This window comes from Oncorhynchus tshawytscha, linkage group LG19 (genome assembly GCF_018296145.1).
Source record: "Oncorhynchus tshawytscha isolate Ot180627B linkage group LG19, Otsh_v2.0, whole genome shotgun sequence".
Taxonomy (NCBI): Eukaryota; Metazoa; Chordata; class Actinopteri; order Salmoniformes; family Salmonidae; genus Oncorhynchus; species Oncorhynchus tshawytscha.
The window spans coordinates 44,071,342-44,143,168 of record NC_056447.1 but is presented as its reverse complement, the minus strand read 5'-3'; the positions used below and the strand labels follow the sequence as shown (position 1 = coordinate 44,143,168).

Here is a 71,827-nt window from a genome sequence, read left to right as displayed (position 1 = left end):
TCAAACTGTTGAACAGCCATCGCCACCTCTCTTGTAGTAAGAGACAATGGTAGACTCACTAACAGAACACACACGCACACACACACACACACACCTCATACACATGCAGACTATTTTACTCAAGAGTTGGGGAGTAATCAGTTACATGTAATCTGATGACAAAAAAACAGTAGGTGTAATCAACTATATTACCAGCAAAAATATTGTCATCAGATAAGACACTGTTGAAAAACTAGATTACTTCTTGGATTACTTTTAAATTCAGAAATATTCAGGACATTTGCATAAAAATAAATTATGACACCTTTCTGTTTTCTCAATGACATTCAATTCAGCATTGAAAACAGTTGCAAGTTTAAGTTTGTTCCACCTAAGCAAGTCTGACCTCTGGTCAGAGACCACTATGACACACTAAAAGCGTTTGATGGATCCTTTTTGGTTGCCTACTGAGGGGAAAGGAATCCAAAAGTAACTGAGAGTAATCATTACGTTATTGAGTTTGGATAAGGTAACTAGTAACTAATTACATTTACAAGTAACCTAGCCAACCCTGTCTGTACTCAGATACACTCCCACACAAGCATTTGCCCATACTCACAAACACACACACAGGAAAAGCTGCTGTCGCATGAACATAGGGACATCAAACACAGGACCGTTTATTTTTTACTGTTTTTCACACTATGTATTCATGTACTGTATTCTTCTCATAACTCATTTTAATATATTTACAACTGTACATTGCATTTTGTTACTGTTTATATACTGGATTCTTGAAAGCTCACTGTAAGATCTGTACATTTCATTCATAGTATTTCTTTTGATTGTACATACCATTGGAGGATGGTGGGAGGAGCTATAGGAAGATGGGCTCATTGTAATGTCTGGAATGGAATAAATAGAAAGTATCAAACAGATGAAACATTTGGAAACCCCACGTTTGACTCCGTTCCATTGACCCCTCTATAACATCTGCTATGTCTGCAACTGTGTATGCAACCAATAAACTTTGATTTGACTGTTCCCAAGCCACCGTACAATGTTTACATACAGAAGCACTGAGACAGCACTTGTGAAGGTGGTAAATGACATTTTAATGGCATCGGACCGAGGCTCTGCATCTGTCCTCGTGCTCCTAGACCTTAGTGCTGCTTTTGATACCATCGATCACCACATTCTTTTGGAGAGATTGGAAACCCAAATTGGTCTACACGGACAAGTTCTGGCCTGGTTTAGATCTTATCTGTCGGAAAGATATCAGTTTGTCTCTGTGAATGGTTTGTCCTCTGACAAATCAACTGTAAATTTCGGTGTTCCTCAAGGTTCCGTTTTGGGACCACTATTGTTTTCACTATATATTTTACCTCTTGGGGATGTTATTCAAAAACATAATGTTAACTTTCACTGCTATGCGGATGACACACAGCTGTACATTTCAATGAAACATGGTGAAGCCCCAAAATTGCCCTTGCTAGAAGCATGTGTTTCAGACATAAGGAAGTGGATGGCTGCAAACTTTCTACTTTTAAACTCGGACAAAACAGAGATGCTTGTTCTAGGTCCCAAGAAACAAAGAGATCTTCTGTTGAATCTGACAATTAATCTTAATGGTTGTACAGTCGTCTCAAATAAAACTGTGAAGGACCTCGGCGTTACTCTGGACCCTGATCTCTCTTTTGAAGAACATATCAAGACCATTTCAAGGACAGCTTTTTTCCATCTACGTAACATTGCAAAAATCAGAAACTTTCTGTCCAAAAATGATGCAGAAAAATTAATCCATGCTTTTGTCACTTCTAGGTTAGACTACTGCAATGCTCTACTTTCCGGCTACCCGGATAAAGCACTAAATAAACTTCAGTTAGTACTAAATACGGCTGCTCGAATTCTGACTAGAACCAAAAAATTTGATCATATTACTCCAGTGCTAGCCTCTCTACACTGGCTTCCTGTCAAAGCAAGGGCTGATTTCAAGGTTTTACTGCTAACCTACAAAGCATTACATGGGCTTGCTCCTACCTATCTCTCTGATTTGGTCCTGCCGTACATACCTACACGTACGCTACGGTCACAAGACGCAGGCCTCCTAATTGTCCCTAGAATTTCTAAGCAAACAGCTGGAGGCAGGGCTTTCTCCTATAGAGCTCCATTTTTATGGAACAGTCTGCCTACCCATGTCAGAGACACAAACTCGGTCTCAACCTTTAAGTCCTTACTGAAGACTTATCTCTTCAGTGGGTCATATGATTGAGTGTAGTCTGGCCCAGGAGTGGGAAGGTGAACGGAAAGGCTCTGGAGCAACGAACCGCCCTTGCTGTCTCTGCCTGGCCGGTTCCCCTCTTCCCACTGGGATTCTCTGCCTCTAACCCTATTACAGGGGCTGAGTCACTGGCTTACTGGGGCTCTCTCTTGCCGTCCCTGGAAGGGGTGCGTCACCTGAGTGGGTTGATTCACTGATGTGGTCATCCTGTCTGGGATGGCGCCCCCCTTGGGTTGTGCCATGGCGGAGTTCTTTGTGGGCTATACTCAGCCTTGTCTCAGGATGGTAAGTTGGTGGTTGAAGATATCCCTCTAGTGGTGTGGGGGCTGTGCTTTGGCAAAGTGGGTGGGGTTATATCCTTCCTGTTTGGCCCTGTCCGGGGTGTCCTCGGATGGGGCCACAGTGTCTCCTGACCCCTCCTGTCTCAGCCTCCAGTATTTATGCTGCAGTAGTTAATGTGTCGGGGGCTAGGGTCAGTTTGTTATATCTGGAGTACCTCTCCTGTCCTATTCGGTGTCCTGTGTGAATCTAAGTGTGCGTTCTCTAATTCTCTCTTTCTCTCTCTCTCTCTCGGAGGACCTGAGCCCTAGGACCATGCCCCAGGACTACCTGACATGATGACTCCTTGCTGTCCCCAGTCCACCTGGCCATGCTGCTGCTCCAGTTTCAACTGTTCTGCCTTATTATTATACGACCATGCTGGTCATTTATGAACATTTGAACATCTTGGCCATGTTCTGTTATAATCTCCACCCGGCACAGCCAGAAGAGGACTGGCCACCCCACATAGCCTGGTTCCTCTCTAGGTTTCTTCCTAGGTTTTGGCCTTTCTAGGGAGTTTTTCCTAGCCACCGTGCTTCTACACCTGCATTGCTTGCTGTTTGGGGTTTTAGGCTGGGTTTCTGTACAGCACTTTGAGATATCAGCTGATGTACGAAGGGCTATATAAATAAATTTGATTTGAAGGCATGTTTAGACAATGCTTTGTGAATGCAAAGCTTACACACACCACAGAAGCCATTCACTTCATCAGTAAATATTCCCATCATTCTGGTGATGGGACTCTAATTTGACCGTCTTCCTAAGTCTGTGTGGGCTACCTTTCTCACATTGTGGGTCGTATAGCCTATTCACAATGGGAGAAGTAAATGCATGACAGCAAAATAATACGCCCAAGAAACAACATTGGAATGTACAGTGCTGTGTAGCACTTTTCCCTACTAAAGTGAAAGCTCAAGGGAGGAATGAACTTTATTGCGAATGTATGGGGCCCAAGAGATACTTGTTTGGGGATTTACTCTAGGCTTAGCTTCGACTTGCATCATGAAACCAATTCAAACAGTAACTCAAATACCAGGTGAAAAACAATAGCTAGTATTGAATATACAGTAAGCTAACCAACATACTGTAGCTGCACATTGCCTGAATGAACATCAGTCATTTAGTATAATCTATAACTTAGACAGAGTTGGCAATAAGTTAATGGACAGAAAACTCGACACTGTAATGACAGAGAGATATGAACCAAGTATTTAAACCATCCTTTCTTGGCATCAAGTTATCACTAATTGCATTAAAGCAGAAGATGACCTCTGTACTTTAGACGGGAGAAACACCAGCAACGATCTTCTCCTTGCTGTTGGCGCATCTTCCAACAAATGTGCTGCAGAATCAATTGAAGAAGAATTGAAGACCAAAAAAAGCGAACATGTTCCATTCAAAGCTGTTTACAGACCATATCACAAGATCAGAGCAGCAACACTTTCTCATAACACAAAAGTAGCACAGTACAAACAGTCTTCCCTGTATGCTTCCAGAATCAGTGCCTACCTGCTCCGGAGCCCAAATGTGATTAGAGCGGTAATGACACTGAGTCTCAGCCTGTAAGTGCACAGTGCACTGAGCACCACACAGAGAGAGCAGGCCAAAACGCAGACCCAGAGCATGTAAGTGAAGGAGGATTAGATTTCATTCAAAGCGGACACATTCCCGTCTCCCTCTGATTGATACCCGAAGTACAGTACAGTAAAAGGGAGGAATTTACCTGGACATAGACATGGAACACAGACTAGTTACTGAGGTATGCTCACCTTGCCTGGATGTACAGTAGTACAGTACAAGACAGGGGTTTACCTTAGAAACATTGAATACACTGAGGTTCTCTCCGTTATGTTAGCCATGTCCTGTGTGAAGTGGATATGATTCAGCAATAACATAATTAGAACATACCTTGTCTTGATAAAATTCACCCAAACATAGAAATGTAACTCATAGTGTGGCCTCTACTAGTGCATCGTCTCTAAATACTAATACAGTTGCAGCAAAGAAAAATAACACAGAGCAGTAATTTTTTTTGGAATACATGTATTCAAATGGTAAAAATAAACAGTAAAAATGGCTAGTTTAAGCCATGCTACAGAGGGATGTTCGAGATTATACAAGGCATATTCAGGATTATGTTGTTCTTATTTTACAAAGCAATATACATGAAGAGGCCAGTATATTAGGTACGCCAACCCGTTCACGAAAATGGTTTGCTCCTACAGACAGTGAGTCAAGTGGCCTGCTATATAAAGCTGGCAGACAGGCATCGAGGCATTCAGTTACTGTTCAATTGAACGTTATAATGGGCGAAACGAGTGACCTAAGCAGCTTTGAGCGTGGTATGATTGTCGGTGCCAGGCGTGCCGGTTCCAGTATCTCAGAAACACGTGCTTCTCACGCACGACAGTGTCTAGGGTTTACCGAGAATGGTGCAACAAACAAACAAAAATCCAGTCAGCGCCAGTTCTGTGGACGAAAACAGTTAATTGATAAGAGGTCGAAGGAGAATGGCAAGAATCATGTAAGCTAACAGGTGGGTCACAAACAGGCAAATAACAACGCAGTACAACAGTGGTGTGCAGAATGGCATCTTGTGAACACACAACTCTTTGGTCCTTGTCACGGATGGGCTATTATAGCAGGCGACCACACCGGGTTCCACTCCTATCAGCTAAAAACAAGAAGAAGTGGCTCCAGTGGGCACGCCATCACCAACACTGGACAATTGAGGAGTGGACAAACATCGCCTGGTCCGACAAATCCTGGTTCCTTTTGCGTCATGCTGATGGCAGAGTCAGAATTTGGCATAAGCAACATGAGTCCATGGCCCCATCCTGCCTGGTGTCAATGGTACAGGCTGGTGGCGGTGGTGTAATGGTGTGGGGAATGTTTTCTGGCACACGTTAGGTCCCTTGATACCAATTGAGCAACATTTCATGCCTGAAGAATTCTATTCTGGAGGCAAAGGGGGGTCTGACGCGATACTAGATGGGTGTTCCTAATAAGCTGGCCACTGAGTGTATATACAGTATAGCATATGGACCGAAATAACGTAGCTGTATATTCTTTCTAAGTAGATTTTGAGAATGTACATATCAAGGCATTGAATGAAGCTGGAGGTTTCTCTGCTAGAGTGATATGATAATATCCAGATCCTTGGGTTAGTTCTACCCTCTAGGGTTCATTTTGGACACCACATCTTTACATTCAAATCAATCATTCTTCACTGAAAGTTCGTCATACAGTCCAAGTATCCCCATCACACAATATGGCTCAGCCAAAGTAGGCTACATAGAGCATGTCATCTACTTTGTTGCCACAACAACATACAGATTATAAATGGATAAAGCAAATGTAATGCAAATTCAATGCAAAATAAGTCACCACCTTTATTTAATGTATTATTAGACTAGTTTGGCATAGAGCACATTGTATCATAGGCAGAATATTACAAAAAATAAGCCCCACAATAACATGCTGTGGAAAGTTCAGTTTGTGGTGAAATGAATCACTGACATATTTTCTTGTGTTGCTTTAAATTCCAAGCACGATTGAAACTCTTCCCACAATTAGAGCAGAGGTAAGGTTTCTCTCCAGTGTGTAGTCGGATGTGTGCTCTTAAATGTCCTGGCAGAAAGAAACTCTTGTCACAGTAAGTACATGTGTGCCGTCGTTCCCCCTTGTGAAATAGCAGGTGCATTCTGAGTCCTTGAGCGTGATGGTATCCCTTCCCACAATCAGGGCATTTATGTGGTTTCTCTCCTGTGTGAATGCGCATATGAAGCCGTAATGTCTTTGCGATGTTGAATGTCTTGCCACACTCCTTACAAGAGAATGACCTCTCTCCTGTGTGGGTTAACATATGAACCTTCAAGGAGCTGGCCTGCGTAAATGTTTTACTGCACTCTTTGCAAGAGAACGGTGTCTCCCCTGTGTGAGTGCGGCGGTGTATTCTCAAACCTCCGATCTGTTTGAATTTTTTACCACACTCCTCACAAGTGTGGGACTTAACATTGGAATGAACTTGTTTATGTCTGGCCAGTTGGGTGAGGTTAAGAAAGCTTTTTCCACACTCCTCACAGAGGCAGGATTTTTCTGGTTTGGGCCTGTGTGTGTACTGGTGCCTCTGAAGACCATCCAGAAGGCCAAAGCTCTTCCCACACTCCTCACAAGAATGCGGTTTGATACCAGTATGGTTTGACTGATGCTCTTGCAATATGGACAGTGTGGAGAAGCTTCGCCCACATTCAGGGCAGGGGAAGGCTGTTCTGTGTACTTGCTTCTGATGCTTTCGCAGACGGTACTCTGAAACAAAACTTTTCCCACATTCAGAGCAAGGCAATGCTTTTTCCTCTCCATGCGCTGCTGACATATGCATTTTCAAGTTGTAGAGGAGTGTGTAGCTCTTCCCACACTGAGAGCAGATGTGGGGACCCTCATGGACTTTCATATGTTCTTTAAGGAACTTCAGCACACTGTAGCTCTTTCCACAGTCGTGGCAGGTGTGCAGCTTCTCCCCTTGGTGATTTAGCTGATGATTCTTTAAGCTCTCTGGTCGGGTAAAATTCTTCCCACAGGCGGTGCAAACATGTGGTCTTTCCCCGCTATGTGTTGTCATGTGCCTTTTTAAGCGAGATGCTGAACAGAATTTCCTATCGCACTCGGTGCAACCGTGATTCTTCTCACCGTGCGTTGTCAGGTGCTTCCTTAGGCACGGTGCAGATCGGAAGCTCTTTTCGCATTTCGTGCAACAGTATGTTCTGTCAGCATCATGCATTGTTAGGTGCTGCTTTAAGAGCGATGCATAAGGGAAGCTCTTCTCACAAGTTATGCAATAGTGTAGGGTTTTATCAGTGTGCCTAATCTGGTGTTTTTTCAAATGTAAGGCGGTACGGAAGCTCTTGTCACACTGTGTACAAGAGAAAGACTCTGAATCAGACTCAGAATCCTCCTGTGATAAATCAGAACTGTCTGCTTGGTTTGCTGGCTGATCACTTAGATTCTCTTCTTCCACTGTGTTCATCTGTTGAGTGTACTCAATGCGCACCTCATCTATTTCAATCTTTATTTCAGGTGAATCAGTGTTATTTGCCTTGTTCTCTGGATCATTGCGGCTTTGGTGTTCATTAATCAAGTTCTCCATCTTGATAGACGGAGGAAGGGGTGCAGTCTAATTTTCTGTCTGGGGAAAGTGACAGAACATAATGTGTGAAGAGAATATCATATAAAAAGGCATGGCTAATGCAAACAAGACCTCACTTGACACAGACGTTCAATGTTTCATGGTGTTGTGGATGTGGGCGACCACAGATTTCAAAGCAAAAAGTGTACGAACTAAACCAAACGTGAACGTTTGCTGACTAGCTAGCCAGCCAGCTAATTGGCTAGTTTGATTGCCTGCAGTGCTCATACCGAATGGAAAGACAAGATTGTTGGTTTAGCTATATGACTCAACCAGAATGCACAACACCAAAACACACAAAACTGCTGCTAACACCTAGACAAGTCAAAATACCTTTCGCTATGTTCGTTTTTGGACAAAAACAACGGCGCAAAAATCAGCGTCTCGTCAGCAACACTAAAAAAGTACTTCCTGGTCACGACATTTCGTAAATTTTCAAAATAAAAGTCCCCCACATAATAGTAGAAAAGTGTCATCAACATGTCTTTAATTATGATGTCTAAAAAAATAATTGTCTAAACATGAACAAATAAGTACTTCCGGGTCACGGCTTTGTGGAATCTTTCAGAATAAGACTTTGTACATTAATAATTAGGGCAAAAATGATGGAAAATGTGCACAATTATTAATATATTGTATAATAGTTATCATACAAAGAATTTTTGAAAGATTTTCTAAAATATATTACATGATTAAAAAATATATTTGGTGAGCAATGTTTCTTTGTCTATGTTCTCTATAATTTATTGGACTGTACACACACACACACACACACACACACACACACACACACACACACACACACACACACACACACACACACACACACAACATATATATATATATATATATATATATATATATATATATATATATATATATATATATATATATAAAGCATATATATACTAAAGCTCCTTAGCTGAATGGACCCCCCTTTTACTGCGAAATAAAGGTTACATTTAAATATATATATGCATATAAAGGGGGGTCCATTCAGCTAAGGAGCAGTTTTAGTTTCCAAATTCACAGATATTACACCCCAGCATTGTCGCTGCTCATTTTGAGGCCCTTAAAAAGTAGCCAACCAGCTGAAATCCAATCCGTATTCCATATTGGACACAGGGCCAGTTTGTATTGCATGGCCTGGTGCCCCGGGTGGGTGGAGATTTCACTTAAGGGCCAATGGAATGGTCTAAAATGTGCAAACTCTGGCCATTCGGTGCAAGCAAAACATACATATTGGACCGTACACAATTTACTGTACACTGTGTCACAGTAAAAGAGTTGTCCATTCAACTCATGAGCACCTCTAGTTTCCAAATCTAGTTTCCAAATGAGCACCTCTAGTTTCTACCTCTAGTTTCCAAGTTTACAGGTGCTCCTAAGTAGAATGGACCCCCCTTTTACTGTGATATAATATACAGAAAATTGTTTACGGTGTAATATCTACGTACAACATGAAAAAAACGATTGGATTTCAGCTGATTGCCAAAATTAAGGGCCACAAAATTAGCAGTGACGATGATTGGGGTGTAATTCTGTGTATTTGGAAACTAGAGGTGCTCCTGAGTAGAATGGACTCCCATTAACTGCGACGCAATGTACAGGAAATTGTATACAGTGTAATATGAATTATATAACACTATGTACAGTACAATATGAATGACAGAACATTGTGTACAGTGCAATATGAATGACAGAACATTGTGTACAGTGCAAAATGAATGACAGAATATTGTGTAGTGTAGTATGAATGGGCTAAATAACAACAGGATTTAAATATGTGTTCTAAAGTTGATTATTATATTTATAATATTAGTGGTAGTAGTAGTGCTATTACTATTATTAATAATACTAGCATTATAAATAATGTTTAGTTATTTTTATTGCTGTTGTTATCATCATAACCATTCATCTCAATGCTGTTAACAATATTGCCAATGCTATAATATTATTTGTGCTATTAAGGCTATTAACTATTTAGATTTTTTGAAATTGTTAAACAAAATGTAAGTCTGCTAACATTTCCATTTAAAATGTTACGAGTTTCGACCATTTGTATAATTTTTTACGACCATTGCGACATTTTTATTTTGGAAATCGCCTTGGTCACGGCCTTATTTCTCGCTAGGTCTTGCTTATTCTTGCTGGCGTCTCAAACGTTCACTTACGTGGAGCAAAACACAGCATGCTTCATAAAGTCGGCTTCCTTTTCCGACGAAAAGAAACAGTGGACACTTTGGCGCCATCTGATGTGCAGGAGGCGCAAGCAGGAGTTATCAACCTGGGCCCGGTTTCCCAAAAGCATTTGACTAAATTAATCTTCAGAACCTTCGTAGGAGCATCCATCGTTAAATCTCCGATCGTTTTCTCCCAAAACACTTGAAAACGCTCGTAATCTAACTCCTGCCTCAGACCACACATAGAACAGCTAAATGCGTCGTTGGATGCTGTTTTATCCTCCCGCCTCACTTTATACACTGGAGATATCCTCTAAGAATAAAATTACATGGTTTATCTGCCTCTCCGAGACCACCAATAACTACAGAACAAAGTTGACTACAAATAAAAGTTGCCAATGTCTTTGCACTTGATACAAACAATGCTTCAAATTAAAACCCGAGATGACTGCATTGAAATGTAAATTGCCTACATTATGCTATAGGCCTATTTCATTCAAATTGAAATACATTTCATGTTCACTCAATTGAGTTCTATTTTGCAACTTGTATATTCTACTGTCTCTAATTAAGAGATAATGTCCAGGAAGCCGATGTTTAGAGTGTCAGGCCCAAGATCATTACTAATAGAAAGGCAATCCAAATTATGATGTAGCTAGTTTTGACAGTGCAGCTACAGTTTGACTGACATTGTGAAATCTCCAATTAGAATAAAGTGTTGTTGTTTTCCTCCCACGCACTACATGCAGTTGAGAGGTCTATAGTTGGCTGAGAATAAACATTCACCAAAACGACTGCTCATAGCGCATATTTTCAAGCAACAAACATTGAAAATACAAGACAGTGCTCTATTTTTCCCCTTGCCTTTCCGTACCTGAGATAACAGTCCACAATTCACTATCAGCTCTGACACCCAGGATCACCCTCCTGCTCAGGTTAGACATTCTCTGTCCGATGATGGCTTGCAGACCTTCTGACCTTCTGGTACCTATCACAACTATCAGCCCAGTGTCTGACCTTCTGGTACCTAGCCCAACTGTCAGCCCAGTGTCTGACCTTCTGGTACCTACCCCAACTGTCAGCCCAGTGTCTGACCTTCTGGTACCTACCCCAACTATCAGCCCAGTGTCTGACCTTCTGGTACCTACCCCAACTGTCAGCCCAGTGTCTGACCTTCTGGTACCTATCCCAAATATCAGCCCAGTGTCTGACCTTCTGGTACCTATCCCAAATATCAGCCCAGTGTCTGACCTTCTGGTACCTACCCCAACTGTCAGCCCAGTGTCTGACCTTCTGGTACCTATCCCAAATATCAGCCCAGTGTCTGACCTTAGCTTCTCTGAGGGTCTTCTCTCCCTGAAGATGGTCCGCTTTAACCCTTGAGGGAGAACGCCACCCTGGAATATCCAGAGTATCCATTAATCCATTTGATATTCTAGTTAGGCCAATGTTAACTTCCACTCTGCCTGTGCCAATGAATGCTTTTCTAATAAAGCTTTCTTACAGTTAAACATGTGGTGTCAGTTTGTGTTAGAATAGAACAATATAGAACCCATTTAACAATAATAGAACACATTTGTCTTCATTGGATTTGTTGAATCAAATGTTTTTGTATGTGACAGGTTGATGCTGAATATATTACAACAGAAAGTAACATTTAAATCCCACTCAGAAGCTCCTCTACTTTGTTTATGACTGGACTATGAGGTACAGTTAGTAGCATGTGCCAGATCTTTGTACTGACCAAGGAGAGATATTGAGAAGGAGTGAGTGCTGACTGGACTAAGAAAAGTTCCAATTCAAATTCTTATTAACCCAGAGGAGGCACATCTGACACACCATTGTCTCACATTTCCCCACAACAATTTGTACTACAGTATTTGAAATGGGTTCCGTCAGGACCTATCCCTGCTGTAACAACACATTATATCCCACAGGGGGCACTAAAGGTATGGACAGGATGTTGAGGTTGGAAAGCAGAGAGGAGCAGAGTGCAGTACACACATACTATCAGAACACTTTGTACCTTGAACACCATCTGAACTTCCTCACATCCTCAATTATTTAAATTGAAGAAAATCTAAGACCCGCTCTGACATGGTCATCTTCAGGCTGATATGGTTTCAAATGACAATTACAGTAAAGGTAGCAGGAGGAAATGATGCTCTTATTAATGAAGGACTTCAATTGGTCGTAAGGACAGTACGTTAATAGATGATGATCCCTTGGGTTTTCACAGTCCATCATGATAAATACTTTTTTTGGCAACTTTCGTATTGTTGTCTGAGGTCCAATATGAAACATATTTGCTCCACCAAAGCTCTGAGGTTATGAGCATTATCGAGGCAGCGCTCAAGTTTACAACCTCTCCCTCAACGTGAGTAAGACGAAGGAGCTGATTGTTGACTACAGGAAAGGGAGGGCCGAACAGGTCCCCATTAACATCGATGGGTCTGTAGTGGAGCGGGTCGTGAGTTTCAAGTTCCTTGGTGTCCACATCACCAAAAAACCTTCTGACCTTCTGGTACCTACCACAACTATCAGCCCAGTGTCTGACCTTCTGGTACCTACCCCAACTGTCAGCCCAGTGTCTGACCTTCTGGTACCTACCCCAACTGTCAGCCCAGTGTCTGACAGCGCTCAAGTTTACAACCGTGAGTTGTCTATCACGGTCCAAAAACACCAATGCAGTCGTGGAGAGGCACAACAACACCTTTTCTCCCTCAGGAGACTGAAAAGATTTGGCATGGGTCCCCAGATCCTCAAAAAGTTCTATAGCTGGACCATCGAGAGCATCCTGACTGGTTGCATCACCGCCTGGTATGGCAACTACTCTGCATCTCACCGTAAGGCACTACAAAGGGTAGTGCATACGGCCATGTACATCACTGGGGCCAAGCTTCCTGCCATCCAGGACCTATATACCAGGCGGTGTCAGAGGAAGGCCCAAAAACTTGTCAAAGACTCCAGTCACCCAAGTCATAGACTGTTCTCTCTGCTACCGCACGGCAAGAAATACCGGAGCACCAAGTCTAGGACCAAAAGGCTCCTTAACAGCTTCTACCCCCAAGCCATAAGACTGCTGAACAATTAATCAAATAGCCATCTGGACTATTTACTTTGACCCCCCCCCCTTTTGTTTTTATACTGCTGCTACTCGCTGTTTATTATCTATGCATAGTCACTTTGCACGTACCTACATCTACAAATTACCTCGACTAACCTGTACCTCTATATAGCCTCATTTCTGTTATTTTATTGTGTTACTTTTTATAAAACATTTACTTTAGTTTATTCTGTAAATATTTTCTTAATTCCATTTCTTGAACTGCATTGTCGGTTAAGAGCTAGTAAGTTAGCATTTCACAGTAAGGTTGTATTCGGCCCATGTGACAAATAGAATTTGATTCGACTGGATACCAAATTTCTGTAGACATGTATATGGGGCAGTGCAAAAACTCACAGAGATCAACATTAACATTGCACTATAAGTTCAGTCATGCATTGCACCCAGTTTCTCTCTAAAGATGTGCATGAGGAAGTTATGACCAATCAATTTGCGGTGTATAAATAGCTTCAGAACTGGTTCAAGAAAGACAAAAAAAAGAGAGAGAAAAAAAGCATATAAGGAAGTTGGCTTACGGACATTTAAACACTTTCCATCATACTCTCAGGAAAGTTAGGTTAAGTTGGGCTACATGTAGTTAAAAGTGTATCACTCTTATTGAAACATAACTTTTGTTATTTTACAGTTTCACTTCATGGTGCAATTATTTGCATAAACTTGTGATTTTCGTTTCCCAGCCGGCAGTGAAGGCATTAACTAGCTGTGTGCCTGCTCATTTCACTAGCACGCACACATCCATCTAAAGCAGCCGAAAGAGAGGTGTTCTCCACTGCTGAATAACACAGACCAGGTAAGAGCAGCTTCAAACCTAACACACACGCATATGAATGCATACACCTTTGTTTATGTAGTGTGCACACCTACTGTAACTACAGTATATTCAGAAAGTATTCATACCCCTTGACTTTGTGTGGTGTTACAGCCAGAATTTAAAATGGATTAAGTACAATTATAATAACAGAAGGTGAGACCCAGATGCAGATGGTTTGAGCTCTGATATTTATTATAGTCCAAGGGGTAGGCAAAAGGCAGGTCGGGGACAGGCAAGAGTTCATAACCAGGTCAGAGTCCAAAACAGTACAGGGCGGTAGGCAGGCTCTGGGTCAGTGGCAGGCAGAATGGTCAGGCAGCCAGGCACAGAGTCAGGATGGGCAAGGGTCAGAACCAGAAGGACGAGAAAAACAGAGACTGGGAAAAACAGGAGCTTGAAGCGGGCTGTCCATGCTCGGGCAACCATCAAACCTAACTGAACTGGAGATGTTTTGTAAGGAGGAATTGTCCAAAATACCTTCATCCAGAATCCAGACACTCATTAGAGGCTATGGGAAGTGTCTAAAGGGTGTTATTTTAGCAAAAGGAGGCTCTACTAAATATTGATGTGATTTTTCTATTGGGGTGCCCAAATTTATGCACCTGTCTAATTTTGTTTTGATGCATATTGCACATTTTCTGTTAATCCAATAAACCTCATTTCACTACTGAAATATTACTGTGTCCATCAGTTATTTGATAGATCAAAATGACATTTCTGTGGATCTGTTGGGGTGGTATGTGATTTGGAGTGGGTCCAGGGTGTCTTGAATGATGGTGTTGATGTGAGCCATGACCAGCCTTTCAACGCATTTCATGGCTACAGACGTGATTGTAATTTAGAGTTAGAGTTATTGAAGTGATTATGCATTGATAATAACAGAGGTTAGCAGCGGCGTAAAAGAGGGGTTGGGGGGGCTATGCAAATAGTCTGGGTAGCCATTTGAATAGATGTTCAGGAGTCTTAGGGCTTGGGGGTAGGAGCTGTTTAGAAGCCTTTTGGACCTAGACTTGGTGCACCGGTACCGCTTGCTGTGCAGTAGCAGAGAGAACAGTCTATGACTAGGGTGGCTGGAGTCTTTGACAATTTTTAGGGCCTTCCTCTGACACCGCCTGGTATAGAGGTCCTGGATGGCAGGAAGCTTGGCCCCAGTGATGTACTGGGCCATACGCACTACCCTCTGTAGTGCCTTGCGGTTGGAGGCCGAGCAGTTGCCATATCAGGCAGTGATGCAAACTGTAGAAGCTTTTGAGGATCTAAGGACTCATGCCAAATCTTTTCAGTCTCCTGAGAGGGAATAGGTTTTGTTGTGCCCTCTTTACGACTGTCTTGATGTGCTTGGACCATGTTAGTTTGTTGGTTATGTGGACATCAAGGAACTTGAAGCTCTCAACCTGCTCCACTACAGACCCGTCAATGAGAATGGGGGCGTGCTCGGTCCTCCTTTTCCTGTAGTCCACAATCATCTCCATTGTCTTGATCATGTTGAGGGAGAGGTTATTGTCCTAGCACCACACGGCCAGGTCTTTGACCTCCTCCCTATAGGCTGTCTCGTCGTTGTTGGTGACCAGGCCTACCACTGTTGTGTCATCGGCCAACTTATTAATGGTGTTGTAGTTGTGCCTGGCCATGCAGTCATGAGTGAACATGGAGTACAGGAGGGGACTGAGCACGTACCCCTGAGGGGCCCCCGTGTTGAGGATCAGCATGGCGGATGTGTTGTTATCGGCCTTACCACCAGGGTACGGCCTGTCAGGAAGTCCAGGATCCAGTTGCAGAGGGAGGTGTTTAGTCCCAGGGTCCTTAGCTTAGTGATGAGCTTTGAGGGCACTATGGTGTTGAACACTAAGCTGAAGTCAATTAATAATATTCTCACATCGATGTTCCTTTTGTCCGGCTGAGAAAGGGAAGTCTGGAGTGCAATAGAGATTGCATCATCTGTGGATCTGTTAGGTTGGTATGCAAATTGGAGTGGGTCAAGTGTTTCTGTGATAATGGTGTTGATGTGAGCCATGAACAGCATTTCAAAGCACTTCATGGCTACAGTGCTACGGGTCGGTAGTCATTTAGACAGGTTATCTTAGATTTCTTATAGGTTTGAGTTTTTGCTCAAGAGGATAGAGTTATGGTCAGATTTGCCAAATAGAGGGTGACAGAGAGCTTTGTATGCATCTCTGTGTGTGGAGTAAAAGTGATCTAGAGTTTTTTTCACCAATAGAGGCACAGGTGACATGCTGGTAGAAATTAGGTAAAACGGATTTCAGTTTTCCTACATTAAAGTCACCTGTCACTAGAAGCGCCGCCTCTGGCCAAGAATGTTCTTGTTTGCTTATGGCCCTAGAAAGCTTGTGAGTGTGGTCTTAGGTTAATAGACATCTATGAAAAATATAGATGAAAACTATCTTCAAATCAAATCAAATTTTATTTGTCACATACACATGGTTAGCAGATGTTAATGCGAGTGTAGCGAAATGCTTGTGCTTCTAGTTCCGACAATGCAGTAATAACCAACAAGTAATCTAACTAACAATTCCAAAACTACTGTCTTATACACAGTGTAAGGGGATAAGAATATGTACATAAGGATATATGAATGAGTGATGGTACAGAGCAGCATAGGCAAGATACAGTAGCTGATATCGAGTACAGTATATACATATGAGATGAGTATGTAAACAAAGTGGCATAGTTAAAGTGGCTAGTGATACATGTATTACATAAGGATGCAGTCGATGATATAGAGTACAGTATATACGTATGCATATGAGATGAATAATGTAGGGTAAGTAACATTATATAAGGTAGCATTGTTTATATATTTACATCATTTCCCATCAATTCCCATTATTAAAGTGGCTGGAGTTGAGTCAGTGTCATTGTCAGTGTGTTGGCAGCAGCCACTCAATGTTAGTGGTGGCTGTTTAACAGTCTGATGGCCTTGAGATAGAAGCTGTTTTTCAGTCTCTCGGTCCCAGCTTTGATGCACCTGTACTGACCTCGCCTTCTGGATGATCAAATCAAATCAAATCAAATGTATTTATATAGCCCTTCGTACATCAGCTGATATCTCAAAGTGCTGTACAGAAACCCAGCCTAAAACCCCAAACAGCAAGCAATGCAGGTGTAGAAGCATGGTGGCTAGGAAAAACTCCCTAGAAAGGCCAAAACCTAGGAAGAAACCTAGAGAGGAACCAGGCTATGTGGGGTGGCCAGTCCTCTTCTGGCTGTGCCGGGTGGAGATTATAACAGAACGTGGCCAAGATGTTCAAATGTTCATAAATGACCAGCATGGTCGAATAATAATAAGGCAGAACAGTTGAAACTGGAGCAGCAGCACAGTCAGGTGGAATTTGAAACTGGAGCAGCAGCATGGCCAGGTGGACTGGGGACAGCAAGGAGTCATCATGTCAGGTAGTCCTGGGGCATGGTCCTAGGGCTCAGGTCAGTTGAAACTGGAACAGCAGCATGGCCAGGTGGACTGGGGACAGCAAGGAGTCATCATGTCAGGTAGTCCTGGGGCATGGTCCTAGGGCTCAGGTCCTCCGAGAGAGAGAAAGAAAGAGAGAAGGAGAGAATTAGAGAACGCACACTTAGATTCACACAGGACACCGAATAGGACAGGAGAAGTACTCCAGATATAACAAACTGACCCCAGCTCCCCGACACATAAACTACTGCAGCATAAATACTGGAGGCTGAGACAGGAGGGGTCAGGAGACACTGTGGCCCCATCCGAGGACACCCCCGGACAGGGCCAAACAGGAAGGATATAACCCCACCCACTTTGCCAAAGCACAGCCCCCACACCACTAGAGGGATATCTTCAACCACCAACTTACCATCCTGAGACAAGGCTGAGTATAGCCCACAAAGATCTCCGCCACGGCACAACCCAAGGGGGGCGCCAACCCAGACAGGATGACCACAACAGTGAATCAACCCACTCAGGTGACGCACCCCCTCCAGGGACGGCATACAGTGACTCAGCCCCTGTAATAGGGTTAGAGGCAGAGAATCCCAGTGGAAAGAGGGGAACCGGCCAGGCAGAGACAGCAAGGGCGGTTCGTTGCTCCAGAGCCTTTCCGTTCACCTTCCCACTCCTGGGCCAGACTACACTCAATCATATGACCCACTGAAGAGATGAGTCTTCAGTAAAGACTTAAAGGTTGAGACCGAGTTTGCGTCTCTGACATGGGTAGGCAGACCGTTCCATAAAAATGGAGCTCTATAGGAGAAAGCCCTGCCTCCAGCTGTTTGCTTAGAAATTCTAGGGACAATTAGGAGGCCTGCGTCTTGTGACCGTAGCGTACGTGTAGGTATGTACGGCAGGACCAAATCAGAGAGATAGGTAGGAGCAAGCCCATGTAATGCTTTGTAGGTTAGCAGTAAAACCTTGAAATCAGCCCTTGCTTTGACAGGAAGCCAGTGTAGTGAGGCTAGCACTGGAGTAATATGATCAAATTTTTTGGTTCTAGTCAGGATTCTAGCAGCCGTATTTAGCACTAACTGAAGTTTATTTAGTGCTTTATCTGGGTAGCCGGAAAATAGAGCATTGCAGTAGTCTAACCTAGAAGTGACAAAAGCATGGATTAATTTTTCTGCATCATTTTTGGACAGAAAGTTTCTGATTTTTGCAATGTTACGTAGATGGAAAAAAGCTGTCCTCGAAATGGTCTTGATATGTTCTTCAAAAGAGAGATCAGGGTCCAGAGTAACGCCGAGGTCCTTCACAGTTTTATTTGAGACGACTGTACAACCATTAAGATTAATTGTCAGATTCAACAGAAGATCTCTTTGTTTCTTGGGACCTAGAACAAGCATCTCTGTTTTGTCCGAGTTTAATAGTAGAAAGTTTGCAGCCATCCACTTCCTTATGTCTGAAACACATGCTTCTAGCGAGGGCAATTTTGGGGCTTCACCATGTATCAAAAAGGAATTTCGGATTGTTCTTATTTTCCTCAATTAAGTTAGAAAAATAGGATGATCGAGCAGCAGTAAGGGCTCTTCGGTACTGCACGGTACCGTCCTTCCAAGCTAGTCGGAAGACTTCCAGTTTGGTGTGGCGCCATTTCCGTTCCAATTTTCTGGAAGCTTGCTTCAGAGCTCGGGTATTTTCTGTGTACCAGGGAGCTAGTTTCTTATGAGAAATGTTTTTAGTTTTTAGGGGTGCAACTGCATCTAGGGTATTGCGCAAGGTTAAATTGAGATCCTCCGTTAGATGGTTAACTGATTTTTGTCCTCTGGCGTCCTTGGGTAGGCAGAGGGAGTCTGGAAGGGCATCAAGGAATCTTTGTGTTGTCTGTGAATTTATAGCACGACTTTTGATGTTCCTTGGTTGGGGTCTGAGCAGATTATTTGTTGCAATTGCAAACGTAATAAAATGGTGGTCCGATAGTCCAGGATTATGAGGAAAAACATTAAGATCCACCACATTTATTCCATGGGACAAAACTAGGTCCAGCGTATGACTGTGACAGTGAGTGGGTCCAGAGACATGTTGTACAAAACCCACTGAGTCGATGATGGCTCCGAAAGCCTTTTGGAGTGGGTCTGTGGACTTTTCCATGTGAATATTAAAGTCACCAAAGACTAGAATATTATCTGCTATGACTACAAGGTCCGATAGGAATTCAGGGAACTCAGTGAGAAACGCTGTATATGGCCCAGGAGGCCTGTAAACAGTAGCTATAAAAAGTGATTGAGTAGGCTGCATAGATTTCATGACTAGAAGCTCAAAAGACGAAAACGTCGTCTTTTTTTTTTTTTTTGTAAATTGAAATTTGCTATCGTAAATGTTAGCAACCCCTCCGCCTTTGCGGGATGCACGGGGATATGGTCACTAGTGTAGCCAGGAGGTGAGGCCTCATTTAAAACAGTAAATTCATGAGGCTTAAGCCATGTTTCAGTCAGGCCAATCACATCAAGATTATGATCAGTGATTAGTTCATTGACTATAATTGCCTTTGAAGTAAGGGATCTAACATTAAGTAGCCCTATTTTGAGATGTGAGGTATCATGATCTCTTTCAGTAATGACAGGAATGGAGGTGGTCTTTATCCTAGTGAGATTGCTAAGGCGAACACCGCCATGTTTAGTTTTGCCCAACCTAGGTCGAGGCACAGACACGGTCTCAATGGTGATAGCTGAGCTGACTACACTGACTGTGCTAGTGGCAGACTCCACTATGCTGGCAGGCTGGCTAACAGCCTGCTGCCTGGCCTGCACCCTATTTCATTGTGAAGCTAGAGGAGTTAGAGCCCTGTCTATGTTGGTAGATAAGATGAGAGCACCCCTCCAGCTAGGATGGAGTCCGTCACTCCTCAGCAGGTCAGGCTTGGTCCTGTTTGTGGGTGAGTCCCAGAAAGAGGGCCAATTATCTACAAATTCTATCTTTTGGGAGGGGCAGAAAACAGTTTTCAACCAGCGATTGAGTTGTGAGACTCTGCTGTAGAGCTCATCACTCCCCCTAACTGGGAGGGGGCCAGAGACAATTACTCGATGCCGACACATCTTTCTAGCTGATATGCACGCAGAAGCTATGTTGCACTTGGTGATCTCTGACTGTTTCATCCTAACATCGTTGGTGCCGACGTGGATAACAATATCTCTATACTCTCTACACTCGCCAGTTTTAGCTTAAGCCAGCACCATCTTCAGATTAGCCTTAACGTCGGTAGCCCTGCCCCCGGGATGATAGCGGGGTGAACAGGCAGTGGCTCGGGTGGTTGATGTCCTTGATGATCTTTATGGCCTTCCTGTAACATCGGGTGGTGTAGGTGTCCTGGAGGGCAGGTAGTTTGCCCCCGGTGATGCGTTGTGCAGACCTCACTACCCTCTGGAGAGCCTTACGGTTGAGGGCGGAGCAGTTGCCGTACCAGGCGGTGATACAGCCCGCCAGGATGCTCTCGATTGTGCATCTGTAGAAGTTTGTGAGTGCTTTTGGTGACAAGCCGAATTTCTTCAGCCTCCTGAGGTTGAAGAGGCGCTGCTGCGCCTTCTTCACGATGCTGTCTGTGTGAGTGGACCAATTCAGTTTGTCTGTGATGTGTATGCCGAGGAACTTAAAACTTGCTACCCTCTCCACTACTGTTCCATCGATGTGGATAGGGGGTGTTCCCTCTGCTGTTTCCTGAAGTCCACAATCATCTCCTTAGTTTTGTTGACGTTGAGTGTGAGGTTATTTTCCTGACACCACACTCCGAGGGCCCTCACCTCCTCCCTGTAGGCCGTCTCGTCGTTGTTGGTAATCAAGCCTACCACTGTTGTGTCGTCCGCAAACTTGATGATTGAGTTGGAGGCGTGCGTGGCCACGCAGTCGTGGGTGAACAGGGAGTACAGGAGAGGGCTCAGAACGCACCCTTGTGGGGCCCCAGTGTTGAGGATCAGCGGGGAGGAGATGTTGTTGCCTACCCTCACCACCTGGGGGCGGCCCGTCAGGAAGTCCAGTACCCAGTTGCACAGGGCGGGGTCGAGACCCAGGGTCTCGAGCTTGATGACGAGCTTGGAGGGTACTATGGTGTTGAATGCCGAGCTGTAGTCGATGAACAGCATTCTCACATAGGTATTCCTCTTGTCCAGATGGGTTAGGGCAGTGTGCAGTGTGGTTGAGATTGCATCGTCTGTGGACCTATTTGGGCGGTAAGCAAATTGGAGTGGGTCTAGGGTGTCAGGTAGGGTGGAGGTGATATGGTCCTTGACTAGTCTCTCAAAGCACTTCATGATGATGGATGTGAGTGCTACGGGTCGGTAGTCGTTTAGCTCAGTTACCTTAGCTTTCTTGGGAACAGGAACAATGGTGGCCCTCTTGAAGCATGTGGGAACAGCAGACTGGTATAGGGATTGATTGAATATGTCCGTAAACACACCGGCCAGCTGGTCTGCGCATGCTCTGAGGGCGCGGCTGGGGATGCCGTCTGGGCCTGCAGCTTTGCGAGGGTTAACACGTTTAAATGTCTTACTCACCTCGGCTGCAGTGAAGGAGAGACCGCATGTTTTCATTGCAGGCCGTGTCAGTGGCACTGTATTGTCCTCAAAGCGGGCAAAAAAGTTATTTAGTCTGCCTGGGAGCAAGACATCCTGGGCCGTGACTGGGCTGGATTTCTTCCTGTAGTCCGTGATTGACTGTAGACCCTGCCACATGCCTCTTGTGTCTGAGCCGTTGAATTGAGATTCTACTTTGTCTCTGTACTGACGCTTAGCTTGTTTGATAGCCTTGCGGAGGGAATAGCTGCACTGTTTGTATTCAGTCATGTTACCAGACACCTTGCCCTGATTAAAAGCAGTGGTTCGCGCTTTCAGTTTCACACGAATGCTGCCATCAATCCACGGTTTCTGGTTAGGGAATGTTTTAATCGTTGCTATGGGAACAACATCTTCAACGCACGTTCTAATGAACTCGCACACCGAATCAGCGTATTCGTCAATGTTGTTATCTGACGCAATACGAAACATCTCCCAGTCCACGTGATGGAAGCAGTCTTGGAGTGTGGAGTCAGCTTGGTCGGACCAGCGTTGGACAGACCTCAGCGTGGGAGCCTCTTGTTTTAGTTTCTGTCTGTAGGCAGGGATCAACAAAATGGAGTCGTGGTCAGCTTTTCCGAAAGGGGGGCGGGGCAGGGCCTTATATGCGTTGCGGAAGTTAGAGTAACAATGATCCAAGGTCTTTCCACCCCTGGTTGCGCAATCGATATGCTGATAAAATTTAGGGAGTCTTGTTTTCAGATTAGCCTTGTTAAAATCCCCAGCTACAATGAATGCAGCCTCCGGATAAATCGTTTCCAGTTTGCAGAGAGTTAAATAAAGTTCGTTCAGAGCCATCGATGTGTCTGCTTGGGGGGGATATATACGGCTGTGATTATAATCGAAGAGAATTCTCTTGGTAGATAATGCGGTCTACATTTGATTGTGAGGAATTCTAAATCAGGTGAACAGAAGGATTTGAGTTCCTGTATGTTTCTTTCATCACACCATGTCACGTTAGTCATAAGGCATACACCCCGCCCCTCTTCTTACCAGAAAGATGTTTGTTTCTGTCGGCGCGATGCGTGGAGAAACCCGTTGGCTGCACCGCCTCGGATAGCGTCTCTCCAGTGAGCCATGTTTCCGTGAAGCAGAGAACGTTACAGTCTCTGATGTCCCTCTGGAATGCTACCCTTGCTCGGATTTCATCAACCTTGTTGTCAAGAGACTGGACATTGGCAAGAAGAATGCTAGGGAGTGGTGCACGGTGTGCCCGTCTCCGGAGTCTGACCAGAAGACCGCCTCGTTTCCCTCTTTTTCGGAGTCGTTTTTTTGGGTCGCTGCATGGAATCCACTCCGTTGTCCTGTTTGTAAGGCAGAACACAGGATCCGCGTCGCGAAAAACATATTCTTGGTCGTACTGATGGTGAGTTGACGCTGATCTTATAATCAGTAGTTCTTCTCGACTGTATGTAATGAAACCTAAGATGACCTGGGGTACTAATGTAAGAAATAACACATAAAAAAACAAAAAACTGCATAGTTTCCTAGGAACGCGAAGCGAGGCGGCCATCTCTGTCGGCGCCGGAAGTAGTAATCTAGTAGTATCTTGGTAAATAGTGTGGTCTACAGCTTCTCATGATGTATTCTAACTCAGGCGAGCAGAACTTTGAGACTTCCTTAATATTAGAGATTGCATATGAGTTGTTCTTAACAAGGTGATACACAGAGATACACACTATTTGTCTCCCAGTGTTTGTTGGAAAGCAGACTGAACCAGGTTTTCCTCTAGGGTTTTACCCGTGCTTGGGTCTATTCCATTTCTCTTTATCCTAGAAAACTCCCTAGTGCTTGCCGATGACAAGCATACCCATAACATGATACAGCCACCACCATGCTTGAAAATATGAAGAATGGTACTCAGTGATGTGTTGTTTTGTATTCAGGACGTAAAGTTAAATTCTTTGCAAAATGTTTTGCAGTTTTACTTTAGTGCCTTATTGCAAACCGGATGCATGTTTTGGAATATTTGTATTCTGTACAGGCTTCCATATTTTCAGACGGTCAATTAGGTTAGTATTGTGAAGTAACTACAATGTTGTTGATCCATCCTCAGTTTTCTCCTATCACAGCCATTAAACTGTAACTAATTTAAAGTCACCATTGGCCTCGTGGTGAAATCCCTGAGCAATTTCCTTCCTCTCCAGCAACTGAGTTAGGAAGGACGCCTGTATCTTTGAGTGAATGGGTGTATTGATACGCCATCTATATTGTAATTCATAACTTCACCATGCTCAAAAGGATATTCAGTGTCTGCTTTTTTTTTACCCATCTATCAATAGGTGTCCTTCTTTGTGAGGCATTGGAAAACCTCCATGGTCTTTGTGGTTATATCTGTGTTCGAAATTCATTGCTCGACTGAGGGACCTTACAGATAATTGTATGTGTGGGGTACAGAGATGAGGTAGCCATTAAAAAATCATGATAAACACTATTATGCACACAGAGTGAGTCCGTGCAACTTATTTTGTGACTTGTTAAACCTCTATGGGATCGGTGTCCCTATACCGGGACTGTTGTTGCTAACGTGCACTAATGTGACTAGAATGACGTTGTAAGTGACAGCCAACAGGACATATGCGTGTCTTATATGTGCAGAAAGCTTAAATTCTTGTTAATCTAACTGCACTGTCCAATTTACAGTAGCTATTACAGTAAAAAATACCACTGTTTGAGGAGAGTGCACAACAACAAAACACTTTTATCTCGGCAACTGGTTAGTTACATTCACCTCTGAAGGTAAATAATGTACTTACATTCAGTAATATTGCTCTTATTTGTCATCCTGAGGGTCCCTGAGATAAAATGTAGCATAGTTTTGTTTGATAAAATAAATTTTATTTAAAATGTAGGAACTGGGTTCTACAGTTTGAACCCCTGTTGTTTCTGGGGTTTATTGGTCCCATACACATGGTTAGCAGATGTTAATGCGAATGTAGCGAAATGCTTGTGCTTATAGTTCCGACAGTGCAGTAATATCTAACAAGTAATCTAACAATTCCCCAACGACTACCTAATACACACAAATCTAAAGGAATGAATGAGAATATGTACATATAAATATATGAATGAGCGATGGCCGAGCGGCACACGCAAGGTGCAATAGATGGTATAAAATACAGTATATACATGTAATATGAGTAATGTAAGATATGTACACATTATTAAAGTGGCATTATTTAAAGTGGCATTGTTTACAGTAACTAGTGATCAATTTATTCAAGTGACCAGTGATTGGGTCTCAGTGTAGAAAGCAGCCTCTCTGAGTTAGTGATTGCTGTTTAACAGTCTGATGGACTTGAGATAGAAGCTGTTTTTCAGTCTCTTGGTCCCAACTTTGATGCACCTGTACTGACCTTGCCTTCTGGATGGTAGCGGTGTGAACAGGTAGTGGCTCGGGTGGTTGTTGTCCTTGATGATCTTTTTGGCCTTCTTGTGACATCGGGTGCTGTAGGTGTCATGGAAGGCAGGTAGTTTGCCCCCGGAATGGGTTGTGCAGACCACAATACCCTCTGGAGAGCCTTGCGGTTGAGGGCAGTGCAGTTGCTGTACCAAGCTGTGATACAGCCCGACAGGATGCTCTCGATTGTGCATCTGTGAAAGTGTGTCAGGGTTTTGGGTGACAAGCCAAATTTCTTCAGCCTCCTGAGGTTGAAGAGGCGCTGTTGTGCCTTCTTCACGTCACTGCCTGTGTGGGTGGACCATTTCAGTTTGTCTGTGATGTGTACACTGAGGAACTAAAAACTCTCCACCTTCTCCACTGCTGTCCCTTTGATGTGGATAGGTGGGTGCTCCCTCTGCTGTTTCCAGAAGTCCACGATCATCTCCTTTGGTTTGTTGACGTTGAGTGAAATGTTGTTTTCCAGGACACCACACTCCGAGTGCCCTCACCTCCTCCCTGTAGGCTGTCTCATTGTCGTTGGTAATCAAGCCCACTACTGTTGTGTCATCTGCAAACTTGATGATTGAGTTGGAGGCGTGCATGGCCACGCAGTCGTAGGTAAACAGGGAGTACAGCAGGGGGCTGAGCATGCACCCTTGTGGGGCCCCAGTGTTGAGGGTCAGCGAAGTGGAGATATTGTCTCCTACCTTCACCACCTGGGGACGGCCCATCAGAAAGTCCAGGACCCAATTGCACTGGGCGGGTAGAGACCCAGGGTCTCCAGCTTGATGATGAGCTTGGAGGGCACTATAATGTTGAATGCTGAGCTGTAATCAATGAACAACATTCTTACATAGGTATTCCTCTTGTCCGGATGGGCTAGGGCGGTGTGCAGTGTGATGGCGATTGCATCGTCTGGTCAATATGCAAACTGAAGTGGGTTTAGGGTGTCAGGTAAGGTAGAGGTGATATGATTATTGACTGGTTTCTCAAAGCACTTCATGATGACAGAAGTGAGTGCTACGGGGCGGTAGTCATTTAGTTCAGTTATCTTTGCCTTCTTGGGTACAGGTACAATGGTAGCCATCTTGCAGCATGTGGGGACAGCAGACTGGAATAGGGATTGAATATGTCCGTAAACACACCAGCCATCTGGTCTGTGCATGCTCTGAGGACGCGGCCAGGGATTCCGTCTGGGCCAGCAGCTTTGCGAGGGTTAACACGTTTAAATGTTTTACTCACGTCGGCCACGGAGAAGGAGAGGGGGACACAGTCCTTGTTAGCGGGCCGCGACAGTGGCACTGTATTATCCTCAAAGCGGTCAAAGAAGGTGTTAAGCTTGTCTGGATGCGTGACATCGGTGTCCGTGACTTGGCTGGTTTTCTTTTTGTAGTCCGTGATTTCCTGTAGACCCTGCCACATACGTCTCATGTCTGAACCGTTGTATTGCGACCCCACTTTGTTCCTGTACTGGCAAGACGGTAGGAGCAAGATGGCGTCGTGGTCAGATTTGCCAAAGGGAGGACGGGGGAGGGCTTTATATGCATCGCTGAAGTTAGAGTAGCAGTGATCATGTGTATTACCCCCGTGAGTACTACAATCAATATGCTGATAGAATTTAGGTAGCCTTGTTCTCAAATTTGCTTTGTTAAAATCCCCAGCTACAATAAATGCAGCCTCAAGATATATGGTTTCCAGTTTACATAGAGTCCAGTGAAGTTCCTTGAGGGACGTCGTGGTGTCTGCTTGAGGGGGAATGTACACACCTGTGACGATAACTGAAGAGAATTCTCTTGGGAGGTAATATGGCTGGCATTTGATTGTAAGGATTTCTAGTTCGGGTGAGCAGAAGGACTTAAGTTCCTGTATGTTGTTATGATTACACCATGAGTCATTAATCATGAATCATACACTCCCACCCTTCCTCTTCCCAGAGAGGTGTTTATCTCTGTCGGCGCGATGCATGGTAGAAGCCCGGTGGCTGAACCGATTCCGACAACATATCCCGAGGGAGCCATGTTTCCATGAAACATAGGATGTTACAATCTCTGATGTCTCTCTGGAAGGCAACCCTTGCTCGAATTTCGTCTACCTTGTTGTCAAGAGACTGGACATTGGCGAGTAGTATACTCGGGAGCGGTGGGCGATGTGCACGTCTACAAAGCCTGACCAGGAGACCGCTCTGTCTGCCCCTTCTGCGGCACCTTTGTTTTGGGTCGGCTTCTGGGATTAGATCCATTGTCCTGGGTGGTGGTCCAAACAGAGTATCCGCTTCTGGAAAGTCGTATTCCTGGTCGTAATGGTGGTAAATTGACGTCGCTTTTATATCCAATAGTTATTCCCGGCTGTATGTAATAAGACTTAAGATTTCCTGGTGTAACAATGTAATAAATAATACATTAAAAAAAACTGCATAGTTTCCTAAGGACTCGAAGCGAGGCGACAATCTCTGTCTGCACCATCTTATTATTTTACCAGATCTAATGTGTTATATTATCCTACATTAATTTCACATTTCCACAAACTCCAAAGTGTTTCCTTTCAAATGGTTTCAAGAATATGCATATCCTTGCTTCAGGTCCTGAGCTACAGGCAGTTAGATCTGTCGTTTTAGGCGAAAATGGCGAAAAAATGGTCTGGTCCTTTTTTTACTTTTTTACTTTATATTTTTACTCCTGAACTTATTTAGGCTTGCCATAACAAAGGGTTTGAGTACTTATTGACTCAAGACATTTCAGCTTTCATTATTTATCAATTTGTAAAAATGTATTAAAAAAAATACTTTCACATTATGGGGTATTGTGTGTAGGCCATTGACACAACATCTCAATTTCGTCCATTTACAATTCAGGCTGTAACAAGAAAATGTTGAAAAAATCAAGGGGTATGAATAATTTCTGAATGCACTGTAACCACTTATTCTGTCTCTCGTAGGATGCATTTGCACAGGCAGCCCATTTCGGATATTTTTTTCCTCAAATGTTTAAATGACTAAATATATAGCAGTTACAACACTGTAAAGACCCAGCTTTTAGCCTTATGATAATGATAGTGTAGTGTGCTCTAGATAGTGAGTTCTATTTTTCTGCTCTGTGAACCATGGTTTTATAATCTTGCCTTGTATTCTGTGGTTTAGGTGTTTCCTGTACATTTTGCATATTTGGCCCTGATATTAAAGAAGATGAAGAGAAGAGACACGCCCCAATTCAAGCAGAAGTCCACTCACAACTTGGGGAAAAGTAAGCAGTGCAGTGGAAACCCACTCACACACACAGAGACGCACCTGCACGCTCTTTGCACATGCATATTCGCATGTACTTTTACACACATATCAATGCAAGAAACACAGCAACTGGGCCAAAAGTATGTGATCGCATAAGGAAAATCTAGTGTAGCAGCTTCTACTCTGCCCTCAGATACCATGCCAGCCCTGACATTTCTTGACTCTCTGCCCAAAAATAATCTGAGTTCTGAGGTGAGAATGCAGCCCAGGGCATTCCATTGTTCTCTACCAGCATTTATGAGCTAAGAACATACTGTACAGCAGGGTGCAATAACAAAACACACACATTTACACTGAACAATACGTGTTGATTGAGTTGACACACATACACTCATAATCATGTGCAGCACCGCAAGCATGGGTGTAACATTGTATTTTATTTGGTGATATTGGTACATTAGTATGTCTTGATAGAGGAAATAGGGTATGTGGTATGAGTGACCCACAAAATTTGACACATGCAATGGTTGGATGTGGTACTACTGCATGTACCTTCAGTTTTTTTCATCAGAGAGAGAGCAACAATTTGGAGAGATTGTCAGATGTCAGGCCTTTAAGGAGAGCATAGCCTCTGTACCAACAGTCCATATAGTATGTCTGTAAACACTTCCTCTATAACTGAGTTGCTGTTGGTAATAAGAGAGCTGGTTCTCTTATCTCTGCTGAATGGTGTAAGAGACCTTCTCTTTCCTAAATTTAGAGGCCTTGCTGCCACCATACTGTTATGCAGGAGCTGGTTTATCAAGTGAGCTTAAGCCTACAGAGCCCATGCCTACGCTAAGCCTAAGGTGTGTTTTGTGTGCTTTCACACACAACAGTGTAATGATTGACTCTGACTACCATTTGTATGGTGTCCGTCTGGTCTGTCTTCACAATAATTCACAAGAGGTGTTACATAATACAATTGCAATGCCAAAGTTACTCAAGCATAACAGTAACTTGAGAGAGGTTGTGGTTATGTGTGGCTCTGAGTGGGAGTGAAAGATGGGGAAGTAGTTTTGTGTCTGGGGAGGGCAAGACAAGACAGGACTGACACATATACACAGAACTCTGTGGGATTGGCATGTACTACAGCAACACTTGTCATGTTTCGCCCAATTGTTTTCCTGCAAAGAAAGGAGAGGCCAGGAGATGAAGCTCAGCTGTAAAGAAATACAAATAAATAGAACTAGTCCCCTGAGAGCACCACACACTCCACTCATCTGATTCTGTAGCAACAGGACACAACTCTGAACAGGTAAACAATGCACAACTTACTGTATCTACCACCTTCTCAACTTTATTACACTTTGGAGTAAGTAGTAGGCCCGTGTGTCTACATTCTTTTGGGGTTTTGCATGTTTTGACTGGAGATGATTTACATATTTTGAACTGCCCTCTAGCTGTCTTGTTCCAGACCCTTTCCATTCCCTGTCAGTGGACTAGTGTTATTATTACACATCACAAATAGTTCCTGGCATTTGTCACCCTGGTGATTCAGCATACTACTGTTGGATTACATTATGTTTGCTTATGTAAGGGCTTGGGGGGAAAGCTTGTCTGTTGACACCCCGCGTATAGTAAGGGTAAAGGCGGACACTAGGCCACTCACTGCAAACAGGATTCGGTACTCTATGCCTGGTATCCTACGTCAAGGTCTATCAAAGTATATGGGGTTGGGAATGTATGCAGTTTACTGCAACATTGTGTCCTGGCTGGTTTCATTCAGTATGGCACAATGTTTCAGGGACAGAGTGTTCCATACATTGCCATTAGCTCTAATGGGCACAGCACATTTTATTCTGTCAGGTACTTGTATTCTTGGTCCTGTTCTGGATTATTGAAACCTGTTGAATCTCAGTTGTCTGGCCAACACAGTAAAGGGCGTGGTTGCTATGCTCCTGGCAGGCAGGCAAGGCCCAGATCTGGGTATGGCTTTTAGTAGAGGCAGCTGGTACAGACAGACAAGCATGTGTTCTCTCTTTGTCATTTAGTAGAGCATCTTGCTTGACTCCCTCAAGGACATGGCTAGAAGATCAAAGGCAAAGAGGTTGCCTCCTGCCAGTAATGATCTATTCAAGAAAGCATTATGTCCTCTGCTCTCCTGTTCCCCTTAGAACTGTTACAGTGTGTTGTGGGTGGTCAAGAAGCCATCACCCCATACTACATTAAGTCACTGCCTCACCCCCATGCTGAGAGCCAGTTGTGACATACACAGCTTGGATTAGTTGGCCCGGTTTCCGTGATGCTCCCAGTCTCCTGAAATAGAGAGGGAGAAGGATAATCAAGACACAGCAACAACCAGCTGCCTCATACAGAGACAGGAGTTGATAAACAACTGAGCAAAGCCAGAGAAAGACACACTGAAAGAGATAAAGACACTGTATCACACTGAAGAGACAGAGGCAGTTAGAGACTACCTCAAAACAAAGACCAAGAAGGTCAGAACAAGCAGTTAGAGACCACAGTCAAAACAGAGACCAAGACAGTCACAACAAGCAGTTGGAGACTACTGTCAAAACAGAGACCAAGACAGTCACAACAAGCAGTTAGAGACTACTATCAAAACAGAGACCAAGACAGTCACAACAAGCAGTTAGAGACTACTGTCAAAACAGAGACCAAGACAGTCACAACAAGCAGTTAGAGATTACAGTCAAAAGAGAGACCAAGACAGTCACAACAAGCAGTTAGAGACCACAGTCAAAACAGAGACCAAGACAGTCACAACAAGCAGTTGGAGACTACTGTCAAAACAGAGACCAAGACAGTCACAACAAGCAGTTAGAGACTACTGTCAAAACAGAGACCACGACAGTCACAACAGGCAGTTAGAGACTACAGTCAAAACAGAGACCAAGACAGTCACAACAAGCAGTTAGAGACCACAGTCAAAACAGAGACCAAGACAGTCACAACAAGCAGTTAGAGAATACAGTCAAAACAGAGACCAAGACAGTCCCAACAGGCAGTTAGAGACTACTGTCAAAACAGAGACCACGACAGTCCCAACATGCAGTTAGAGACCACAGTCAAAACAGAGACCAAGACAGTCACAACAAGCAGTTAGAGAATACAGTCAAAACAGAGACCAAGACAGTCCCAACAGGCAGTTAGAGACTACTGTCAAAACAGAGACCACGACAGTCACAACAGGCAGTTAGAGATTACTGTCAAAACAGAGGCCAAGACAGTCACAACAGGCAGTTAGAGACTACAGTCAAAACAGAGACCAAGACAGTCACAACAAGCAGTTAGAGAATACAGTCAAAACAGAGACCAAGACAGTCCCAACAGGCAGTTAGAGACTACTGTCAAAACAGAGACCACGACAGTCACAACAGGCAGTTAGAGATTACTGTCAAAACAGAGGCCAAGACAGTCACAACAGGCAGTTAGAGACTACAGTCAAAACAGAGACCAAGACAGTCACAACAAGCAGTTAGAGACTACAGTCAAAACAGAGGCCAAGACAGTCACAACAGGCAGTTAGAGACTACAGTCAAAACAGAGACCAAGACAGTCACAACAGGGAGCCACACCTGCATCATAGTAGTGATCAACACAGTCATAGAAAGAGATTCACAAGAGAGACAGAGAGTCACCACTGGGAAACACAGACTCGTCACTCAGAGCCAGAGAGCCAGGCATGGCCCGGATGACTGCAGAAGGTAAGAGTGAGCGATAAAGCTACCTACTGACCATCTTGTTGTGTTGTGTGATGATGGACATTAAGTGAAAGGCAGAGGTCATTGAATGCCTATGGCTTGTAGAACTCTGAGGGTCAGGATCTACGGGATAGAGCACTTCCTATGTGCAAGAAAAGACTGTGACAATAGCCAAACGCAGAGAAAGGGGCACTTTCAGAGGAAATTAAAATCAGTTAGGATAAGTTGACAGTTTGATGATGATGTGTGTTTGGATTCTATGTTATGGTGTGTAGAGGCATTGACCTTCCTCACAGTGTAACATGTACGCTGGGAGTTGGGAAGCAAGTTCAGGGAGTGTTTTTAATAAATAAATGAACATAGACCAAACAAACACACGGGTAGCGTACAGACATGAACACTGGAACAGAAACAATAAGGCCTCGGGAAAGAACCAAAGGGAGTGACATTTATAGGGAAGGTAATCAGGCAGGGGATTGAGTCTGATGAAGCGCTGATGTGCGTAACGATGGTGACAGGTGTGCGTAACAATGAGCAGCTTGATGACTTCGAGCCCCGGGTGAGGGAGTATATGTGATACACGGACTCAAAGTCAACAACAAAATCATGACAGCAAGTAAAACACTTAATAAATGACACAGTTTTTTGCTATCATTAAAACTCACCTAATATGCACTGTTGTTGACTGTGTTGTATGTAGTCACATCCAAAATGATTTGCACCCTTGATAAAGATGCACTAAAAAGAAATATATCTACAATTATACAAATACCGAGCTATAGTATATTGTCAATGCAAAAAAAGGGACAATTATAATATTGTATTCTAATACAATTGCTCAGAGAAAGAGAGCAATAATACAATCCAAAATAGATAGGTGCTAAAATTATTGGCACCCCTGTTTTCAATACTCCTGCACCCTCCCCTTGTGAGGATAACGGCACTGAGACTTCTTCTAAAATGTTTTATGAGATTGGAGAACACATTGGGAGGGATCTTAGACCATTCCTCAATACAGAATCCTTCCAGATCCTTGATATCCTTTGTCTGCGCTTATGGACTGCCCTCTTCAATTCAAACCACAGGTTTTCAATGGGGTTCAAGTCCGGAGACATAGATGGCCATTGAACATTTAAAATGTTGTGGTCAATTAACCATTTCTTTGTGGATTTTGATTTGTGCTCTGGGTTATTTTCTTGCTGGAAGATCCACTTGCGGCCAAATTTTGGCAAAAATATCCTAGTACATGGTAGAGTTCACATGATGCCATTGACCTTAACAAGGACCTCAGAAACAATGGAAGCAAAACAGCCCCATAACATCAAAGATCCACCACCATATTTTACAGTAGGTATGAGGTTATTTTCTGCATTTGCATTCTTCTTTCGAGGCCAAACCCACGGCCCATGGCCAAATAACTATATTTTCATCTCATCTGACCATAACACCCAGTTCTTATCCAAGTGCCAATGCCGTTTAGCAAACTCCAGGATTTACATTGGTTTGTTGCTCTCAATAAAGGCTTTTATTATCCAATACCAGGGAATGGTGTCCAATACCAGGCAAGTTGACCATTATTCCAATGGTTGTAAACTTCTTAATTCTTGCCCTAATAGTGGTATATTTGTATTTTGTTGGGGGGATTGAGGAAGCAGTTCCCCAATATGGTCCGTATTACAAAATATATATATATATATCTATATATTTTTGCATCCTGTGCGGTATTCAAATTTCCATGATCAGCTATAAGTTCATAAACACGTTATATATTGACATATCCTACTATATGTCACACACCCCCTCACACTTGTATGTTTTTATGCATACTCAACCTCAACCAGTGCAGTAAAAATTACACTACATGACCAAAAGTATGTGGACACCTGCTCATCTCACTCCAAAATCATGGGCATTAATATGGAGTTGGTCCCCCCTTTGCTGCTATAACAGCCTCCACTCTTCTGGGAAGGCTTTCCCTAGATGTCGGAACATTGCTGCAGGGACTTGCTTCCATTCAGCCACAACAGCATTAGTGAGGTTGGGCACTGACGTTGGGCGATTAGGCTTGGCTCGCAGTCGGCGTGCCGATTTAGGTGTTAGATGGGGTTGAGGTCAGGGCTCTGTGCAGGCCATTCAAGTTATTCTACACCGATTTCAATAAACCATTTCTGTATGGACCTCGCTTTGTGCACGAAGATATTGTCATGCTGAAACAGGAAAGGGCCTTCACCAAACTGTTGCCACAAAATTAGAAGCTTTGTTCTAGAATGTCATTGTATGTTGTAGCATTGACTTCCCTTCACTGGAACTAAGGGGCCTAGCCCAAACCATGAAAAACAGCCCATTATTCCTCCTCCACCAAACATTACAGTTGGCACTATGCATTCAGGCAGGTAGAGTTCTCCTGGCATCCGCCAAACCCAGATTCGTCCGTCGGACTGCCAGAAGGTGAAGTGTGATTCATCACTCCAGAGAATGCGTTTCCACTGCTCCAGAGTCCAATGGCGGAGCGCTTTACACCACTCCAGCCGACGCTAGGCATTTCGCATGGTGATCTTAGGCTTGTGTGCGGCTGATCAGCCATGAAAACCCATTGCATGAAGCTCTCGACGAACAGTTCTTGTGCTGACGTTGCTTCCACAGGGAGTTTGGAACTCGGTAATGAGTGTTGCTACTGAGGACAAATTATTTTTACGCGCTATGCGCTTCAGCACTTGGTGGTCCCTTTCTGTGAGCTTGTGTTGCCCACCGCTTCGCGGGCTGAGCCATTGTTGCTCATAGACATTTCCAGTTCACAATAATAGCACTTACAGTTGACTGGGGAAGCTCTAGCAGGGCAGAAATTGGACGAACTGACTTGTTGGATAGGTGGCATCCTATGATGGTGACGTGGAAAGCCACTGAGCTCTTCAGTATGGCCATTCTACTGGCAATTTTTGTCTATGGAGATTGCATGGCGGTGTGCTCGATTTTATACACCTGTCAGAAAGGGGTGTGACTGAAATAGAAGAATCCACTAATTTTAAGGGTTGTCCACATACACAACATGTGTTTTTCCTGTTTTGTATCATATTGTACAACAGCTAATGAAACTAAAACTGTAAAAGTGTTATCAGTGTTATTTCCTGATAGTGGTTGGTTTAAATCAGCCTGTTTGCATGGGCAGGAGTTTCAGCTTGCCTGGTGACATTACCAGTTGGTAAATTGGTTAATAGACCAAAAACAAGGAGAGTTCCAAACCTCTCTGCCAATAACAGCTAGTTTTACCTTTTCCCCTCCCACTCAGACCACAAACAGTCCTAGCAAAATTATTGTTTGAAAAATATTTTTTTTGCTAAAAATACATTTTTATACATTTTAATGGAAAACTATTACAGTAAGGTACATAATTGTTACGCAGAAATGTTTTGATGTTGATATACAAACAGCTGCATTGGACCTTTCAATACATTATTAATGCTTTTTCTAAAATGATTTATAAACAAAATATATATAGTCACTTACATAATTGGACACAGAGAGGCTGGGTAATTTATAAATCCATTTTAAGGACATTGAGCATATGTCACAACCATGTGTGTTAAACCTAAAAAAGGACATTATATTTCATGTATACAGTGTGCTCGATCAATCCTGCATAATAAAAGCTCCTGTGTGTTCCTCTGTTTCAGTAGAGATGCCGCGTCAGTTCCCCAAGGTCTTGCTGAGCGAGGTGGATGAGTCAGTGCGTCTGCTGGCAGAGAAGGTGTATGCCTCGGCGCTGAAGGAGGAGGACACCAAGGATTCCTTGTCCATGTACACGGTGCCCGAGGACTGTCCCATCGGCATGAACCAGGTCCGGGAGCGAGAGATGCTCAAGGAGATCGCTGAGCAGTACTCTGAAGAGAGCACTAAAAGGTCAGAGGGCACAAATCAATTAATGGGGTCTAATTGTCAGTTTGATTCCGTTCAAGTCAAATTAACTTAAATTAAATTCCTGACTTTTTGTCAGTTAGGTTCATTTTCCTCAAGTGACTTGAACATCATGGAGTTGACCTCACTTGATTTTCAATAGGAGACTGCATAGAGTCTGTATTTTCCACCTATCGACTTGTATGATGTTGGTTTCTCCAGGAAGAAGAGTTTCAAAATTAAGCGTTCCCAGTCGTTATCTCAGCAGTTCCCCAGTTCCCTCAACATCTGTCCCGAGTGGGCTTTGTCTGTGGTCGCCCCTCTGTTCACCCCTGGGGCCCACTCCCTAGAGTTCCAGAGGGTCACCATTAGCGGAGACTATTGTGCAGGGGTAAGGGGCATTATACAATAATATATTCATTCATCATGTAATCACATCACAAATCATTTCCTACTACATGCAATGGCTGAAAAGTTATATCAAGGCATGGGCTGGCCATTTCTAATTCCTATGGTCTTGTCAACACATGTTTTTCCCAGATCACAGTGGAGGACTATGAGCAGGCAGCCAAGACCCTGATTAAAGCCCTGTTTATCAGGGAGAAGTACTCCAGGCTGGCCTACCATCGCTTCCCCAGGACCACCGCCCAGTTCCTCCGCAGCGCTGAGAACCAGAAGTGGAACGTGGAGGAGGAGATCTTGCCAGGTAGAAAATCAAACTGTACACAGCCGGGCATCAACCACATACCAATACCTGTTCATCAATTTAACAAGTTCTACAGTGTAGGACATTTGATCAAAGTGCTCTAGGAACAGCTTTGCCTTGATTACTTCTGAGCTCAAGCTTTCGAAAAGGACCCAAAGGAATAGTAACTCCACTCAAGACACTCAGATTCTTCTGAAGCCGTTTCCTCTCTCTCCCTTCTGTTCACCCATCTAATCCTGTCCTCTGTAGACATGTGCCCCTGCCCTCAAGAGGGGGAGGATCCATACACTACGGAGGGCATCCCTGATGATCTGAACTACGCATTGCAGATGAAGGACGGCATTGTTTATGTGTACAATGACGCAGAGGCCCTGAAACAGCAGCAGCCCCGCAGCCTGCCCTACCCTGACCTGGAGACCTTCGCCATTGACCTCAGCCATGTCCTCGCCATGATTGCCGACGGACCCACGTGAACACCCCACTGCCCACATCACCACCTCACACTGACTGTTGCCCAATTCTCAATGACCCATCTATTACGGTGTTTGTAATATCATCTAATATCATTTTTCTCACAGGAAAACCTACTGCCACAGACGACTGAACTTCATGGCCTCCAAGTTCTATCTGCATGAGATGCTGAATGAGATGGCTGAGCTGAAGGAGCTGAAACGTGTTCCTCACAGAGACTTCTATAACGTCAGGAAGGTTGGTGATATATAGAATATAAGGCGTAATACAAATAAATAGGGTTGAACAACTCCCATGATTACATTTCACTGACTCAAGCTGTGCTTTAGAACAAACTGACACATTTTTTCTGGCTTATGTTTCCTCATACATGCAGGTAGACACTCACATCCACGCAGCTGCTTGCATGAACCAAAAGCACCTGCTGAAGTTCATCCAGACCACCTACAAGACCGAGGCGGACCGAGTGGTGCTGGAGAAGGGGGGCCAAAAGCTCACCTTGAAACAGGTGTTTGACACCCTGACCCTGGACCCCTATGACCTCACTGTGGACTCCCTGGACGTTCACGCTGTAAGAATGTTCCCAAAACACTTCTTATTCTAATGCTTGAAATAATATTGGACAGTATTTAGGTTGTTACAGTTTATAGGTTACATCAATTTAACACATTTAAAACACCTATTCTGCTTCACGATTAAACTGTTCATGAGCAGTTTATAGCACCTTTATAATGCACATATGAATATTCAGAATTAAGTCTGTAAACAATTGCAGTTTGGCACTAGGTTCCTTGTAACTTCGCAGTTTCTCTGAGAATGGTGTTTACTCTTAGGGAAGGCAAACATTCCACCGCTTTGACAAGTTCAACTCCAAGTACAACCCAGTGGGAGCCAGCGAACTCCGAGAGATTTACCTGAAAACAGACAACTACATCAAAGGGGAATACTTTGCTCGCATCATCAAGGTATAGCATCAACTTATGCACAACTTCACTATCGTGGGCATCTCTAACATCCTGCTATTCACTTCCTCTATAACAGGAAGTGGCCCATGAGTTGGAGGAGAGTAAGTACCAGCACGCAGAACCCCGTATGTCCATCTACGGCCGCTCCCCTGTCGAGTGGGAGAGCCTGGCCTCATGGTTCATCCAGCACAAGGTGCACTCCCCCAACATGCGCTGGGTCATCCAGGTGCCCAGGATCTAGTAAGTGCCACGAATAGAAGAATTATGCACATCCAAACCTGGCACAGAAGCTGGACAAAATTAAGATAAAGGCAATGCTGCTCTCAATGCTGATTTTAAAACGAGTGACACTATAATGCTTCAGCCGTAATGGTCTTTGTAAGACTACACCACTTGTAATTGTTCCATGGCAGTGGACACGTATAAAATGTGACATGTTACATTGTAAACCAGGGTGATGGTCCATATTCAATAGCTGTTATTTAACTTTTATCCCGTTGATTAACAGCTCTTGTTTGCACATACCAATCAATGGTAGGTGTGTAAGACGCACAAAGGCTAGAAGGAATGGTGCTGCTACTTGTACAAACAAAGGCAGTGGTCAACATTATTATCAAATCAATCAACAGTTGAACTGAATCAATCATCAGTCTTACAGTGATCGAGCAAATTACATGTCTAAAGATATCCGTTTCACAAATGTATCGTTTTGTCTTGCAGTGACATTTTCAAGTCGAAGAACATAATACCGAACTACGCCAAGCTGCTGGAGAATATTTTCCTCCCACTGTTCAAGGCTACAGTCAATCCACAAAGGAACAAGGAGATGCACGTTTTCTTGAAATATGTGCGTATTTACAACACATGGCAGGGTGGCTAAACTTTATCAGACTGCTTCTACAAGTCAGAAATGTTGGTGAAAGAGCTATAATTCACATTCATCCTAATAATCAAAATGTTGATATTAGATTGCATTTATACAGTGGTACTTTACCCTGGGTCTCAAAGCATCTTACAGTGCATGAGAGTACCTCAATACTTCCTCCACCACCAATAGGTAGCACCCTCCTGGGTCTAGCATCATGCATGGCAGACATTTTGTGCCAGAATGTCTACCGTGCACCAGCTATGGCACATTCTCAGATCCACACCTCCTGTCCTGTAGGTAACTGGGTTCGACAGTGTGGATGATGAGTCCAAGCACAGCGACCACATGTTCTCCTACAAGAGCCCCAAACCTGAGGAGTGGACCTCAGGCGAAAACCCACCCTACAGTTACTACCTCTTCTACATGTACGCCAACATCATGGTGCTCAACAACCTGAGGAAGTAAGTCCATGCTCCGGACCAGGGTGTCAAGTAAACATGTATTGTATTGATAGTATTCCCATGTGTAGCCTACTGCTATGATTAAAGGTAGACTCAGCAATATAAGGTATGATATATATTTATTTGTCCTACTGTTACACAAATATGTCTTCTCCGTCTTTATGTAATGTGACGCGTCATTGTTTGTTTTCCCCAGGGAACGAGGCCTCAATACCTTCCAGTTCCGGCCCCACTGTGGCGAGGCCGGGTCCATCACCCACCTGGTCTCTGCCTTCCTCACGGCAGACAACATCTCCCACGGCCTCAACCTAAAGAAGGTCCGACACCTCAACTCTGACCCCTAATCATTACCTATGAAATGGCCAAGATTGGGTAGTAACGGATTACATATAACAGGGATTATAATCTTTAAATGCGGTGCTGAGCCACAGCTTTCAGTGGGAATGGAAGAGTTTCACTTCTGCTCTAATCCATTTCAAATCTCCAAAACAGCCAAAATTGCTTGCTTTCTACAGAAACTTTTTTTTAACCCAAAAAAGTCAGACAGCCCACTGACTGAGAACTGAGTTATTCCACATTTCATCAGGATCTTTGTGTCAAAAGGGCATTATTGATCAACGCAGCTCCATCCTGTTTAGTTCCCAATGTCTGGGATGACACATGACAAATCAGCTGCTTACTCAGCTACATTTCTAGTTTCAGGGGAAACGAGTACACCAAAAACGACCTGCGTCTTTGCAGACAGATCTACGTGTTTTTGTAAACTTTTAGTCTAGTCAGAATATTTGCACAATTGATCATCCAAATCATGAAGTAATCAGATTTATCTGGGATCTGTTAAATCTGTCTATTGAAGGCGTTATCATACCTGACTGTTATGTTAAGGGTTGGTCAGTAAATCAAGACCTATAATTGCACAATCGGAGATGAGGTTCGGGAAAGCTTTCTCTGGAACTTGACAGTGAAGCTGACCTTTTAGTAGTGATGCCATTTCATCAAGAAGATGCAGCAGACAGCCGAGCCAGCACTTGCCTAAATTAGGTAGGCAGTTAGAAAATGAACTGATCGGTCATGGTCCTGGACATGGGTTATGGCCAAGACAAAGGGAGTGTTGACATCTCTCCATCACTCTCCTTCCCCAGAGTCCTGTGCTGCAGTACCTGTACTACCTGGCCCAGGTCCCCATCGCCATGTCTCCTCTGAGCAACAACAGCCTGTTCCTGGAGTACTCCAAGAACCCTCTCAAGGAGTTCCTCCAGAAAGGCCTGTGTGTGTCCCTGTCCACCGACGACCCCATGCAGTTCCACTACACCAAGGTCACTGGGCACTTCAGTAGATAGATCTAAAAGGATTGGATAGGTGTAATCAATGTGGCAGAAGTTACAACTAGCCCACCAGAAGGCAAGATGAAGCTATCACCATAATGTTTTATATCTATCCAACCCAGCCGCACAGCTGCAAGAGTAACAATTGTAAAATCAATGTTTGACGGTCAATCTTCTGTGTGTGAAATAAAATAGCATGTTAGCAAAGAAGCTTTGGGAAAACTCCCCCGTCTGTTTGTCCATGCTGCAGGAGGCCTTGATGGAGGAGTATGCCATTGCAGCCCAGCTGTGGAAGCTAAGTACCTGTGACACGTGTGAGATCGCCAGGAACAGTGTGCTGCAGAGTGGTCTGTCTCATCAGGTACAGTAAACAACAGCAAATACTTGGTAAATAGAACTGCTTGATAAATTGTAGTGTTGTGGTAAACACTAGTAATGCCTGGCATGCTGACTATGACAGATGTCTTAAACCTCCTGAAAATTACGCTCATGCCGACAGTTCAGGAGAACACACCATGACGTCACCTCATAAGTGATTTCTGTAGCCATCCCCCTCCTCATGTAATTCCTGAGTATGCCTCAGTGTGCTGTGTCACAGAGGTGACATATATCCCCCTTTACTCCTGCCAGGAAAAGATGCACTTCCTGGGGCCCAACTACCTGCAGGACGGGCCGGAGGGAAATGACATCAGACGGACCAACGTGGCTCAGATCCGCATGGCCTACCGGCACGAGACTCTGTGCAATGAGCTCAGCTTCCTGGTGGAGGCCGTAAAGACCGAGGCCAGCGGAACCCAGGTAGAGTGACCACAGCAGAGAGACCCTTTTCACACTACCGAGCTGAGCCAGGCTTAACCAAGCTGAGCCGTACAGTGCTTGCCGTGTCAGTGGTTACACATTCACTGCACAGTAGTTGCTAGAACCATACTGGAAAGGTCAATGTGAAAAGATAGTATCTGAGACAGCACTGTATGGTTTGGGTCAGGAGATAATGTGACCTTTAGTCTCTCGCTATTTCAGCTCTAGACCACAGCCAAATACTGTACTGGGTCATTCCATGAAATTAGTGCCTTTTCCATCCCTTTGTTATTTTATGTAGAAATTGTGCACCAATATTGAATTTTAAAGCCTTTTATATTAAATAGTGACTTTTAATATAGACCACATGGAGAATTCAATCTGATTTTTTACTTGAACGAAGACTTGCTAAAATGCGAAAACTCAGCATTTTGACATGTCCCAACATTCAGCCCATTTAACCCTTAAATGTCTCAAGTTTTCACCATCATGGTAAAGCTCTAGTTATTTTGTAGCTTTGACAAAGTCATTTCTAAAAATGATTATTAATTTAAATCTGATTAGTGATTTATTTACATCAGTCCCTCATTTTAACATCAACCATGTTATGTGAACTGAAATTCTGTTTTAATATATTGAAACCATTCCTTTATAGTTTTTTCAAAAGAAACATTGAAAATCTAATTGTCAAATCATAGTGTAAAAGCAGGTGAGCTGGTTCTACTCTTCTTGGCCATTTGCTGGTGTTTAGTGGCAGAAAACTGAGAAGGTCGAGCATTACAGGTCAACCCTGTTACCCATAGATATACAGATAGAAGCTTGCATTCTGTTGTACACAAGCTTCTATTCCCACTCTCACATGGGGATTTATGGCTGATTTAAGATGAAATCGTCAACCCTGCTACAGTCAACCCTGTTACTTTATTTGGCACTTAATAGGCTCTAGTAAAAAAAAAAAAGACCTTGAGATGGGAAAATGTGTTTTTTATTAAGATGAATGTGTGCTCTTTATGACAATGTAAAATTAGGAGAACAGACATTTTTTTTAGAGCAAGTTACACTTCTCAAAAGGCACCGAATTGGTGGAAAGATCCAACTGTTACTGGGCTATGGTAATACTGAGAGAATAAGGCACCATGCTATATGAATAAGACCTTACTGTGTAAGCTACACCACATCAAGCCAAGCTAACAGCACCATACTATGCAAATCACAGTACCCATGTCCTCTGTTGACTCATTTGCATGCAGGTTTTTTCATCTTTGAGAAAGCAGAACTTACTCGCTACCTAATTTTCTCATGTTGAACTAGAAAACCAGTTTTGTAGTTGAACATGAGCCACAGAGGGACACTGCCTGTACACTGCCACTCCCAGGTCCTGTTCAAAAAAATACTACCAACTGTGCCAATACAAGACTTCTCACGCCAGAATGAAAGCCAATCCGAGAGCATAGCCATTTTTATGTTGTTCTTGTCTTTCTATTTGAATTACAGTACATAATGGTAGAAGGGATATTATTGTGTTCTATCAGGTGAAGGGACTCACATTTAAAGAAGTTACTAAGTTCGTAGCTGGGTATGAGAGCGAGTGGTGTTTTCTATTATACAACTTTGGTAAGAGGTTAACTACGGAGCACTTTCTATAATGTTGAATGCTTCTCTCATGTGGGCATCATATCATGGACAAAAATCACTTGACAAAAGGTAAACTGTAATCATGTGGCAAACTTTCATCCTAGAATTGGTTAATTGTCTGAATGCAGCATAAAATGTCAATCAACTATACGTGTATGATCGGGAAATTTGTTTTTATATGACAATAAAGAGCTACTTAGAATAGGCTTCTGTGTCAAATACTGTAACAAATGCACCTGAAACAAAGTTGGTCAAATATGAGACTGACAACCACCTGAGGTTGCCAACATGTAATAAAATAGGACAATAGACATAACTGCTCTCTTTATTAGCCTGTTGTTGGTTTATGTTATGAATGTTCAGAGACAGTTCAGTTTATCAATTAACAAGAAAAGACCATAATCATAGTTAACTAGCAAGTTGCGTCCTAAACATCCTGAATTAGTCATTCTAAAGTACTCCAGCCAACTACAGGTGCAGTTACAGAGTACATGCTACCACCTATAGGCCACCATAGAACATTGCACTCAAATGCTAAATGCAGTTTGTCTTTCATAAAATTACTAGGCTGTGCACTTCTGTAAACAACCAGGTTGAACACAGGATATTGATGTAACTGAAGACTGCGTTAGCCCACTGAGCTAAAGCCTAGTTGTTAGCTCTGGTTGCTAACACAAGTCCTCAGGCAAAGTTACTCATCTTGTAAGTGTAGAGCCCTGCTACACTTCTAAAGGACATCAATTATGTTGTGGTGGATTTAGCTTTACTCAAAGACGCACAATAATAATATGATTGTCACAGCAAAATACAAAAGTGTTCAAAAGTGCAATTGGTCAACATTACAAACCCAAAATACTTTGACAGATTTGGTTAAAAATGTTCTGTGGACTAATATTTTTTTTAAATATGTTAAATCATTGTTTAACTGACAGTGAGTAAAGTGCATATACAAAACAGCTTCAATCTTTAGTTACCTAATGGGAATAAAAATATATATATGTATTATTTTAACATTCACTCAGTCTCTCACACTTAATAAAAAGTACATTATTTATAACATCCAATGCACTGGCCTGGGTATCAGTGATATAATAAATAATTATTGTAAATAATAATGCAGAAGTTTTGTTTTAATTATGTTAAAAATAGTTGATAGAAATCACCTCACCCTAACATGTTGATTAAAGAGAAAATAGAAAGCTTTATCCTGGCTAAAGCATCCATGAGATTATTGTACTTATTTTCACATTTCATGAAATTACAAACCATTCCCACAGAGTGTGTGGATTTCAAAATTAAAGTATTCATGTGACTACAGTGATTTATGCAAAGTTCAACAGCAGTTACAGAGCTGCCTATAACAGTTATAATAAAACATCTACTATTATCCAGGATTCAAAGCGCAATTCTAAGAGTAGGTATAACCAAGCTGAACGGAAACAATGTGGCCAACTTATTAGGTACACTCATCTAGTACCAGGTCGGACCCTCATTTGCCTCGAGAACAGCCTGAATTTGAAAGGGCATGGAAACGTTGCTCAATTGATATTAAGGGACCTAAAGTGTGCCAGGAAAGCATTCCCCACACCGTTACACCACCAGCTTGTACTGTTGAAAAAAGGCAGGATGGGGCCATAGACTCATGCTGCTTATGCCAAACCCTGACTCTACCACCAGCATGACGCAACACGAACCAGGATTGGTCGGACCAGGCAGTGTTTTTCCACTCCTCAATTGTCCAGTGTTGGTGATCATGTGCCCACTGGAACTAATTCTTATTGTTTTTAGCTGATAAGAGTGGAACCCGGTGTGGTCGTTTGCTGTAATAGCCCATCTGTGACAAGGACCAGTGAGTTGTGCGTTCTGAGATGCTGTTCTGCACACCATTGTTGTACTGCGTCATTATTTACCCGTTTGTGGTCCGCCGTTTAGCTTGCAAGATTCTTGCCATTCTCCTACGACCTCTCATCAACGAGCTGTTTTTGACCATAGGACTGACTGGATGTTTTGTTGTTTATCGCACAATTCTTGATCAACCCTAGACTCTGTCATGCCTGGAAAGCCCAGGAGGCCGGGGCTCTGAGATACTGGAACCGGCGTGCCTGGCACCGATGAGCAAACCATGAGTAAAGTTGCATAGGTCAGTTGTTTTGCCCATCCTAACATTCAATCGAACAGAATGCCTCGATGCCTGTCTGCCTGCTTTATATGGCAAGCCACGGCCATGTCACTCACTGTCTGTAGAAACAAACCATTTTCATGAATGGGGTAGTGTACCTAATAAGCTGGCCACCAAGTGTATATACACACCTTTAAATCTTATATACACATCCACTTTGGAGAACAATCATGTAAAAATATGGAAAAGTAAAAAAGAGAACATAAAATAAATATAACCAGTGGTTATTGCTAAAAGTGAAGATCACATAGGATTTAGTTTGCTTTATAGAAATGTGCCTATCTACATACCCCAAAACTAGGCCAAGGTTTTTTCCTGATGAGGAAAAACTACAGGCCCTACACTAAGTCAGGAAAAACCCCAAACTATTCCCGATGTCAGTTTGTCTGTCACTAGTTTATCAAAGTGTCTTAGTGTTGAGCAGTTTACGGTCTGTGTGGATGGCCTGCCTCGTCAGCCAGGTTGAGGATACAGCCAGCTATGTCCTCCTCTGTAGGGGCATCAGGCATCACCCACGACTCATTAGCAGCGGTCACTTGCAAGCGGCATATCGGACAATTCCTGCTCTGCCCACTCCTATGAAAACAAACCAATTCATTGAATTGACTCAAATTACTCATTAAAATGGACCTTGTGACGACAGATTTATCTATGGACGGTTGTGGCTTGTGTCCATCTCTCTTACCACTTGTCAATGCACTTCTGACAGAAGCTATGAGCACAAGGCAGGATGAGGTCAGATTTCCCATCCATGCAGATACAGCACTCTTCCTCATCAGTCAACTGCTTTACCCTGTATGGGAATAAACACAATGGCTTGCATCACAGCTTCCAGACTTCCTCTTTCTCACAATAGAGAAGAGCAAAGTAATAAATGAGACTTGGAAGGATGGCAACGCAAGACTACACACAGAAATATGAAAGAAAACACACACAGTGATGTACTAACCTGCCCATCCACATGCTGGCCTGACAGGAGTCCCCTGATGGGTGGTTTCCAGACGGGAGCCTGGCGCCCTCTGCTGCCAGCACCTCTGCTGCCTGGCTGGTAATGTCACGGTACAGCTGAATGAACTGGTACAGGTTCATGATGCGAGATGCCTCCACCATCCCATTCTCTTTGTTGATCTGACAAACCACAGGGCAATAAGACACTTTTCAGTCTCAAAAACATGCACATGCCATGAACACACACTGCAAATGACAAACAATTTAAGTTTCAAAAACACCCACATGCCCCGTAAACAGCTAGCGAGAATGGAGACAAGTCTTATTCATTAGAGACCAACTTCAGTTTGTCCCTCTCTCACCTTGGTACAAACTATCCTCACAGCCACTTTCCACAGAGCAGAGGCGTCCGAGCCAGTCTGGACTTCAAAGATAAGGTGTTTTTGCTGTCCAGCTGCAAGCTTAGCGGTCCTGTCCAGTTCACATTCATGGAGAAACATTGTTTAAATTATTTGACTGTAAGGGAAGGACTCACTAACGGGAACAATGTAATAGTCATGGAGAAGATTAGGCTCATCCCCACCAATTAAAGGGATGTTTGATTATCATGAGTCATGACATTTTTGCAATATTTTATGATCACTCTTAAAGTTATCTAAGAGTTTGTTTTATGCCACTGGTTAAGTGCTGTCGTCCAACCAAAGCAATGCATTTTCTGTTCAATTCAACACTGACACCAAACTACCCTTATTTTCTGTCACTTACTGCCTATGAGAGCTAAAAGCCTACTGATTGGGGAAGAGACTAAGTTAAATTCCAGTTGGCTGAGAATACTCTAGCTAGAGCTGGGACACTAATCGACACCGACCATACCGATCACGTAACGATATCAGGAAAATGCCTGCAATAATAAGTAGCCTATACTATAGAAACGTGAAGTTTGAAATGAAATACATTTACTATTATGTGTGATTGTTAATGGGACAATTGATAGATGCAACCATCAAACTATTAGTAGTAGTTTAAATTATCATTTTAAAAATGTAAGCGTTCCAAAGTTATATCAATTCAGGCAATTTATTGCCGCTCTCTAGCTCTTTACTATGTTCATAATCTGGATGGTGTCAGTTAATAACCAGTGGTGTAATTGGATAATGATCAAGAAGTGCCAGAGGAGGACCAGTATCCCTTTTGGGCCTTAGCCTACCATCTGGAAATGAAAGACAGCTATTCTCTTTGCCTACTGACTTATTACAAAGAACAGTGGAAACATGGAGTATATTGACAGTATGACAAAACATGGTCAGCCTTACATGTCATTGAGCTCTGCCACCCTGCCCAGGAACTCCTCGTAGTTGAGGTAACCGCTGTCTGTTACCAGCCTGGCGTGTTTCATCAGCTTCTCAGGTAGACTGGTCATCACCGCCTGGCCTGAGATCTGCTGGCCCATCCCGACCGCGCTCACACAAAAGCACTATGAGAAGACGGTGCAGGGGGGCCTGACCGGGGGAAACCCAAACAAACACAAGCAAAGTCACCAAGTCATGTACCTACTGTCTAGAGCAGTGGATCCCAAACTTGTTATAGTCTCGTACCCCTTCAAACATTCAACTTCCAACTGCGTACCCCTTCTTGTACCAGGGTCAGCACACTCTCAAATGTAGTTTTTTGCCATCATTGTAAGCCTGCCACACACACACACACACACACACACACACACACACACACACACACACACACAATACAATACATTTATTAAACATAAGAATGAGTGAGTTGTCATCACAACCCAGCTCATGGGTAGTGACAAAGAGCTCTTATAGGTCCAGGGCACAAATAATAATATAATAACAATCAATAATTTTGCTCTTTATTTAACCATCTTACATATAAAACCTTATTTGTTCATTGAAAATTGTTAATAACTCAGCACAGGTTAATGAGAAGGGTGTGCTTGAAAGGATGCACATATCTCTGCAATGTTGGGTTGAGAGTCTGTCTTAAATCATTTTACACACACAGTCTGTGCCTGTATTTAGTTTTTATGCTGTGAGGGCCGAGAATCCACTCTCACATAGGTACGTGGTTGCAAAAGGCATCAGTGTCTTAACAGCGCGATTACTCTGGAGCGCAGCCCAATCCAGAAACCTGGCAGTGGCTAATGATGAAATAAAATTTTCACATAATCGCTTGTTGCATTTTCTCTTGTTCAGATATCGGTAAGTGGACTGGAGACAGAGCATGAAAGGGATAACGAATCCAGCTGTTTGTGTCATCCGTTTTGGGAAAGTACCTGCGTAATTGCGCACCCAATTCACTCAGGTGCTTCGCTATATTACATTTGACATTGTCCGTAAGCTTGAGTTCATTTGCACACAACAACAAAAAAAATCATACAATGATGGAAAGACCTGTGTGTTGTCCTTGTTAATGCAGACAGAGAAGAGCTCCAACTTCTTAATCATAGCCGCAATTTTGTCCCATACATTGAATATTGTTGTGGAGAGTCCCTGTAATCCTAGACTCAGATCATTCAGGCGAGAAAAAACATCCCCCAGATAGGCCAGTCGTGTGAGAAACTTATCATCATGCAAGCAGTCAGACAAGTGAAAATTATGGTCAGTAAAGAAAACTAAGCTCGTCTCTCAATTTAAAAAAACGTGTCAATACATCGCCCCTTGATAACCAGCTTCGGTAAGTTGTAAAAGCGTTACATGGTCGCTGCCCATATCATTGCATAGTGCAGAAATTACACGAGAGTTCAGCGGCCTTGCGTTAACAAATTTAACCATTTTCACTGTAGTGTCCAAAACGTCTTTCAAGCTGTCAGGCATTCCCTTGGCAGCAAGAGCCTCTCGGTGGATGCTGCAGTGTACCCAAGTGGCGTTGGGAGCAACTGCTTGCACACACGTTACCAGTCAACTATGTCTCCCTATCACGCCATCAGTACAGATACCAACATGAGCAGCAGCTACATTTGGCTACATACGGACTGTTAGTGGAATTCCCGTGAGAGAGTAATGGTTAATGTGATTGGATGTTAATTATTTGACTAGGCTAACTGTATTTGACATTGTGTTGTTATTTCTCTGAACACTAGATGGTTTAATTTAATGTGGCAGTGAAACGAGGCTACTCTGGCGAGAAAAAAAACCTCACCCAAATGTATAGCCCCATTAGAAAATATAAATGGACTGTTTGAAAATGTGATTTATTTTTTCTGTGACTCACATTTTTTTTGGAGTACCCCCAACGGCATTGCGCATACCCCTGTAAATGGCTAATTTCCCTCTCCTCCCCATGGCAAAATGAGTAGAATTCTATGACATTAGCTATAAAATTGCTAAATCTTCTCTCCGCCCCATGGCAAAATGTGTAGAATTTGAGATATTAAATAACCTTAGTCATTTTGTAAACATATCTAAAGGGATGGACAGCTAGGTAACTTTACTTTCTTTCTTAGCGTGGTCGTTAATAAATAAACAAATTTTCCCCGCATAGGTATTTCATTTGGAACAATACGGATATTTTGTATAGAAGTAAAGTCTATTTTTTAGGAACTGGTTTAATAATCATATCCTGCTGGTGAGTCAACTTTTTAATGCAGAAGGATTGTTACTCAATTATGAGGAATTTTTACCTCTTTACAATATCCCTGTTACACCTAGAGAGTTCGCCATAGTCTTTGATGCTATTCCATCTGGAACTCTCATGTTGTTTAGAGGTGTAACCAGACCTCACCTTCCTGACCTGCCCTTGCTTGATCCAGTTGTCGCTCCAATAGTAAACATGCGTTTCTCCTTGCTCCCTCAGAATAACAGATCTATACGTGCTTAATTTCAAAAGGGATATTGTATCAATTCCTTGTCACAACTTACTGAAATTCTTGTCAATAATATCGGAAAAAAGTATGGTTATTACCACACAAATACCTGCTTGTTAACAAGGTCAAAGAGGTCTCATTCAGAATGATCCGTAAGTATTACATGAAGACACTCAGACATGAACAGTACTTTTTATGTTGAGCATCCAGAAAAAGTTTCTACTTGTAAAGAAATTATGGAAAGATATTCATAGTTGAATAATTGTTAATATTCTTGATTAGTTTTTTTTTTTTTAACGTTCTGCTTCCTTAACTATAAAAAAGAAAAACAATTCTCAATCTAATTGTGCTAATGGAAAACTTTCATATTGATAAATGTAAATTCACTTGTAATTAACCACTCTCCCGTGTTTTCTATAAGGAATTCGAGCAGAACATTAAACCATTCTACATTCTTCTAATAAGAAAGCTGCTAAAACAATCAATGTCTGCATCTTGTAAGGTATTTGCATAATCTGTCATTTGTTGTACCCCCTAGCATATGTTATCATTTTATGTTTGTATATTTCTTGTATGCATACTGGTTTTTCTGCAATAAAATAAAATGTGACCAAAAAATAATTTCAAAAACGTCAGTTAGCAAGCTAGCTAGCGTAGTTTGCCTTGAAACGAAAACTTGCTGTCACACGAAAGGCTTGCCCAGCCTTTGGCATTTTATCTACAGTACTGCATCTGGCACATGCATCGCACTAATTATCTACGTTACCCAACTAACGTTATCACGATTTATTTATTGGTAGGCTCAGATGCTAACTTAGATAGCTAACGCTAGCTCAGAGAAAAACACAAGCCCACATAAGAAAATCGGTCTACATTTGGCGACAACAGTTCAGCTTACCTGGTATTGCTACGTGTCAACATCGATATTTCGCAAACCACATGAAATCAGCAACGTATATTTTGTTTGAGTGTCTGTGTTGTGGTTTTTGTGTGCTGGCAAGCCTGTCGCAGAATGATGACGAAAGAAAATAGTACGTAACGTCGCACTGGATTTTTGATGCAGATCACAGTTGGCTCTCAAACAAAATTACTGCAAACTCAATTAATTCATGAATGTGTTCTTAAAGAAAGAAATAACTGGAATAGTAATAAAAACATGGACAGGCAAACATTTTACATGTTTGTGTATATTAGTATTTTGCAACTAAGCAAATTCATGAACGTAGGCTACACCAGAGAAGAGCCAAAGCGAGAGGGTAAGCAGCAATGCCAGGGATCAACTATGGGCCCACTGTGCCACCATCAGGATTTTGTTTTACACATGGCCTTAGGACAAGTTACTTCTCTACTGTTTACCATGCTAGCCAAATATCAGAACTCAAAATCAAACTGTTCATGCAATATAATGTTTTGGACCATTTTCAATTATGTTTATAACTTTAAAACATATTCTTCTACAGAACCGGAAAGTTTACAGAACCAGAAAGTTTTGGGCAGAAATTGCTGCCCAAAACATGCTTCACAGAGTTCACAGACACATCAACTGTTCAGAGGAGACTACGTGAATCAGGCCTCCATGTTCAAATTGCTGCAAAGAAACCAATAAGAAGAAGACAAGCAATGGACATTAGAGTGGTGGAAATCTGTCCTTTGGTCTGATGAGTCCAAATTTGAGATTTTTGGTTCCAACCGCCGTGTCTTTGTGAGACGCAGAGTAGGTGAACGGATGATCTCTGCATGTGTGGTTCCCACAGTGAAGCATGGAGGAGGAGGTGTGAGGGTGTGGGGGTTCTTTGCTGGTGACACTGATTTATTTGGAATTCAAGGCACTCTTAAGCAGCATGGCTACCACAGCATTCTGCAGCCATACGCCATTCCATCTTTTTTGGGCTTAGTGGGACTATCATCTGATTTTCAACAGGAAAATGACCCAACACACCTCCAGGCTGTGTAAGGGCTATTTGACCAAGAAGGAGAGTGATGGAGTGCTGCATCAGATGACCTGGCCTCCACAATCACCTGGCCTCAACCCAATTGAGATGGTTTGGGATGAGTTGGACTGCAGAGTGAAGGAAAAGCAAGGTGTTCGTAATGTTTGGTATGCTCTATTTTATTATTTAACTAGGCAAGTCAGCTAAGAACAAATGATTTACAATGACAGCCTACCAAAAGGCAAAAGGCCTCCTGCAGGATGGGGTCTGGGATAAAAATGTAAAAATGACAAATCACAAGAGAGATAACACTACATAAAGAGAGACCTAAGACAACATAGCATGGCAGCAACACAACAACATGGTAGCAACACAAGGCATCAGCATAAAACATGGTACAAGCATTGGGCACAGACAACAGCACTTAGGGCAAGGTAGATATATACATAGTGTATATACACATTCAAATACAACACATGGGAAGCACAAATAAAACATTACAAATCACTCAGAAAAATACATTTCTCCACAAATAAGTCCCTAATCAGTACTTTGAATTGCCCGAACAGCACCAGAACATCCTCGCTTGAAAACCATTTTCAGGTCTTGCTATAGATTCAAGTAGATTTTACCTTTTACTGCAGTGGGCTAAATCAGGGTCAGTGTTTTTTGGTAGTCAAATAAATATACTTTGAAACAAAAGTATACACCTCACACATGATTATGTCACACACTGATCTGTTTCACTTGTCCTCATTATTGTCTCATCCCCCTCCAGGTGTCGCTTGTTTTCCCCAGTGTATTTATCCCTGTGTTTCCTTTCTCTCTGTTCCAGTTCGTCTTGTATGTTCCTAGTCGACCAGCGGTTTTCCCGGTCTCCTGCTTTTTGCTATTCTTCTTTTTCTAGTCCTCCCGGTTTTGACCCTTGCTTGTTTCTGGACTCTGTACCTACCTGCCTTGACCATGAGCCTGTCTGCCACTCTGTTCCTCCTGGACCCTGATCTGGTTTTGACCTCTTGCCTGTCCACAACCTTTATCTTGCCAACTCCTTTTGGATTAATAAACATTGTAAGATTCCAACCATCTGGGTCTCGCCTTGATAGATTATGGGCTTAAAAGAATACACATGTACCACGTCGGACAGTTAATGTATTGAAATTTGAGTTTGCATCCCAATATTACACATCGTAGAAGACAAATACAATGCCTTCAGAAAGTATTGTGACCCCCTTGACTTTTTCCACATTTTGATACATTAGTCTTATTCTAGAATGAGGAGGGGGGGTAATCCAATCTACACACATTACCTTACCCCATAATGACAAAGCAACTGTTTTAGACATTTTTGCAAATGTATTAAAATTAAACTGAAATATAATATTTACATACACTACCGTTCAATAGTTTGGGGTCACTTAGATGTCCCTGTTATAAAGAGAAGCACTTGTTTTTTTTGTCCATTAAAATGATTTCAAATTGAACAGAAATAGTGTAGACAATGTTGTAAATGACTATTGTAGCTGGAAACTGCATATTTTTTTATGGAATATCTACAGCTGAAGTCAGAAGTTTACATACACGTAGGTTGGAGTCATTAACTAATTTTTCAACCACTCCACATTTCTTAACAAACTATAGTTTTGGCAAGTCGGTTAGGACATCTACTTTGTGCAAGTAATTTCTCCAAAAATGGTTTAGACAGATTTCACTAATTCACTATCACAATTCCAGTGGGTCAGAAGTTTACATACACTGAGTTGACTGCCTTTAAACAGCTTGGAAAATTACAGAAAATGATGCCATGGCTTTAGAAGCTTCTGATAGACTAATTGACAGTCAATTGGAGGTGTACCTGTGGATGTATTTCAAGACCTACCTTCAAACTTGGTGCCTCTTTGCTTGACATCATGGGAAAACCAAAATAAATCAGTCAAGACCTCAGGAAAAAAATATTGTAGACCTCCACAAGTCTGGTTCATCCTTGGGAGAAATGTCCAAATGTCTGAAGGTACCATGTTCATCTGTACAAACAATAGTACGCAAGTATAAACACCACAGGACCACGCAGCCATCATACCACTCAAGGAGACGCATTCTGTCTCCTAGAGATGAACGTACTTTGGTGCGAAAAGTGCAAATCAATCCAACAACAGCAAAGGACCTTGTGAAGATGCTGGAGGAAACAGGTACAAAAGTACCTATATCTACAGTAAAACGAGTCCTATATCGACATAACCTGAAAGGTCGCTCAGCAAGGAAGAAGCCACCGCTCCAAAACCGGCATTAAAAAAAGTTAGACTACGGTTTGCAACTGCACATGGGGACAAAGATTGTACTTTTTGGAGAAACGTCCTCTGGTCTGATGAAACAAAAATAGAACTGTTTGGCCATAATGACCATTGTTATGTTTGGAGGAAAAAGGGGGATGCTTGCAAGCCGAAGAACACCATCCCAACCGTGAGGGGGGGGCAGCATCATGTTGTGGGGGTGCTTTGCTGCAGGAGGGGCTGGTGCACTTCACAAAATAGATGGCTTCATGAGGGAGGAAAATTATGTGGATATATTGAAGCAACATCTCCAGACATCAGTTAAAGCTTGGTTGCAAATGGGTCTTCCAATTGGACAATGACCCCAAGCATACTTCCAAAGTTGTGGTAAAATGGCTTAAGAACAACAAAATCAGGTTGTTGGAGTGGCCATCACAAAGACCTGACCTCAATCCTATAGAACATTTGTGGGTGGAACTGAAAAACCGTGTGTGAGCAAGGAGGCCTTACAAACCTGACTCAGTTACACCAGCTCTGTTAGGAGGAATGGGCCAAAATTGACCAAACTTATTGTGGGAAGCTTGTGGAAGGCTACCCAAAACATTTGACCCAAGTTAAACAATTTAAAGGGAATGCTACCAAATGCTAATTGAGTGTATGTAAACTTCTGACCCACTGGGAATGTGATGAAAGAAATAAAAGCTAAAATAATTAATTCTCTCTGCTATTCTCTCTGACATTTCACATTCTTAAAATTAAGTGGTGATCCTAACTGACCTAAGACAGGGAATTTTTACTTGGATTAAATGTCAGGAATTGTGAAAAACTGAGTTGAAATGTATTTGCCTAAGGTGTATTAAACTTCCGACTTCAACTGTACACATGCATACAGATGCCCATTATCAGCAACCATCACTCCTGTGTTCAAATGGCACGTTGTGTTAGCTAATTCGGTTTTTTATTTTAAAAGACTAATTGATCATTAGAAAACCCTTTTGCAATTATGTAAGCACAGCTGAACACTGTTCTGATTAAAGAAGCAATAAAACTGGCCTTCTTTAGACTGGACAATCTGGAGCATCAGCATTTATGGGTTCGATTACAGGCTCAAAATGGCCAGAAACTCGTCAGTCTATTCTTGTTCTGAGAAATGAAGGCTATTCCATGTGGGAAATTGCCAAGAAACTGAAGATCTAATACAGCGCTGTGTACTACTCCCTTCACAGAACAGCGCAAAATGGCTCTAACCAGATTATAAAGATGAGTGCACAACTGAGCAAGAGGACAAGTACATTATTGTCTAGTTTGAGAAACCTCACAAGTCCTCAACTGGCAGCATCATTAAATAGTACCCTCAAAACACCAGTCACAACGTCAACAGTGAAGTGGTGACTCCGGGATGCTGGCCTTCTAGGCAGAGTTGCAAAGAAAAAGCCATATCTCAGACTGGCCAATAAAAATAAAAGATTAAGATGGGCAAAAGAACACAGACACTGGACAGAGGAACTCTGCCTAGAAGGCCAGCATCCCGGAGTCGCCTCTTCACTGTTGACTGGTGTTTTGCGGGTACTATTTAATGAAGCTGCCAGTTGAGGACTTGTGAGGGGTCTGTTTCTCAAACTAGATACTCTAATGTTCTTGTCCTCTTGCTTAGTTGTGCACCGGGGCCTCCCACTCTTTCTATTCTGGTTAGAGCCAGTTTACGCTGTTCTGTGAAGGGAGTAGTCTCTCCAGAGATGTTCGATTGGGTTCAAGTCAGAGCTCTGGCTGGGCCACTCAAGGATATTCAGAAACTTGTCCCGAAGCCACGCCTGCGTTGTCTTGGCTGTGTGCTTAGGGTTGTTGTCCTGTTGGAAGGTGAACCTTCACCCCAGTCTGAGGTCCTGAGCGCTCTGGAGCAGGTTTTCAGCTAGGAAAACTAATCTTTCCCCTGATCCTGCCTAGTCTCCCAGTCCCTGAAAAAGATCCCCACAGCATGATGCTGCTACCTTCATACTTCACCATAAGGATTGTGCCAGGTTTCCTCCAGAAGTGACGCTTGGCATTCAGGCCAAAGGGTTCAGTCTTGGTTTCATACATTTTTTGTTCCCTTTTCCCAGATCTGTGCGTCAACACAATCCTGTCTCGGAGCTTTACGGACAATTCCTTCGACCTCATGGCTTGGTGTTTGCTCTGACATGCACTGTCAACTGTGGGACCTTACATAGACAGGTGTGTGCCTTTTGAAATCATGTCCAATCATTTGAGTTTACCACAGGTTGACTCCTATCAATTTGTAGAAACATCTCAAGGATGATCAATGGAAACAGGATGTATCTGAGTTAAATTTGGAGTCTTATAGCAAAGTGTCTAAATACTTATGTAAATAAGGTATTTCAGTTTTTTTATTTGTAATACATTTGCAAAATTTCTAAAAACCTGCTTTCAATTTATCATTATGAGGTATTGTGTGTTGATTGAGGACAAAATGAATTTAATACATTTTAGAATAAGGTTGTAAAGTAACAAAATGTGTAAAAGGGGAAGGGGTCTGAATACTTTCCAAAGACACCGTAGTCATGATTTATGTATTATCTTTAAAGTTTCCGCCGACGCCCCTGTATAAAACATAGCCATAATCCTGGGGCTGCTTTAGCACGCAGTATGCTCTTACAGGCTATGATTATGACACAACGCCCACTCAGGTGAACCAATCAAAAAGCTTTGCAGAAACTCCCTGCCCTTTCCTGTTCTTCCTAAACAGGAAACCTCAATCTCTTTACACCATTGAAAGGTGCAAAATGCAGAAATTGCTCCGCCATTTCCTGGTTGCTGAAATTCTAATAGTTGGCTTAATTTTAGTTTGTGACAAAACAAGCAAATGTAGAGAATCATTCTACCATCTAAACCGCTGTGAAATATCTTTTCAATAACCAAAAATATTATATTTTCAGGAGATTGAATCTGGTGTACAAAACCGAAAGTAAAGAATGGGAAGCATAGAAATAGTGTACATAAAACAGATACTGTATACAGCTTCTTAGACTTGCTTTCAATGAGAATGACAGATCTATAACTTACATTTCAATGTGAATTTGGTTAGGTCGGCAAAAAAGTTACATATTGCAGCTTTAAAGGGATAATTCATCCAAATTACAAAATGACATATTGGTTTCCTTTGGAAAAAATGCTAATATCAATACCAGGACTTAGAAAGGATTTGTGCCACAATTTTCTGCATATGTGTTGTTCTTTCGACACCATTGAAAATCTGTGGTTTGAATTGAAGAGGGCAGTCCATAAGCGCAGACAAAGGATATCAAGGATCTGGAAGGATTCTGTATTGAGGAATGGTCTAAGATCCCTCCCAATGTGTTCTCCGATCTCATAAAACATTGTAGAAAAAGGCTCAGTGTTGTTTTCCTTGCAAGGGGAGTATTGAAAAAAGGGGATCAAATCATTTTTAGCCCATAAAAAATAAATAATGTATCACTTGTTAAACAAAATCTTTCTCTGTACAATTGTGTTTGTTAGTATAAAATACAAAGAAAATGCAATTCTCATGGGGTGGCAGGGTTGCCTAGTGGTAGAGCGTTGGACTAGTAACTGGAAGGTTGCAAGTTCAAACCCCCGAGCTGACAAGGTACAAAATCTGTCGTTCTGCCCCTGAACAGACAGTTCCTAAGCCATCATTGAAAATAAGAATTTGTTCTTAACTCTCTTGCCTGGTTGAATAAAGGTTAAAAAAAAATACAATATATATACAGTATTTGAATTATTTATTTTATACAGTCTATTTTGCTCAGTTTTATTAAAGGATACAATATTTTTGGACCCCACCTTATCTTAAATAACTGCATTTTCACAAATTCGAGGATATAATTGTCAAGCCCATTCAAAAGTTTAGGGGACAGGACACTGAAGTATACACATTGTATTACTTTCAGATATAACGAAAAGTCTGTAAAAAAAGAATACGTTAAATCCAGCAGGCCTTTTTATATTATACATTATATTCAAAGCATTCATTTGAAATCCTTGGATTGCTTTCGTTAATTTCTCATTCACGTTGGCCTACATAAAAGAGAAAAATGCATGGCTAACATCCATTCAGTATTCAATTCCTAAACTAAAACTAGAAGCTAAAGTTTAAACCAAACTAAACTATACTCGAAACGAACTAATCATTTATCATTTATAAACTATAATTTATTTGGATTTAATTGAATCACAAACCATTATCCTATGCATTCCTCAGCAGTTTGATGTGTCATTGGTGCATGTGTTTCTTTTTCATTTAAAATTCATTGCTAAATTCATTACTGCAATCATGGAGCAAAACTCATTTTCATGCTCAAAGAGCCAATACAGCATCTAAGAGCCTGGCAGGGGCGAGAATCTGGGAAGTGATTGGCCCATTTAAATGTTTTGGCCATAGTAGCCTGCCAACAGAAAGCGTTGTCTCATTTCAATGTTCTCCCCAGCTTGTAGAATGGCGAGTGGATTAGATGGAGCCCCTAATTATTTTGGCTTTAGTTCTGGATTAACCCTCTGTACTGTCGACTTCAATTCACACTCCCCATTTGATGAAATGTGAACTGACATAAATACCGTGGCTCAGTTTCAATCCGATTATGCAGTTAAATCACCTCAATGCTAACCCAAGCATAGGACGCTGGCAGGCCTCCTTTCTACCACTCCTGCTAACAAGTGACAGCCCCTCCCCAGAACACAGGGACCCACGCTACCTCGGCATAGCCCCACGCTACACCCTTCACCCTGCATGAATGGGGCCCATTCAGTGAGGTGACGCACACAATGCACTGAATCAACCTAAATATTGTTTTATGAGCAGCAAATAGGTGGCACCCTGTAAAGAAAACTCCCGTCCTTGGAGTGATGGAATTTCCACACTTCTTAAAAGGGGTTAACAGAATAGAATAAATAGGAGAAGCTGTTACAATGGCAAGTCTTGTGTCCCTGCACCAAAGAACAAAACCGGGTAGGGAACAACAAGGAGGTAGTCTAAAAGAACCACATTTTCTGGGTATTGCTCAACCTCAAATTCATTTAGCAGCAATACGTTTCCCAGGTTTGAGTGGACAATGGCCTCTCAGTATGGCAAGGCGTTAGGCCAGTTGATGAGGTATATCTGTGTGTGGATGTCTATGAGCTGCGGTGGGAAACAGGTTTTTTCCCACATGTTGTCTATACATATCCATGGTGGTGTGGGTCTGGGGTTACAGGGGAATCCTGAGAGTAACAAAGCTCATGAGAACTCTTTTTAATATCCCACTAACGTTAGTAAATGTTGTCATTTACAGCTTTTGAGTTAAGATTTTTATTAAATTCACATTATTTCTTGAATAAAAATATGTTGCTGAAGTTTGAAGTGTATACCACCACGTCAGTATCACTTATTATTATTTAAGTTATTTAATATTTGATTGTTTTCATAATGTGGACATAAGTTAACAGCTGGAATCTTTCTCTGAATACTTAGAGCCATATTTATGAGGAGGAGTTTATGCTGGATCTAAATGTCTGTAAGGGTTGTTCCATGTCATTTCAGCAAGCCACCACACCCACCATCTCAGATTGTTCTGAAATCATTTCTGTAGTAAGAAACGGATAAGATTAGCATTCCTGCAACATTCATTTGTAGAAATATTATTTAATCTCAGAGGAATTAAGCTAAATGATTGCACCCAAATTGGCCATTTTAATTGATAGGATTCATATAATATTCAATAAAATACTATATAGTACCTAATATCCAATTTGGAACAAAAAAACGTATAATATTGAGTAAGACATGAGAAATCCACAGACATTGTAAAAAGCCACCCACGGACCCCCCACACCCCATGACAATCCCACCTAACAACCAGTAAACAGTATCACATCTCAGTGTTCAACAATTAGTATGACGCTGCGGCTTTGATTATTGTTTCTTCATCCTTTGTAATGTATTCTCAGTGAATTTGGTGGTGTTTTTTCCCCTGTTCGAGAAGTTAGTCATTGAAGTTGTTAGGTTTATGTCCCATCCTGCACCCTGATATGACCAGGTTCTGAACTCTAGATGGTGCTGTTCCTGCTATGTTAAAGGGATAGTTCACCAGAATTACATATTGGTTTCCTTAATCTGTAAGCAGTTTATGGTCACGTTATTACAGCAACCCATGCTCTGTTTTGGTTAAGGTTCATGTCCACATCCCTGTTCAACCCCAGCCCTAGCCTCAACAACAACCCTAACTCTAAGCCGATAGCTTCATGCCCACATCCCGGTTCAACCCTAACTGTAACAACTGTAACCCTAGCTTCATGTTCACATTCGGGTTCAATCCCAACATTACTGTAGCTTCAACCACAAACCTAACCCAAACCTAAATCTAACCTTAACTTCAGTATTCTATTTCCAAGAAATGCAAGACATTAGGCTTGTTCTCGAAATGACCTTCCTCGAATCTATCAGCAGAGGGCGTACTTATCATTTTTCTTTCAGTGTTTGGACTTTGAAATGACAATAATCCGCTATTTACATTTTCATGAAAAATAAATTGAAACTCTTTCAAAAAGTACAGCAAAAATAATATTTATGGAGTGAATACTGATATGAGACAGACTACTAATTACACATTGGAGTCACCTTAGATGTTAGTAGTAATATATATATATATATATATATATATATATATATATATATATATATATATATATATATATATATATATTATTACGGTTAGTAAGAATATATATATTCTTACTAACCGTAGTAAGAAAAAAATATGCATTGCAAGTCTATGCGACACTGTACAGGCCAATGTGCTACATCGACCTGCTGTAAAAATAGATATATTTCTAAAAAACATAACAATGTGTAATTTCATAGTGTCTAATGACACCCCACTGGCAAGAAAAGCCCAAATCTGATTTCCCTAAGAGGGTGCATTTCTATCCTTGAAGAGAATTGACTTTTAGGAACAAAGATAGTAAGAATGAATCATCAATGCAACAGTCAGAATTCAGGTTCCCCACTGGCCACAGAGTAGGAAGCTGACCAGTATTTGCTGAGCCTTGGCTCTGGGTCTTTAGCCCAAGCAGTCACTAATTGCCTGCTCCAGAAAGGGAAATGTTGTGGTATTGTTCCTGTCAGTGGGCAGTAATTGCAGTGAGCAGTAGGGGACAGGCTGCTGTAGAGTTTCATGTTGATTCATTGCCATTCATTGATCATTGGACCAAGTGGATGGTGACTTTCTGCATGGTGTCCACTTTAATGTTCCCAAAGACACAGTCATAAATACGCTGCCATTCATCTGCCTTGTATTTCTGAAAACAAACACATTACAATGTAATAGATTTCAAAATTCAGATAGGACTCACTCAATCTCTAGCTCCTCCTGAAGGGAGAATCAACAGGTACCACTACTGTTGTTGGCATAATAAATATGTAGAATGAATAGCCATCTCTCCAGCTGGCTGCTTCCTCTGTCTAAAGCAACTGTCAGACTTTTTAAGTCTTTAGTCATATTACAGTATACTAATGTAATTTTTTTTTGGAACACGAAGCCAAAATAAACGTGCTTATTTATATAAAGAATGTGAGTTTGGGTGTTTGAAGTTATTAGATGTTAAAGTATTAAACCTCTCACTAAAAGCTTCACTCATACATAGGTTATACTTAAACCTGAACTGGGCGGCAGGTAACCAGCGGTTAAGAGCATTGAGTCAGTAGCTGAAAGGTCGTTGGTCTGAATTCCAAGCCGACTAGGTGAAAAATCTGTTGATGTGCCTTTGAGCAAGGCTCTTAACCCTAATTGCTCCTGTAAGTCGCTCTGCATAAGAGTGTCTGCTAAATTACATTCTATTCTATTAATTGGTTCTCTAGTAAATTACTAAAACATGACTCTGTAAAAAAATATATAAAGGCCTTTTATACTTTATACTGATTACATCTTGTCATTTTCAATTAATTCTTGAACAAGCCATAAAATCTGGTTACAATTTATATTGTATTCTCCAGAAAAGACAGAACAAATATTGCAAATACAATATATGGTTAATATATGGTTAATATATACAATATATGGTTAATATATGGTTAAACTCAAACGCACTGATTGATATATATATATATATATACCCTACCGGTCAAAAGTTTTAGAACACCTACTCATTCAAGGGTTTTCTTATTTTTACTATTTTCTACATTGTAGAATAATAGTGAAGACATCAAAACTATGAAATAACACATAAGGAATCATGTACTAACCAAAAAGGTGTTAATGTCACGTTCTGACCTTTATTTCCTTTGTTTTGTCATTGTTTGGTATGGTCAGGGAGTGAGTTGGGTTGGGCAGTCTATGTTTGTTTTTCTATGATTTGGGTATTTCTATGTTTCGGCCTAGTATGTTTCTCAATCAGAGGCAGGTGTCATTAGTTGTCTCTGATTGAGAATCATACTTAGGTAGCCTGGGTTTCACTGTGTGTTTGTGGGTGATTGTTCCTGTCTCTGTGTTTTGCACCAGATAGGGCTGTTTTGGGTTTTCACGTTTTTGTTAGTTTGTTCATGTGAAGTGATTTATTAAAACATGAATCAAAATAACCACGCTGCGCTTTGGTCCGCCTCTCCGTCAATGGAAGAAATCCCTTACAGAATCACCCACCACAACAGGACCAAGCGGCGTGGTGAAAGGCAGCAGGAGCAGCGCGAGGAGTACTGGACATGGGAGGACGAATTAGATGGAAGAGGACCCTGGGCTCAGCCAGGAGAATATCGCCGCCCCAAAGAAGAACTGCAGGCGGCGAAAGCGGAGAGGCGCTGGTATGACGAGACAGCACGGCGACGCGGATGGAAGCCTGAGAGTCAGCCCCAAAAATGTCTTGGGGGGGGCTCACAGGGAGTATGGCTACGCCATGTAGGAGACCTGCGCAATCTTCCTGTGCCGGTGCGGTACATTCCAGCTCTGCGTATCGGCCGGGCTAGAGCGAGCGTCGAGCCAAGTGCCATGAAGCCGGCTCTATGCATCTGGTCCCCAGTGCATCTCCTTGGGCCGGCTTACATGGCACCAGCCTTGCGCACGGTGTCCCCGGTTCGCCTGCATAGGCCAGTGCGGGCTATTCCACCTTGCCACACTGGCAGGGCGACCGGGACCATTCAACCGGGTAAGGTTGGTCAGGCTCGGTGCTCAAGAGCTCCAGTGCGCCTGCATGGTCCGGTCTATCCGTCACCACCTCCACGCACGAGCCCTCCGGTGGCAGCCCCCCGCACCAGGCTGTCTCTCCGGCTCATCCTTACAGGTGCTCCCGCCTGTCCAGCGTTGCCGGAGCCTTCCTCCTCTCCAGCGCTGTCGGAGTCTCCCGCCTGTCCAGAGCCGCCGGAGTCTCCCGCCTGTCCAGAGCCGCCGGAGCCTCCCGCCTGTCCGGCGCCGCCGGAGCCTCCCGCCTGTCCGGCGCTGCTGCCGGAGCCTCCCGCCTGTCCGGCGCTGCTGCCGGAGCCTCCCGCCTGTCCGGCGCTGCTGCCGGAGCCTCCCGCCTGTCCGGCGCTGCTGCCGGAGCCTCCCGCCTGTCCGGCGCTGCTGCCGGAGCCTCCCGCCTGTCCGGCGCTGCTGCCGGAGTCTCCCGCCTGTCCGGCGCTGCTGCCGGAGTCTGAGGCGCCAGAGCCCAGAGGCGCCAGAGCCCCTCTGTCCAGAGCTTCTGCCCCTCTGTCCAGAGCTTCTGCCCCTCTGTCCAGTGGGGTCATTGAGAAGGGTGGCCATGGTTAGAAAGCCACGGAGGCGGACAATAAGGCGGACTAAGACAATGGTGAAGTGGGGTCCGCGTCCCGCGCCAGAGCCGCCACCGCGGACAGACGCCCACCCAGACCCTCCCCTATAGGTCAAGGTTTTGCGGCCGGAGTCCGCACCTTTGGGGGGGGGGATACTGTCACGTTCTGACCTTTATTTCCTTTGTTTTGTCATTGTTTGGTATGGTCAGGGCGTGAGTTGGGGTGGGCAGTCTGTTTGTTTTTCTATGATTTGGGTATTTCTATGTTTCGGCCTAGTATGGTTCTCAGTCAGAGGCAGGTGTCATTAGTTGTCTCTGATTGAGAATCATACTTAAGTAGCCTGGGTTTCACAGTGTGTTGTGGGTGATTGTTCCTGTCTCTGTGTTTTGCACCAGATAGGGCTGTTTTGGGTTTTCACGTTTCTTGTTTTTGTTCGTTTGTTCATGTGATTTATTAAAACATGAATCAAAATAACCACGCTGCGCTTTGGTCCGCCTCTCCATCAATGGAAGAAATCCCTTATAGTTAAACAAATCCAAATATACTTTATATTTAAGATTCTTCAAATTACCACCCAGCAAAGCTGCCTTGACAGCTTTGCACACTCTCAGCATTCTTTCAACCAGCTTCATGAGGTAATCACCTGGAATGCATTTAAATTGACAGGTGTGCCTTGTTAAAAGTAAATATGTGGAGTTTATTTCCTTCTTAATGCGTTTGAGCCAATCAGATGTGTTGTGACAAGGTAAGGGTTATACAGAAGATAGTCCTCATTGGTAAAGATGAAGAATAGCTCAAATATTCAAAGAGAAATGACAGTCCATCGTTACTTTAAAACATGAAGGTCAGTCAATACGGAACATTTCAAGTACTCTGAATGTGCAGTTGTAAAAACCATCAAGCTCTATGATGACACTGGCTCTCATGAGCACCACCACAGGGATGGAAGACCCAGAGTTACCTCTGCTGCAGAGGATATGTTCATTAGGGTTACCAGCCTCAGAAATTGCAGCCCAAATAAATGCTTCAGAGTTCAAGTAAAAGACAAATCTTAACATCAACTGTTCAGAGGACACTGTGAATCAAATCAATTTGTCACGTTAATTTGTCACGTGCACCAAATACAACAGGTGAAATGCTTACTTACAAGCCCTAAGCAACAGTGCAATTTTTAAGGAAAAAATAGGTATTAGGTAAACAAAAGATAAGTAAAGAAATTAAAAAAATTAAAAAGTGAAATGAAAGTAAAAATAACAGTTGTGAGGCTATATACAGGTGGTACCGGTAGAGTCAATGTGCGGGGGCACCGGTTAGTCGGGCTAATTGAGGTAATATGTACATGTAGCTATAGTTAAAGTGACTATGCATAAATGATAAACAGAGTAGCAGCAGCGTAAAAGGGGGGGGTGGTGAGACAATGCAAATAGTCCGGGTAGCCAATGTGCGGTTAGTCGGGCCAATTGAGGTAATATGGACATGAATGTATAGTTAAAGTGACTATGCATAGATGATAAACAGAGTAGCTGCAGCGTAAAAGAGGGTTTGGGGGAAGAGTGGGGGGATACAATGCAAATAGTCCGGGTAGCCATTTTTTACCTGTTCAGGGGTAAAAGGCTTGAGGGTTAAAGCTGTTGAGAAGCATTTTGGTCCTAGACTTGGCGCTCAGGTACCACTTGCCTTGGCGGTTCTAGACCATTTAAGCTGGGGCCAGTTGTACTGTTAGAGGGGCCAGTGACATTAGACGTTATTGTTGTCATCGTTTTCTTCACTGCATTGCAGGCATTAGCAGGCAAAAGACCATGTTCATAATCATCATCGTTGCCACTGAACGATAGCAAAAATTTGTTATGTAAAAATGATTTCATACTCCACATTTAGGGGGGCCACAAGGGGTCCAAAATTGTTGTCACAGGGGCAATTCCCCCACCCCAGAACCGCCACTGACCACTTGCCATGCGGTAGCAGAGAGAACAGGGGTGGCTGGGGTCTTGACAATTCTTAGGGCCTTCCTCTGACACTGCCTGGTGTAGAGGTCCTGGATGGCAGGCAGCTTAGCCCCAGTGATGTACTGGGCCATACGCACTACCCTCTGTAGTGCCTTGCAGTGATGCAACCAGTCAGGATGCTCTCGATGGTGCAGCTGTAGAACCTTTTGAGGATCTGAGGACCCATGCCAAATCTTTTCAGTCTCCTGAGGGGGAATAGGTTTTGTCGTGCCCTCTTCACGACTGTCTTGGTGTGTTTGGACCATTCTAGTTTGTTGGTGATGTGGACACCAAGGAACTTGAAGCTCTCAACCTGCTCCACTACAACCCCGTCGATGAGAATGGGGGCGTGCTTGGTCCTCCTTTTCCTGTAGTCCACAATCATCTCCTTTGTCTTGATTACGTTGAGGGATAGGTTGTTATTCTGGCACCACCCGGCCAGGTCTCTGACCTCCTTCCTATATGCTGTCTCATCGTTGATGGTGATCAGGCCTACCACTGTTGTATCGTCGACAAACCTAATGATGATGTTGAAGTCGTGCCTTGCCATGTAGTCGTGGGTTAACAGGGAGTACAGGACTGAGGGGCCAATGAGGGGCTCCAGTGTTGAGGATCAGTGTGATAGATGTGTTGCTACCTACCCTCACCACCTGGGGACGGCCCATCAGGAAGTCCAGGATCCAGTTGCAGAGGGAGGTCTTTAGTCCCTGGGTCCTTTGCTTAGTGATGAGCTTTGAGGGCACTATGGTGTTGAATGCTGAGCTGTAGTCAATGAATAGCATTCTCAGGTAGGTGTTCCTTTTGTCCAGGTGGGAAAGGGCAGTGTGGAGTGCAATAGAGATTGCATCATCTGTGGATCTGTTTGAATGGTACGCAAATTGGAGTGGGTCTAGGGTTTCTGGGATAATGGTGTTAATGTGGGCCATTACCAGCCTTTCAAAGCACTTCATGGCTACGGACGTTAGTGCTACGGGTCTGTAGTCATTTAGGCAGGTTACCTTAGTTCGCTTGGGCACAGGGACTATGGTGGTCTGCTTGAAGCATGTTGGTATTACAGACTCAACCAGAGACATGTTGAAAATGTCAGTGAAGACACCTGCCAGTTGGTCAGCACATGCCCGGAGCACACGTCCTGGTAATCCGTCTTGCGCAGCGGCCTTGTGAATGTTAACCTATTTAAAGGTCTTACTCACGTCGGCTACGGAGAGCGTGATCACACAGTTGTCCGGAACATCTGATTCTCACATGCATGCCTCAGTGTTGCTTGCCTCGAAGCAGAGAAGTGGTAGGCTCGTGTCACTGGGCAGCTTGCGGCTGTGCTTCCCTTTGTAGTCTGTACTAGTTTGCAGGCTCTGCCACATCCGACGAGCGTCGGAGCCGGAGTAGTACGATTCAATCTTAGTCTTGTATTGGCGCTTTGCCGGTTCGTCAGAGGGCATAGCAGGATTTCTTATAAGCTTCCGGGTTAGAGTCCCGCACCTTGAAAGTGGCAGCTCTACCCTTTAGCTCAGTGCGAATGTTGCCTGTAATCCATGGCTTCTGGTTGGGATATGTACGTACAGTTACTGTTGGGACGACATCCTCTATGCACTTATTGATAAAGCCAGTGACTGATGTGGTGTACTCCTCAATGCCATTGGAAGAATCCCGGAACATATTCCAGTCTGAGCTAGCAAAACAGTCCTGTAGTTTAGCATCTGCATCATCTGACCACTTTTTTATAGATCGAGTCATTGGTGTTTCTTGCTTTAATTGTTGCTTGTAAGCAGGAATCAGGAGGATAGAATTATGGTCATATCTGCCAAATGGAGGGTGAGGGAGAGCTTTGTACATGTCTCTGTGTGTGGAGTAAGGGTGATTTAGAATTATTTTCCTTCTGGTTGCACATTTCACATGCTGATAGAAATGAGGTAAAACTGATTTAAATTTCCCTGCATTAATGTCACCGGCCACTAGGAGCACTGCCTCTGGGTGAGTGGTTTCCTATTTGCTCATTTCCTTATACATCTGGCTCAGTGCCGTCTGTGGTGTCCATCTGTGGTGGTAAATAAACAGCCACGAAAATAATAGATGAGACCACTCTTGGAAAATAGTGTGGTCTACAGCTTGTCATGAGATACTCTACTTCAGTCGAGCAAAATCTAGAGACTTCCTTAGATTTCGTGCACCAGCTGTTGTTTACAAATGTACACAGACTGTCATCTTACCGGAGTGTGCTGTTCTATCTAGCCGGTGCAGTGTATATCCCGCTAGCTGAATGTTTTCCATGTCGTCATTCGGCCACGATTCGGTGAAACATAAGATATTACAGTTTTTGATGTCCCGTTGGCAGGATATTCGTGATCGTACCTCGTCTAATTTATTGTCCAATGATTTTACGTTGGCAAGTAATATTGATGGTAAGGGCAGATTTCCCACTCGCCGTCGGTGGATCCTTACGAGGCACCCCGCCCTGTGTCTTCTATACCTATGTCTCTTTCTCTTGCCAATGATTTTGGTCTTGTCGGGTGTCTGAAGTACATCCTGTGCATCCTGCTTGTTGAAGAAAAAAATCTTTGTCTAATCTGAGGTGAGTGATCGCTGTCCTGATATCCAGAAGCTCTTTTTTTGCCATAAGATATGGTGGCAGAATATTATGTACAAAATAAATTACAAAACACAAAAAAAAAACCACAATAGCACAATTTGTTAGGTGCCCATAAAACGGCTGCCATTTCTTCCGGCTCCATCTTGCTAGTGGCCATGACTGAATTGCTGCAAAGAAACCACTACCAAAGGACACCAATAATAAGAAGAGACTTGCTTGGGCCAAGAAACATGATCAATGACATTAGAAAAGTGGAAATGTGTCCTTTGGTCTGTCCAAATTGGAGATGTTTTGTTCCAACTGCCATGTCTTTGTGAGACGCAGAGTAGGTGAACAAATGATCTCTGCATGTATATTTCCCACCGTAAAGCATGGAGGAGGAAGTGTTATGATTTAGGGGTGCTTTGCCAGTGACACTGTCTGTGATTTATTTAGAATTCAAGGCACACTTAACCAGCATGGCTACCACAGCATTATGCAGCGATACGCCATCCCATCTGGTTTGGGCTTAGTGGGACTATACATTTTTTTTCAACAGGACAATGACCCAACACACCTCCAGGCTGTGTAAGGGCTATTTCACCAATAAGGAGAGTGATGGAGTGCTGCATCAGATGACCTAGCCTCCACAATCCCCCGACCTCAACCAAATTGAAAATGTTTGGGATGAGTCGGACCGCAGAGTGAAGGAAAAGGAGCTAACAAGTGCTCAGCATATGTGGGAACTCCTTCAAGACTGTTGGAAAAGCATTCCAGGTGAAGCTGGTTGAGAGAATGCCAAGCGTGTGCAAAGCTGTCATCAAGGCAAAGTTTGGCTACTTTGAAGAATCTCATATATAAAATATATTTTGATTTGTTTAACACTTTTTTGGTTACTCCATGATTCCATATGTGTTATTTCATAGTTTTGATGTCTTCGCTATTATTCTACAATGTAGTAAATAGTAAAAATAAAGAAAACCCTTGACTGAGTAGGTGTCCAAACTTTTGACTGGTACTGTATATCTCAGCACTGCAGATTTTGCTGCCAAGAGACAGAATCATTAGATAATTCATTCTGGTATTACCCCCATGTACAGTAGCTTGTTTATGGTCACAGGTTCAGGAATGGCTGAAAAATCACAACATTAACCCTACAAATAGCAGTGTTGGGTACTTTCAGAAGACATAGTCAATCAATCAATAATATAGCAATACTCTTAGGAAAAATATGTATCTTTATCTTACAATCTGTGGATACTATGTGATTAGAAAGGTTAACAATGTATGTATGTAAGACATCCCAGCACAGTTGAAAAATCTTTGGCACATGAAAATCAAGAGAGGGTGGTCTACGGAGATAGCTGGGATGGGCTGAGAGTAGCTGAGGGCTGGGATTAAAAAGCTCATAATCAGTAATAGTTATTACTGAAAACATTATATATAATGTGAACCGGAGATGTCTGAGTACTATCTTTTACAAATGTAATGTGTATATAAAATAACTATCTTTGTCATGTGAATGATATGTATAAAAGTACCATGTAGGTATACTAAAATAAAGCTGTAGAGCTGAAATAAAAGATCCCAGAAATTTACCATACTCACAAAAAGCTTATTTATATCAAATTTTGTGCGCAAAATTGTTTACATCTCTGTAAGTGAACATTTCTACTTTACTAAGATAATCCATCCACCTGATAGCTGTGGCATTTCAAGAAGCTGATTGAACAGCATTTTAGAGAATTTGGCAGTACCTCCAACCGGCCTCGCAACCGCAGACCATGTGCAACCACGCCAGCCCAGGACCTCCACATCCGGCTTCCTCACCTGTGGGATCGTCTGAGACCAGCCACCCGGACAGTTGATGAAATTGTGGGTTTGCACAACTGAAAAATTTCTGGACAAACTTTCAGAAACCATCTCAGGTAAGCTTATCTGCGTGCTCGTTGTCCTCACCAGGGTCTTGACCTGACTGCAGTTTGGCGTCATAATCGACTTCAGTGGGCAAATGCTCACCTTCAATGGCCACTGGCACGCTGGTAAAGTGTGCTCTTCATGGATGAATCCCGGTTTCAACTGTACCGGGCAGATGGCAGACAACGTTGCTGATGTCAACGTTGTAAACAGAGTGTCCCATGGTGGCAGTGGGGTTATGGTATGGGCAGACATAAGCTACGGACAACGAACACAATTACATTTTATCGATGACAATTTGAATGCACAGAGACACTGTGATGAGATCCTGAGGCCCATTGTTGTGCCATTCATCCACCGCCATCACCTCATGTTTCAGCAGGATAATGCACAGCACCATGTCGCAAGGGTTTGTACACAATTCCTGGAAGCTGAAAATGTCCCAGTTCTTCCATGGCCTGAATACTCACCAGAGATGTCACCCATTTAGCATGTTTTATGATGCTCTGGATTGACGTGTAAGAAAATCCAGCAACTTCGCACATCCATTGAAGAGGAGTAGGACAACATTCCACAGGCAATAATCAACAGCCTGATCAACTCTATGCCAAGGAGATGTGTTGCGCTGCATGAGGCATATGGTGGTCACACCAGATACTGACTGGTTTTCTGATCCATGCCCCTACCTTGTTTTTAAAAGGTATCTGTGATCAACAGATGCATATCTGTTTTCCCAGTTATGTGAAATCCATAGATTAGAGCCTAATTACTTTATTTCAATTGAGTGATTTCCTTATATGAACTGTAACTCAGTAAAATCTTTGAAATTGTTACATGTTGCGCTTATATTTTTGTTCAGTGTAAAATGTGTGTAAAATGTATATGTAACAAAAGAGCTGTAAAAACCAAAAATAGAAAACAACGTTTATTTTTTTTTTTTTTTTTGGGGGGCAACAAGGGTTCCAAAAGGGTTCTTCGGCTTTCCTCATAGGATAACCCTTTTTGGTTCCAGGTAGAATCCTTTTTAACCAGGTAGAACGCTTTTGGGTTTCATGTTGAACTCTCTGTGGAAAGGGTTCTACATGGAACCAAAGGGTTCTACCTGGAACCAAAAAGGGTCCTTCAAAG

The 71,827-nt window shown here is 42.8% G+C and overlaps 3 protein-coding genes and 1 long non-coding RNA gene across 9 annotated transcripts in view; 2 read left to right on the top strand and 2 right to left on the bottom strand.

Annotated features, from left to right (window-relative positions):
- Positions 1-5,948: 5,948 nt before the first annotated feature.
- On the bottom strand, positions 5,949-8,181 carry LOC112251201 (oocyte zinc finger protein XlCOF6). Its single transcript, XM_024422033.2, has 2 exons — positions 8,100-8,181; positions 5,949-7,766 (listed from the first exon to the last, which is right to left on the bottom strand). Exon 2 carries the CDS (start codon positions 7,725-7,727, stop codon positions 6,093-6,095), a length of 1,635 nt encoding a protein of 544 aa, XP_024277801.1. The 5' UTR covers positions 7,728-7,766; positions 8,100-8,181; the 3' UTR covers positions 5,949-6,092.
- Positions 8,182-13,542: 5,361 nt separating this feature from the next.
- On the top strand, positions 13,543-43,540 carry LOC112251202 (AMP deaminase 3). Of its 5 annotated transcripts, none has more exons than XM_024422035.2 (16): positions 13,543-13,866; positions 28,425-28,527; positions 35,893-36,115; positions 36,332-36,500; positions 36,650-36,815; positions 37,065-37,284; positions 37,394-37,523; positions 37,663-37,857; positions 38,120-38,251; positions 38,328-38,491; positions 38,972-39,098; positions 39,417-39,580; positions 39,777-39,897; positions 40,723-40,896; positions 41,156-41,266; positions 41,536-43,540. In XM_024422035.2, the coding sequence occupies exons 2-16, from the start codon at positions 28,470-28,472 to the stop codon at positions 41,710-41,712; spliced, it is 2,331 nt and encodes a 776-aa protein (XP_024277803.1). In that variant the 5' UTR covers positions 13,543-13,866; positions 28,425-28,469; the 3' UTR covers positions 41,713-43,540. The 5 variants fall into 5 exon arrangements, with proteins under 5 accessions (XP_024277803.1, XP_024277802.1, XP_024277806.1 ...); XM_024422034.2 differs by having other exon boundaries at positions 35,890-36,115; XM_024422038.2 differs by lacking the exons at positions 13,543-13,866; positions 28,425-28,527 and adding an exon at positions 29,633-29,808.
- Positions 43,541-43,647: 107 nt separating this feature from the next.
- LOC112251204 (RING finger protein 141) lies at positions 43,648-51,311 on the bottom strand. 2 transcript variants are annotated; one of them, XM_024422041.2, is made up of 7 exons: positions 51,187-51,311; positions 48,061-48,150; positions 47,779-47,964; positions 46,828-46,936; positions 46,467-46,645; positions 46,203-46,310; positions 43,648-46,093 (listed from the first exon to the last, which is right to left on the bottom strand). In XM_024422041.2, exons 3-7 carry the CDS (start codon positions 47,913-47,915, stop codon positions 45,943-45,945), a joined length of 684 nt encoding a protein of 227 aa, XP_024277809.1. In that variant the 5' UTR covers positions 47,916-47,964; positions 48,061-48,150; positions 51,187-51,311; the 3' UTR covers positions 43,648-45,942. The 2 variants fall into 2 exon arrangements, with proteins under 2 accessions (XP_024277809.1, XP_024277807.1); XM_024422039.2 differs by lacking the exon at positions 48,061-48,150.
- Positions 51,312-56,648: 5,337 nt separating this feature from the next.
- The window catches only part of LOC121840081, a 23,421-nt gene continuing 8,242 nt past the window's right edge, over positions 56,649-71,827 (top strand). The window contains exon 1 of the long non-coding RNA XR_006079377.1: positions 56,649-56,697. This is a non-coding gene — a long non-coding RNA (uncharacterized LOC121840081). The remainder of the gene's footprint in view (positions 56,698-71,827) is intronic.

Excerpts from the sequence above, each read along its gene's own strand:
- LOC112251202 (XM_024422034.2), top strand. The coding sequence starts at position 28,470 with ATGAAGAGAAGAGACACGCCCCAATTCAAGCAGAAGTCCACTCACAAC. Across the intron at positions 38,492-38,971 it reads ATCCAGGTGCCCAGGATCTA|TGACATTTTCAAGTCGAAGA; the intron begins GTAAGTGCCACG and ends TTTGTCTTGCAG. Across the intron at positions 40,897-41,155 it reads TGCAGTTCCACTACACCAAG|GAGGCCTTGATGGAGGAGTA; the intron begins GTCACTGGGCAC and ends TCCATGCTGCAG.
- LOC112251204 (XM_024422041.2), bottom strand. The coding sequence starts at position 47,915 with ATGGGCCAGCAGATCTCAGGCCAGGCGGTGATGACCAGTCTACCTGAG. Across the intron at positions 46,937-47,778 it reads GTGGCAGAGCTCAATGACAT|GACCGCTAAGCTTGCAGCTG; the intron begins GTAAGGCTGACC and ends TGAACTGGACAG. Across the intron at positions 46,311-46,466 it reads GCCAGCATGTGGATGGGCAG|GGTAAAGCAGTTGACTGATG; the intron begins GTTAGTACATCA and ends ATTCCCATACAG.
- LOC112251201 (XM_024422033.2), bottom strand. The coding sequence starts at position 7,727 with ATGGAGAACTTGATTAATGAACACCAAAGCCGCAATGATCCAGAGAAC.